Source organism: Cygnus olor, chromosome 6, assembly GCF_009769625.2.
Source record: "Cygnus olor isolate bCygOlo1 chromosome 6, bCygOlo1.pri.v2, whole genome shotgun sequence".
Classification (NCBI taxonomy): Eukaryota; Metazoa; Chordata; class Aves; order Anseriformes; family Anatidae; genus Cygnus; species Cygnus olor.
The window spans coordinates 27151090-27223178 of NC_049174.1; the positions used below are offsets into that span (position 1 = coordinate 27151090).

At 45.2% G+C, this 72089-nt stretch overlaps 1 protein-coding gene across 10 annotated transcripts; it reads right to left on the reverse strand.

Moving 5' to 3' along the window:
- Positions 1-876: 876 nt before the first annotated feature.
- On the reverse strand, positions 877-41909 carry MRAS (muscle RAS oncogene homolog). Of its 10 annotated transcripts, none has more exons than XM_040561275.1 (8): positions 41793-41907; positions 40780-41054; positions 26881-26983; positions 20009-20219; positions 10268-10421; positions 7104-7203; positions 5759-5838; positions 877-1771 (listed from the first exon to the last, which is right to left on the reverse strand). In XM_040561275.1, the coding sequence occupies exons 4-8, from the start codon at positions 20199-20201 to the stop codon at positions 1672-1674; spliced, it is 627 nt and encodes a 208-aa protein (XP_040417209.1). In that variant the 5' UTR covers positions 20202-20219; positions 26881-26983; positions 40780-41054; positions 41793-41907; the 3' UTR covers positions 877-1671. The 10 variants fall into 10 exon arrangements, with proteins under 10 accessions (XP_040417209.1, XP_040417211.1, XP_040417210.1 ...); XM_040561277.1 differs by lacking the exon at positions 26881-26983 and adding an exon at positions 39528-39665; XM_040561276.1 differs by lacking the exon at positions 26881-26983 and adding an exon at positions 36825-39665.
- Between the last annotated feature and the right edge of the window lie 30180 nt (positions 41910-72089).

Consider the following 72089-nt stretch of genomic DNA (forward strand, 5'->3'; position numbering starts at 1 on the left):
ATGTAATCAGCAGCCAACTCCCACTTTACAAGGTGACCTGGCAAAGAGGCAAGAAACGAAATCCAGCAGCAAACAGATTGCAAAGACAAACACACACAATTAAGTTTGTGATGATCCACCATCTCGTATGGCTCCTCAATATCCAGTTCTATGACTTTCTGTGCTCAGGCACTCAACTCTCAAGTATTTATGCTCTGCCAATATTTTAAGTCATGCCCATAAAGCATATTTGAATACGGTTCAAGCTGATGAAAAGCAAGTCGTTACTTTCAAAGGAGGTTGGTGACCCCGTGAATGGAACTGATGGCTTCAGTCCAGCGGATGACAATCCATTAAATTAAAGAAAAAATTGCCATTACAATTCTTGGTGCCAGTAAAGGTGTGAAAAAAGATGTGTTCCCTCCAGGATGTGTACAACCATATTTCTGGCAGCTTGAATTGCTGCAGATTTTTCTTTTTTTTTTTTTTGCCTTGCCTCTTCACAAAGCATAAAGATATTTAGTCTCTGCTGTTTTCAGTGAAAGGTTTTAGATATACGAAGCTTATGAAGAGACACATCCCACTTGAGCCATATTAAAAACACCTCTTCCTTTCAAGTCATCAACTCTCAAGGAAGGGGAGAAGAAATGAAGGAACATTGAGCCAAAGCCCATAAACAGATTTTTTTTTTTTGTCTCTGCGCGAGATGAGCCTGGGAAAAGCAAAACAATCCATCTACCCAAGAGTGGCTTCGCAGGGAAAGGTTAAGGAATATTAACGAGGGATTTAGATCGCACCACTTTACACACATTTATGAGGGAGAAATTCAACACCCAGAAAACAAATTCAGTTCAATTTTTGCTTCTCCCCCTCCCCCAAAGATGACATACCCTTCCATTTGTAAATTACTTTAATTTAAATACTTGCAGGTTAACAAAACATCTTAACTTTGACATGCCCCAAGTTACAAAACAGAAACAAAACCTCTTGACAAAGGGTAAGAAAAAAAATATCCAAGCCCAAACCTCCTTTCCTAAGCTGGAGTTTATGGTCTGTGAGCTGGCTGCCCTCCAGAGTCTGACACAATGTCTGGAGCACCCAGAGCAGCTGGAATTCATTTTCTTCCTTCAAATCTATGCACTTTCATATGAAGTCGTGTTTTGGCACTGCCGCATAGGAGAGAGTTCAGTGCAAAAAATCTAACCCCAGCCATGTTTCTTTGCAACCCAATGCTTGCTGAGCAAACAACGAAAAAGGAGAAGAGGACAAGGGAAAAAAAAAAAAAAAAAAAAGAAAAGCCCTTTCCCTTCCCCCCCACAGACACTCACGACTGTACCAAACGGGGCTATTCATGGCTGTTCATAAAGGGGTCACAAGGAGAAATGTTTGCAGATAAAACGAACACTTTTTTCTTTTTTTTTCTTTTTTTTTTCTTTTTTAAACAAACACCATGGAGGCCTCTGGAAGGAGCTGGGGATGTTCAAGCGTCGAGGTCCTGCCACTCCCTTCCGCCTCCTGTTAGCGCGGCTCCCACGGTGCCCCAGGCGCAGCCCCCTCTGGCCGATCACCCCAGGGTCCGGACCTCTCGAGCCGCCTCCTCCGAGCTAGAGCTGCCACTGGGAGCCCAGCGGGGCCTTGTGCTGCGCCTCGCCATGGGTCGGGGGGAGGTGGGAGACGTCCAAGGCACTCCCGTCACAAAATGGCACACTGGAGTTTGTGGGAGCCTGTGGCTCGGTCCCCTCGCCATTTGGTCTTTTTCTTCTTCTTCTGACTTTTCTCCGGGATTTGTTGCCTGTTTTGGGAGGGAGGGAGGAAAGAATATAAGGTGAGGCACAAGCAGCCACCAGGCTGGCTCAGGTGTTGGCATCCAGAACCCTGGGCAGCCAGCAGAAAGGCACCTTAGGGTGCATATATACATAGCTGTGGTTCTTCACTGGGAGGGTTGTTGCGCACTGGGAGAGGCTCTTCAGGGACGTAGTCAGAGCCCCAAGCCTGTCAGAGTTCAAGAGGTGCTTGGACTGTGCACTTAGTCAATATGGTCTGAATTTTTGGGTAGACCTGTGTGGAGCCAGGAGTTGGACTCGATGATCCTTATAGGTCCCTTCCAACTCAGGACATTCTATGATTCTATATATTGGCATATATACTCATCTCCATACACCCTTCCACCCCCACCTGGTTTCTCATACCACACAGTTAGCAGCGACTACCTCCCTTTGTGAGGAAAGAGGAAAGAAGCCATAAGCAAACATCAAGGCTAACGGCAGGGACGTATGTCCTGAGAGGGGACTATGAGTCCAGCTGTCCTGGGAGAACTGCTGCTTCTCCTCCCCTGCCAGAGTGCTGCTCAGCTCACCTGGGAGGTAGGGATGCTCCAAGGGATCAACAGAGATGCTCACCTGGGAAACAGAGATCATCCACCACACTGCTGCTAGTGCTCATTACGGTAAGGTGGCAAAACTGATACAGGGTGTACAAAGAAACAGACCTTCCTGGAAAGATTTACTTTCACGTGGCATTGCCCCCAGCCAACTGCACTGATGTAGACTTGGTAATGTGTTTTTTTTTTTTTCCTCTCCAAAAACAGTAATAAAAAACAGTGTTTGCTGCCAAAAAGGTTTTGGCCTTCTCCTGGAAGCTGTGATGCGTACCAGTGCACCGGGAGCAGGATGCAAGCCCTAAGCCTTTGTCTGGGGCTGGCCCCAGGAAGATGCTCCTGGCTGCCTGAAATCAGCCATCAGAAACATGCAGCTGCCAGCCCTCCTGCACTGCACTGCAGCAGCCCCCATCAGTCAGGTGGGTTGTGAGCAACCTCTAAAATACTATTTCCATCTCATCTGATGTTCTGCTGATGGCTTCTCCCTTTTCATTAAGATGAGATATTGCTCAGTCACATTGTTTAAAAGAGGCCTGATGGTCAAATGATGAGTCAGATCCTCACCTGGTGCTATACAGACACTTCTGCACCATCAGCTATACCCAGTCTTGTCACGCTGCAATAGTGACAAAAAGTCCACTGGCTTCAGGGGAGCTGTACCTGTTCGCACCAGCCACTCAAGTCAGTCCAGCATTGCAAATTCAACAGAAAAAGGCTTTGTAGTTCAAACACCTAACAGGCAGTCTGTAGACTTAGATTTCATAGCAAGATAAACCATATGAACATAGGCAGCTTCCACAGACTCTGAGTCTAAATAACAAACCTAAGAGCTTGAATAGCTCAACACCAGCCTCTTTTGCTGTGTAATATGTCAGGCACTAAGCTGAGTGTTTAGACCACATTATCTGGAGCAGAATGAGACAAAGTTTGGAGACAAATCATTGTTGCTTTATTTTATGTTTTTCTTACAGCCTCAACTCTCAAATGTTTGCAACAATCTGAAAAAAATCAACTCAACTTTGACTAGCAAGACTTGTTTTCAGCAAGCATGAAGGCTGCTGGCACGAAAAACATGAAACTTAAAAGCTCAGAGTAAGAAAGCAGAAATAAAAAAATACTTTAATTTGAATAAACACTGAGCAGCCACAAGCATTCTTGAATGGTTTTAGAGATCCAGAAAACCACGTCCTGCACCCATTCAAGATTTCTGCTGTGATGGTGCTTGCATATACTCTGCTGCAGCACAAGAGGTGTATCAGGAATTTTTAAAGATCTGTTGGGCAAGCTCTGTCACCAAGTCCTTTCTGGATTACTTTCAGACAACAGTTTGTTTAAAAAAAAAAAGAAAAACACACAAAACTACATAAAGTGGGCATCAGGCAAGTGCAAGGAGCACAAAGTGTACCAACCTTAAATGAGTCCTCACCCTGCAAACTAACATGGGCTCTCAGGAGCTTGTGAAATAGTAAAGCACTCCAGGAATAGCATATTTATTAGGGAGTTGTAAATTTACATTTTATTTGGTAAAGCTTACTTAGGAAAAGAAAAGCGGTGCTTGGTGGGCGATACCATCCTATGGCTGCACACAGCTTGCAATGTCCAAAGACCAGGCAAAGTTGCATTGTGGCAAATAACCAGATCACACAACATCTCTCTGCTCTCCAACTTAGAACCATAGAATCAAGGAATATCTTGAGCTGGAAGGGACCCACAAGGATCATTGAGTCCAACTCCTGGCTCCACACAGCACCACCCAAAAATCAAACCATGTGTCTGAAAGCGTTGTCCAAACACTTCTGGAACTCTGTCAGGGTCGGTGCCTTGAACGCAGCCCTGGGGGGCCTGTCCCAGTGCCCGACCACCCGCTGGGTGCAGAACCTTTCCCTAACACCCTGCCTCACCCTCCCCTGTCCCAGCTCCATGCCGTTCCCTCGGGTCCTGTCCCCAGAGAGCAGAGCTCAGGGCCTGCCCCTCCGCTCCCCTCGTGAGGGAGCTGCAGGCCGCCATAAGGCCTCCCCTGGGCCTGCTCTGCTCTGAACAAACCAAGGGACCTCAGCTGCTCCTTATAAGTCTCAACCACAGTTCAAGCTCTTGTGAACATCTATGTTCAGAAGGGGCCTCAAGTGGCTGGAAACAACTCTTTGTAACTACTCGGGAACTGAGGAACAGATCACCTATTTGTGATGTTATGGAGTGCATTTTCAGGGCTAAAAATTAGTGCTGGATCATTAAAATGCTCCATCCAGCCTGTGCCTGTCTGAAGTCACATTATATAGAGAAAGCAAACAGAGCCTTACCATCTTATTTTTGCTGTGTTTTTTTCTTTTTTTTTTTTCCGGAATAGAATAGATTGTGGTAAGAGCTCACTGTAACAAAAAGGAGTATCTGGCCAACTAATGCTGAGTTCCAGAACAGTTGGGAAACAACTTGGGACATTTCCAACTCAGCTCTGCAGCTCTCCAAAGATTTTCTGCCCCCTGCTTTTCAGATATGTGGGAAGAGTGGGCAGTACCATCTGCTTTTGATGGAGGCTGACTCGAGGCTGTGCTAAGATATTCACAAGTACAGATACGTTGTGAATAAATGCCTCATGGTTTAATTGCCGAGCAAGGCACTTTGACTGCATGGCAGGGAGGAACATTATCTCAGCTCAGCACCCTCCCAAAACATGGGAAACGAAGGCCCCCAAAAATCTGGCAGACAACCCATGTCAGAAAAAAATCTTCTCAGAGATGTGAGGTTATCAGCTGAGATGCTGAGATGTGCGTGCACCTCTTTTCCTGCGGGGCAGCCAGGATTTTGGACGGCAGCACCTTGCCGACAGCAGCAGGAGCCGGGTTCGCCCAGAGAGCAGGCATTTGCCAAAGCGAACAAAGGCAGCTCGTGCCAAAACTGGGAACAAACCTCTGCTGTCTGAGGAGGAAACCTGTGGCTTAGCCATTAGGTCATGCTGTTTCTCATATAAAATGGCTTAATTTTTTCCATTTAATGAGAAAAAGTTACCTACAAAATTAGAGCCAGTCTTTTTAACTTAGAGCAACACGAGACCCTGAGATGACAATGCTATGAAAACCCACATTACTAGCCCAAAGCTTTTAATGCTGGCCTTTTAAAGCTGATTATTACAGCAAGTTTTGCATTGCTGAGTGACTAACATATTTTTGTCATGGCCACAGCTAGTTCTCAAACTGCCTAATAATGATATTTTGCAAAGGCAAACTTCTGGTTAGTAACATCTACATGCTCATACAGAACAAGGAAGCTTTATAAAACCCAGAAATCCCCCACCCCCAACCAAACCACCACACTCCAGCCCCCAAAAGTCATCTCCTGGCTCCCCAGACCAGGACTCCTGTATGTCCCATCTACAGGCACTAATTGAGCCAAGTGTTTGCAGCTTACCTTATTACCCTAACGAGATCGTGGAAGGCCTTGTCAACATTTAGAGGTGGGTCCTTGGCACTAGTTTCTATATACGGAATCTGAAGGAGAGAAGTACATGACAAAAGAGATTTGTAACAGCCCATATGTTGGGAGCAAACTAGTTTCAAAATGAAAAACCCTCCGGGCTGGAGAAATTGGGTGCCTAAGAGACTGGAGAAATACCAATAAACAAAGTGCTGTCATGACACTGCTATCAACACATTCATGCTCACAGAAAGCTCAGATTTGAGGAAGAGTAATCATAGACTTCGTGTAGTCAAATGTTCTCTCCCCCTAAGTTGTGCTTGCAGACATGGAAATAGACAAGGGTTGTTGAAAGATGAGCACTTGCCAAAAAGTCTTGGTTGCCATGTTTTATTAGGACTAGTGCATGAATATTTCATGACTACAATTCCCCTTCGGTTTAAAATGATCTCCTTCAAAGTCTGACAGACAGACGGAGCCTCCTAGAGTGCTTGTCCAGCACTCTGGCAGATTTATAAAATTGCCTTCTGATAAAGTATTTGCATACACATCCTTTTCCAAAGCACATACCTACAGATGAGTACAACGTGTTGTGTTGTAGCCTAGGTGTACTTGTTCTTATAGAAGTGAGCTTCCTTGGGGAGGGGGCATGGGACGGACCTGCCCTGACAAACTCCCATTGTGCCTTGTTTAGAAACACAGCACTGTTTGCCATCTAGGCACAGCAAGCTGCCAAAAGGTCTCAGGCTTGTTTGCCTCTACCTTTCCACTAAGTTCCTCCTATGGGAGTTGCTGCTTCCCCCTGGGTATGCTCTGGCATTTAGAGGTGATTAGTGGAGTACCACGTGATCTACACCAATCCAAGACCAATTTCTCAGGCTAAACTACAGTATGAATAATGCAGATCTAAGATGGTAGGCCAGATTTATATAGGCTTTACAGCCCTGTAACTTCATTATCTTTAACAAGCCTACTTCATATGGACACCTGGGTATAATTCCTAATTTCTGACTGCTTTTTCAACCCAAGAGGGTGTGCTTTCTTCCTTCATTTTGAACATTCACGTTTCTCATCACTTGCAGACAGCTTGTGCACATGGTTTCATGATGGCCACAGATCTGCTATAGCCTGGTGTGCAGCAGAGCTTCTAGTTTCAATGATGAACTGACCCTACCCAAAGGGAACTCTATAGCTACTGCTTTGTGGTAGTCGAAAGTGCAATTGTAAATGTTCGATTGTAAGAAAAATACTTTAATTCAGCTCCAAGTGAGCAGAGAATTCCATTTGAATGCCTGTAATGGGACTTACAATGAGCAATTAAACAATCCTGCAAACTTACATTATGTTTTGTTGCCATTTCTCTTCCCTGTTCTCTTGTAATTTTCCGTAAATGCATTAGATCAACTTTGTTCGCCACCAAGATCATTGGAAAGGACTCTCTGGGGAAAAACAAACAAACAACAAAAACAATTAAAAGCAGACTACAATACAAAACGCTGAATATAAGTTTCACTTTGTAATGCTGATATCATTGATCATTTTTGGCTACAGACATACCACATAACATATAAAGAAAGATCATACAGGCATCAGCCACCAGACTGAGCTACGCATACTATGCATGTTCATACCATAAAAATTTACCTTGACATCTTGCACGCATCCACCCTTATTTGCAGGCACTTCAGGGACTTAAGTGCCATTATTTCTGCAATACTTGATAATAGACTGAAGATCCAACTAGCTGAAGAACTACAGAATTAGTCTGCTGCTATAAAAGGAAATTAACTAAGGCATGGAAGCAGATCGTGAACAGGAAAATGGGGCTCTTTTATAACAGTTAAGGCATCTCATAACTGCATATCTTAACAGCTCCTAGTCACTGCAAGGTAAACAGGTTGGAGGAACTAGTTCATGTCCTGGTGGTGGACAGAACAATGCTCATTCACTGAAAGCAGCTATGGGAAAGAAAAGACAGACTTATGGAGGTGGCACTAGGGGAGACATCATATTGGGAAGAAAATGACTGAGGCCAAATGACTCCTGTTACCCCAACACCAACTGAAAGACTGGCAGGGGTAGCTGGGAGGAGGCTGGAGTGAAACAAAGACTTTTGCTGTGTTTCCAGATGCTGTTACCTACCATCTCCTGCTTCTAATCTCAGAGCAAAGGCCTGGTGAACAACTGTCCTTTTGTACCAAGAACATCTCACTCTGTAATACTGCTTGTTATTTCTTGAACTTTGCCAGGCGTGTAAGTGACTGTCTTCAGACACCACAAGTGAAAAGACCCGTTCATCCGCAGCATGCCCCATGTGAGGGTTTCCTGATGAGGTGTGTGGGTCATCCTCTGCCCCAGCAGAGTCCTCGTAGCTCTGGTGATTGAACTGAGCCAGTTCATGCTTTGGGAGGTGCTGGCAGTGCAGTTCCATCCCACTCCACCTTCCACACATGAGCCTCTCCCCCAGCTGCATTACACAGAGCAAAGCTGTGCTGTGTGGCTCTTACTCACTGCTAGGAGGGAGGAGGTAACTTCTGATCACTGATGTTTATTGCAGCATTATTTTCTTGTATTTAGCTTTAAACCCTCTTAAAATGATTCCAATGTTCTCTGCTGTAACAGAGCTGATTTTACTGGGGTAAGGAGCAGCTGGCCGCACTCACTGCTGCATAAAAGACTTTCCTGGATTTTCAAACAGAGTTTGTGTCATTTTTCATCGAGACGATAAGGGCTCCATCTTCTCCCTGGCACGTTGCCCTGTTGCTCTGGCTGGAAATACACTGTACTGCACTCTGCATTTTAAATGGTTCTTACAGTTACTCATTCTGATAATGTGGATTTGATTTAACATTAATACCTGAGCACTGATACATCTTCACTCTGATTATTCTGGAGCAAAATGCTTGCTTGTCTGAATTATTTGATTCCTTTTAGCTTGTGGCACATTGATAAGAAAGGGATTACGTTTGGACAGCATCTCGTTTGCCTTGTTTACATCAGGCATAAAACTCTGTGGGGACTTTGTTCCCTGTTGTGAGCTGTACAATTGCTAGTTGGACAAAGCTACTATAGTTGGAAGTTTTACTGTAATTAAGGTTATGGAAAGAAAGGGGACAGAAGCTTTGAGCAGCTCTACAAAGCAGCAACCTGCAATTCCTTTGGATTTTAAACCCTCAAAACTGGCTGCTAGTTTGAAAATTGGGCGATGTCCTGCTCCTAGCTAAGCACAGGCCTGGTACGACAGTTTCTTTTTTTTGTGCTGTTTAGAAAATCACAGCAATATGAACAATCTCAGGCTCTGGATGAAGTGTTACTCCTGGTGTTATGCACTCCAGCGCGGGGAAACAAAAGCAGTTTCACTTCCTGGTTCTCACACGCCGCCGTTGTGTTTGTCCGTACAAGGAGGGGTAGAAGTTTCAGTCCAGAGCAAAACAATGAGCGCCACATCTTATTTTCATGAAGCTAAATTAAATAAAACCAACGTCTGTTTGTAGCAGGTTAGAGGAAACACTGTCCTCTCTTCCTCAGGTCTCTGAAACAGGCTGAATTTGCCCTAAGCTAAGTTGGCAGTGAAGGAAACACCGTTGTTATCCGGGAGGCAGGCTGAGTGACTGACATTTTTGTTCATTTAGATGAAATCAAAGGGCGGATTTTCCTTTACTTTCCACTCTCATGGGCTCTGCTTTGGATGCTTTACTGGAAGAGCTGTCAGCTGTGAACCTCACATGATACGCGTCCACCCTTCCTGTGGGGAAGTTATTCAGAACTGCAAAAGGAAGCCAGCAACAAGGCCTGAACCCTCTGGTGGCTTTTCTTGATGACTTCCATAATTAAAAGCCATTATGAATGGAAAAAACTAAGTGTTTCAAAGCTGCAGACATATAAGAGCTTAATTCACACCCCACCCAGTGCGAAAGGACTCATCATCCCTCAAAGCGGGATGGGAAGAGGGAGTTATCTGCAAGATAAAGCCCTGGCAGCTTCCTTTAAGTCTGCCAGGACGCAATCGCTCACCACGATTAAGCCCTCAGCGCTACCTTCTCCCACGCGCGCATAAGGAGAGGAGCAGGCAACCTGTCTTGCTTTTACCCACTCACACAGAGATGTTTTATTCATTGCTGCATAGTATTATGAGTTAACTGCATTAAAGCCTTTTTAAGGAATAGAGTTCCTCCCGACCCGAGGTATTTTCCCCTTCGAGACACTTGCTCCCAGGCCCTTATCATGTAGGACCTTTTAGGGTTTGTTAGCTCCATTCTGGCTGGAGCTTCTCCCTTCCAAAACCATTTTCACTTCATCATAGGACTCACTGAGCTTTTCCACATTGAAAACACTAACTGCATGCTCATCAGAACAGGTAAATTACTTCTCATTCCCCACATGCAGATCTACAAACCTACACAGAGCACACAAGGAATCACTCTGGGACATGCAGGAGGTCACAGGCGGGGGGGACACGCAACCACCCCTGGCACAGCCTGCAGTGGGGTTACCAGCACCTACCTGTCTTTGACTCTGAGGATCAGCTGGTGGAAGCGGTCCACGTGCTCGAAGCTGGCCTTGTCTGTCACAGAGTAGACTATAAGGAAGCCATCTCCAGTCCTCATGTACTGCTCCCGCATCGCGCTGAACTCCTCTTGGCCTGCAGTATCCAGAACTAGGACAAAAGAGACGAAGGTTTTTAGTTACTGCGTGAAACTGCAGCTACTATCACTGCTGTGTGTCCAGCACAGCCCGTCCACCTCTGCTGGGCTTGGTCCTCTCAAAGGCTGCAAGATTTCATGAAAGCAAGTTGGAGCGGCAAGGGGATGCAGAAGACTATAGGGATTTTACTTTCCTTCAAAATATCAAATACTATTGAACCTAGGGAGACTGTCCTCTGCCAAGATATGGCTCAACATATTTTGAAGCCCTCCATCTCCTCCTCCTCTTCCAGATCTCTCAGATCCCTGCATGGAAAAATCCAAGACTGGAAGAGCAAGTAAATGGCAATCTAAATGTCAGGGACAATCTGCAGACTGTGGTGCAGCAGAGCTGGGAGATAACCCAGAACGATAGCTGTAAGTATCTTCCCTCTCTCAGTGCATGGATGTTATTTGTACACAATTATGCGCTTTCAGAGCAAGATGGTACAGCCTTGAAGAACTCCCCTACAGACGTTGTCAGACGTCGTCGCAAGTCATGTTTTGATATTCAGAAGAGAGTTAAAACAGGCAGAAAAGCTTTAAGTGACTTGCATATCATATACAGCAGTCATGTTTCTGTGTGGGGGCTTGCATTCCAGGACAGCCAGTGACAACGCTTAGATCTATGCTCAAATCCCCTAAAACATCTCTGGCTGTGGCAGCAACCAGCTGCTGCTCCCCAACAGACTAACCTCCTCTCCTGCGCGGCCAGAACCTCCTGGCTCTCCGGCACTTTGCCTCCCAGGCCGTCCCATCAGCTACTTCTTGAACCACACCTAGAAGCTGCTACACCTGCCTTCTGGGTAAACACCCCATACTGATGTTCTGTACTGATACACTGCCAGTTCTCAGGCTCCAGCTCAGCACGCTGCCACGATTTTGGCCGGCAGGAGGAGGGTATGAAAGGAGTCCAGCAGTTTAGACTACCAACACAAACAAGGGGTGAGTTCAAAACGCAGTGGCTGCTCTGAAGTCATTGTCCACGTGCATCGCTGTATCCTAGAGGCAAACGCAGGACCTTTGCGAAGATTAGGAATGTTTTCACGTCCCAGCCAATCGTGCAGGGTGGGAAAACTGTTTCCACCTCCGCTGTACAGCCACAGCGTTAGCATCTGCTGCCCACAAGTGACAGGGAAAGCCCTGGGCACTGGTGGATGGAGACAGCGGCAGGTTCATATTGCTGACAGGGCAACAGGGCTCGATACGGGTTTTTCTAGTCCAAGCAGGCCCACAGTCCTAGTAAAATGCTCCCTGCAGGCTAAGTACTCCAGCTGTCCCGATTTCCAGATGAAGCTAGGATAAAGCCCACTTCACTGCCAGCATTACCTGCTGAATCAGCACGGGTGGCCACACAGGGACACGCTCAACACGCCGCACATCACAGCACGCCCCAAGACCTGCCTGCACCTTTCTTCTGTGGCTGGAGGAAAGGCAGCTGTGCTGGAGGAGGCATTTGGTGATGGCAGACCCCTTAAAAATCCCCAGCCATATCCATTTGCCTCCTCTCACCAGTCTTGACTGACTGTTTCCCGAAACCTGTATGATGAAAAGAGCTTCCAGGCTCTCGCAAAGACCCCGAGATTTAGGCTTGTTTGCTGAGAAGCTGGAACTTGCTAGAAAGTCACGGGTGTCCTTTCATAGCCTTTTATCCCACTTCCCTCCCCTGAGCCTAAGAAACAAGGGTCTCAGCTCAAAGGCGTCCAAGGCTATTCGTAAGGACCATACAAAAACAGAGAAACAAGAAAGAAGGAAAATAAAGATAGAAGAAGAAAAACAAGCCAACGACACTGCATGCATTGGTGGATTTCTATGCCCTGGGCAGAAGAGCTACCATGGAATAAGGCCAGGACTGTGCGGCTGGGACGGAAGAGGAAATTAATCCTTCCTATCCACCCGACCTGTAAGGAGAGGTTGGGCTGCCCTCAGCTGACTCCTGCACCAGCTGGAAGCGATGTCAGGGCAAGGCTGAGAGCTGACAGCCCGTGTACGTATGCACAAACGCGCACACACTCCCTTCCCCTCTCGCACACCCAACCTGCGGTGCGGCGGGCTGGGCTCCCCTGCCCGTCCTTCCCCTGGCATGGGGCAGGTGCCCAAGCACAAGCTGAGGGCAAGAAGGTGGAGAGGGATGTGCCGCATCCTGCATGGCAATTTGCTTAAGAGACTTCCTTCCCCTCGCCCTGACACATTTGCAAACCTCCTGCGAGGAACATCCAGCCCTCCTCTTGCTGTTGTACCCACCAAGCCATGCCCAGCTGCTGGCCCCTCCAAAGCCTTGCTGTCCCCTGGGAGAGGGCAAGGATGGAGTCCTGGCGGCTGTGGGGATCCCCAGCGAGCAGCCGGGGGTTACGCTCCTGCCACTCCTACCTCTCCTGGATCTTGGCCATGGCATCACGCTAAACATAGGCAGGGCTGCTGCGTCAGCAGCTACTATTTACAGGGAATTCACTTGCAGCGTTCATAGAAAGAGCAAGTCCAGGCAGCATTTAAAATGGCACTTCAGAAATCCAAGCAAGAAGACACGTAGCAGTGAAAGTTACGTCCAATGGGTTATTCATACAAAGTCAAGGGTCCCGTGGTTGGCCAGAAGTCCTTGTTTTAACTTTAAATGTGCTCTTCTTAGAGACAGCCACCCTATCCTAATGGTTCTGTGCTGCACAAATTCTGAAAAAACAGAGAGAGAGTGTGATTGGCATCCTTTTGTAGGCAGAACTGGGCCGCATCCTGGAAAGCACCAGCTCCAAAAAAAAGGCCAGATGCAAGCAGCTTTGCCTCTAGTACAATGCCTTGGCACAAAAGCTTCAGCAGGACCGCTGCATACAGAAATGAGAAACAAGCAGAAGTCTTGGAAAGGTGAAACTGGGAAGGTGATTTGGCAGCTTCCCAGCCGGGTGAGGAGCATTCATGTTCTTATAATCCCCGTTTCTGCAGACAGGATGCCCAGAAGACCCAGAAATAATCATGAACAGAAGAGAACTGTGAGCTCTCTTCCCCTGGTACTCTTTAAAACCAGCAGTTGCCCCTTACTGGCAGCACATAAAAGCCAATGTGGAAATAAGGCTGGAAGAAAGCTCAGCGGGTTTCCCCTACCTCATTCTTCCAAGAACTGAAGTCAAATTCATAGATTGCTGTCGGAAGTCCCTCTCCCTGCACTGTACAAACTTGGTGTAGTTCCCACAAACTTGACCAAAGAGGAAGCAAGGAGGAACACTAACGAAAGCCTCCGGGTGAGCAGTGAGGAGAAGCCAACAACTGTGTCGGAAGTAGGAAGGGACATCCAAAGGCGGCTGTGCAAAAGGCATTTCACAGACCTATCATGCAAATCAGCTGGAGAATAAGAGCAATTAGGCTGTGAGAGCCCAGCATGAGGTCTCTTGCTTTGAGGACCAGAGGTTGCTAAGCGAAGAGGTGGCCTTTTCTGCCTTCCAGTGGGTGTGACCACAACCGTTAGGATGAGCTCTGCGTTAATGGGGTCCTTAGAGCTTTACACACCACTTTCCTGTGAGTCCTGATGGATTAGGCAGGAGCGTGGCTGCTCACAGAAAGCACTTCTGAGCAGACTTGGGAGCCTGGGAAGCTCTGTGGCCCAAAATAGAAGCATTCATTGCGTCCAGGTGTGTCTTCTGTGTGGCAGCACCTCTATAACCAGGTGTGCTCTGAGTGCCCATCCAGAGACACAGGCATGTAAACCTAAGCCAAGGGCAGAGACATATGGACTATGAAATCCAAGATATGACACTGCTTCTTCTAGAGCCTAGGCTGGATTCAGTGCAGACTCAAAACCTGCATTCCCAGCCTTGAGAAAGCTCAGACCTGGTTGTGCAGGAGAGCTCCTCTTTTTCCATGCCTAAGCAAAACTGCCTCCTATGTCTTACCTGTATATTACTGGGCAGTTAGGTAGATAGATCAACACAAGAGTTTTTCCACTCTCTGTGGCATCTCAGGGACCATAAGATGACCAGACAAGCAGTTTAAAACCATTTTCTATCCTTCATCCCAAATCAGACACCAATAGCACCTGCACATTGCTGCAGCCAGACCTGAGAACAGCTCTCAGAGCACCCTGCCTTCCCAGAAGGCGGCACCACGAAGCTCAGGGACGGGACACCTTTCTTTGTGTTCACACTGATCTCTCGCCCAGAAAGGCGAGCCCAATGTGTATGACCTGATTTTTGCAAGCAGTCTGCAATGACATCCCTTCGGCTACCTACATGCAGCACGTGTGCAAGCCTTCAAGAGGCTGGACGGGTCTGCAGGCAGACAGGAACCTGAGTGCACAGCGCCAGGGAGAGAAGCAGCAACAAGAAGCCTGACTCCAGGCACTTTGTGCCTCTTCAACTTCTTAATGCGAAATACAGAAAGAGTCCCTGGAGCAAAGAGCAGAAGTAGGAATGTGGCACTGTCAGGGGAGCGCTGTCATTATGGGCTACGGAGCCAGACTCCTCTTGGCACTTCTGAGTCTTGCTTTTTTCTCTGCACAGCGGCTCTGCTTCAAAGGTGGGGCCAGAGAGAGCCTCCATTCCCAGCTACCCCGCGGCTTCATAGTTGAGGTCAAGGGAAAGCCTAACTTGAATTGACAAGGCAAACCAAACAGTCTCAGGCTGAGGAAAACCATGTCCAGTCTTCATCCTCCTTCCACCAGCAGCACACAGGCAGCCCCCATGACCCCATTTACTTCAGCTGAAGAACTGGTATTTTGGGTGTTGAGCAGATGGAGCGCAGGGACCAGCTTGCATTTTGTATTCCTACACCCTAAATCACCCTGCAGAGATATGGAGGGTGCCCATGCTGTGAGCAAGGAGAGGTAAGTGCTTTGCTTGGTCACTCTGACCGTCACTGGCCTGCTCAGATATGGCCACGCTGCCCCTGGCATGAGAGCTTTTCACAGGGAAAAACATGTGATGGGGAAACAATGGGGCTTTACAAGCCCTTCTGTGCCCTAACTAAATACACAGATGTTATAACACGGAAAACCTGAGTACTTGAATTCTTGCCCTTTCTTTAAGGGCAAAGAAAAGAAGAGCCTTCAGCTGACAGGCTTCCACATCAATACACAAAATAAAGATGTGAACTCTTAAAGGAGCTCTTTTTCTAACAAAGGGCAATTATTCAAACCCTTCTGTGTTCTGTGTTGCAACATCAAAATTTTCCTGGCAGGAAAAAAATCCCCACAACCCAAGACCAAAAAAAAAAAAACCAAGTCTTCAAGGTTGCAAAATCCAAGCTATTAAGGGAGGGAAAATACTGTATACACGAAGAATTAAAAAGAATGAAAGTATAAACTTAATTTATTTCAATGACACTACCCAAAGTTTAAAAAAAAAACAAAAAAGAAAGAAAGCAAGCTGCAAAGCAACCATTCTGCCTGCAAGTCTCAAGTGACCTTTGATCTCCCTCTGGCCTCCTGGCTGAATTGTTCCCAAGCTTCCTGAAGAGAAAAGCAGACAGCCTGTCTTGAGATGACTAGCAGCAAAAACCCTCTGCAGAAAGAAATGCATGGGAGACACGGCTCTCCCCATGCTGGGCAGGGAGTGAGAGCCCAACAGGAGCCCACTTGCTGCTATTCCACAGAGATGCACCAGGACTGGACAAGCCCAGCTTGATGCAAGAACATCCAGGGGTTGAGATGGAGAACTGCGTGAAGGAGGAGAAATAAAACTGAGAAATAAAAAGGAAAACAAATGCTCAGTAGTAGGAATACAACTTATGGGCAGTGGGAGTTTCACCTCGATGATGCTGGTGGAAGGACAGAGGAGACCACAACCTCATTTTGCCCAGTACATGGGCACAATTCCTTCCTTCACTGGTATCAACGGGCTACTGACAGCTAAGGGGTTAGCCCAATTCATCACCATACCTAAGCCACGTGTTTGTGGTCATCTCTTCCTCTCCTCTTCACCACCATTTTTTAAAATCTGTGTTTGGTTTATGAGCTACGAGGAATCTTGAACCACGAGGGAAATTTTGCTGTACTGAGATACTCCGCTTTTGGTTTCACACCCAGATTAATAATTCCAGACTGGCACTTTACAGCCACGTCAAAAGAAACCTCTGCTAATTGCCAAGTTAGCCTGCATGCAGAAAGAAGCGTACAAAATTAATGATAGCAACTCGATTGGAGCAACAGTTAATCAAAGCAGATTAACCCTGGTCCCCACTTAATTTTAACCTGATGTGTCTACACAGCACCTGCGTGTGAATGCATTTAATCAAGCACATCACTGCGCTGATTTCAGCATGAACAGCAGGGAGTAAATGAAGATAACACATGCAGAGAAAATTGGAGGCTGATCTGAAAGCCTCATTGGGGAGGCAGCAACCTAAAAACAGGGGCTAGCCACAAACTGCCTGTGCATCCCTTATCTAAGTTAACTGCCCTCTTCTATTCCATGACACTTGTCCTCCAAACACTGGATCTCAAAAAACTGGCATAAGGCCACCAATAAAGTATTTTGGCACTCAGCACCCAAGGTACTGTTGGACTTGAACACATCAAGTATACATCACACAGTCATTGACTCTTCTTTAATAAGAAGATATATACAGAGACCTGCCCATGCCAGAGAGCAAACATGTAAAAGAAGAGTTTGGACTCAGGCTTGTCTCCAAGGTCTAAGATCTGAAATAAAAGCATTTAGGTCTACTTTCAGTGAGAGATTTCGGCAAAGGGAAAAGAAAAAAAAACAGTCAAGCACTTCATCACACCGCCAGTTAGTGCTATCAAATAAATGTGGGTGGAGGTCTTCATGGAGGGAAGCCAAATGCTTTATGCAAGCTGGCTAGCACAAGTGGTTTTTTTTCTAAACATAATGCTGGTGCGGATATTACATGCTAGAGATACTTTGTACAGAACTGCTCAGGCAACAGCCTGGGAGAGGGTGGGCTTTATTTTTATTAAGTTGTTGGGTGCCAACATATATTTTATTTTTAAACTATTTCTGCGCACTTAAACTTATGAAGCCCCTCACACAGTTGGTAGTCTCAACTTCTAAAACTAGTTCCTATTTTGGAGGTAGGCAGGGTGAGGCAAACAGGCTTTTGTTTATTCCCTTCCTCCCCCCACCAACAAGCACTGGGAAAAAAAAAAAGCTGCCCCACTCATCAGCTTGTAAAGAATTTAGCCATAAAAGACAACTGGAAGTCCAGAACTTATCATGATGCATCTCTACCCTTCCTATCACGTTTGTCCCTAATTTCACGCCTTAAGTGATTCATGCAACCATGTGTTACCACAACAAGAGCAGCTGTTCAAGTATATGGCAATCTCTGAGAATGTCCTAGATCCAAAAAGCCCATGACACAAAGCTGTGGCATAAGATGTGATAGTCTTTATGCCCCATTTCTACTGCGAAGATGGTAAAGGCTCACGTGTTTCCATACAAGAATATTGCCTTTCTTCTAAAATTCTGATTGTTCAAAAATCTCAAGACGTAGGAAAGAGAGAGAAGCTGCAGCTTCACCTCCGTGAGCGCAAGAATTCTGAAATTCAGGGATTCCCTGCATGCCATCAAAAGCCACAGATATTTTGGTTCAGCCCAAGTACAGCCACTGAACTTCATCTGAGCAAATAAAAAAGGCTTTTACATGAAAACAAATGGTTAAGTTCCTACTTGTTGAAAAATCACCTATTTCCCCATGTCAGATTTTGATTTTCTTTTTGAATAAACAACAGTAATCAAGTGTTCAGTGAAGGATGCTTTTTCTTCCAAATAATTTACAAAAAAACAGACTGTTTCAGACAACATCAATGTGCACAACAGCTGATACTATTATATCAGAACATGGCAAATACCAGCAAAGATAAAGGTTGCTCATTTTAGAGGGTTGGACTATGGACTAACAAGCAATATACGGGGGAGAATGAATTTCATTTACAACAGGATCTTTAATTTTTTTTTAATGTAACACTGGTATTTAAGACACAAAGTTACACAGGTACATTATGGGACAGTTAACTGAAAGCAAGTATCTCTGATACAGGTGACACCATGACAAACGTTGGCAAGATTACAGTATTTTTAGAAATACTGAGTTAAGGCTTTTTTTTTTTTTTTAAAAAAAAGACCTTGGGGGCCATCTGTACTCACTAAAATGCATCTGATATTTCCTTAGAGTACAGCTAAGACCTCAGTCAGACCAAGCTTATGGCCTTCACAGTAAATCCTGAAACCCTCCATGTTCCATCACTGATACCAACTTCCAGTTTTTTGACCCTGCACACCAATTTTGCAAATGCTGAGACACCAGAGATCTTGAATGCTTTCATGACAAGAGGGTGGAGGTAGGAGCTTACTGCAAGTCAGACTGAATTTAGTTCAGTTATGTCACTGGCCATATACATGAGCTTGGAAAACTAATGTACGAAATATTTGCTTGCTTTATGTACAACTTAATCATCACATTAAACCAAACAAAACCTGTAGCATTAAAATTTGCCTTAGAGCTCTGGTCAGCCTGTCTCTTGCACCACAAACTGAAAAGTTGCAGTTTTAGGTAATAGCGGGCTTCTTCCTCACCTGCAAAATCAAGTATTTTGTTTTGTCTTTTTCCCACCCTTTTTCTTCGGAGAACTAAAAAATCTTGGTTACGTCAGCTCTCCTATCTGCTACCCAATGTGTATTTAAATAAAACAGGTAACTAGATATGAAAATGTCATGCCTGAATGATGGGAATTGAGAGGTGCTACAATTCTTCACTGTCAACAGATGACAGTTTTGATTAAGTGTTCCTTCTGGTTATAACCCTCATTCAGCTACCCTCGTACTGGTATTTCCCAGGGGACGAGCCTAACCACAATGAAACATCAATATCACTGTGGTATAATTCTGCCACCAGGGATGCCTACCCCAAATGCCATTTGCAGCATGGTATAACCATGCACAGACACCTTACAGCTCCATGTTGTAGAGTTCACAGTTGGCAGAACTATCGGGAGGTTGTCTTTGAGAGGCATAGCCAGCTACAGCACATCCTCACGCAAACAGCAGAGTAGACATTATGTTAACAGGAAAGGGGGGAGTTTCTCAGCAGACAGGTGCAGCAGTTCAGCATTACTCAAGAGGAAACAGATTTAACAAGAAGTGATATGCTACTTTTCTTCTTCCTAGTGCTGTTGAAGCAGAGCATCCTCCTTAAAGACTGTGTAGGCCAACTACACTAGGAGATTGCCACAGTGGCTCACAGCCTGTCCACACAACCCTATTAAACACTCCTTGCTAAATGCAGAGGATTGAAATAGGCACCCCTTTGTCATTTTGAAGGCTGACAATATACCACAAATCCAAGTAGCCTGAAAACCACCATACAAGATGATCTACACACACGCAAGAAACATGCAAGGTTTTCATGCTCTTCAAAAAACATTTTTGCACACAACTGGAACCAGAAGCTTTGCTGAAGGTCAGTTGCTGCTGCTCACAGGACAGCTGACAATAAGGTTCCTGGCAGCCCACAGCATGGGAGGGACACAAAAGTACAATATGCTGTGGAAGACACTGAGGTCTACCTGTGCCCATATTCAGCTAGAATGGAAAGGGAGCTGTGAGAGTGGCTTGCTCACCATCAAGGATTGCCCACTGGCCATCTATTTCTGTGTGCTTCAGGTAGGAGTCTTCAATAGTTGGGTCGTAGTCTGGCACAAAAATCTTCTGGAAAAATTGAATGGTGAGAGCGCTCTTCCCCACGCCACCATCTCCAACCACCACCAGCTTGTACGTGGGGAGGTTTTCGCTGGGAACGGCACTTGTAGCCATGCTTCCAGTGTGCTAAACCTGCAGGAGAAAGAGACCACCTCTGATCACTCATTAGCAACAAAGAGTGAAGCATGCACAATGCAACTTTTACCTGGTACCTGCAAAGTGAGGATGAACTCCACAGCAGGGCACCAGCGGGTTTCCTCAGCATTATCCCCTCCATACCTGAATTCGAAGTCCTTTTGGCACTGAGTAGGGCACCTGCCCTCCCCAACAGCTCTGTCGTACCCCAGACATGCAGACAGCCCCACTGCTGTGGCTTGTTTACTCCTACTCCTGTCTAAAGGGATGACTAATTGCCACCAAACGCCTGTGTGCAAGTTTTATCATCTGAGTACCTTTCGTATAGGGCTCAGGCCCACACAGCTGTGCCAAAATCACCCTGGGTCAATGCAACTGTCAAGTTCCAGATAATTTCCAGTTGCCAGTGACCGAATCCCACTGAGAAGCTAGGGCTGTGCTGTTCTTCACTGCTTAACCCATGGCACAGCAGCCACCAGCCAGAGCTCGCAGAGCTGTGGTGGTGAAGGAGGCCAGGGTTAGAGGCCTGGCCCCACTGACAGAAAAACACACTTAGCTGCTCTCTTCTCTCTCAGCCTCAAGTCTGAGAAATAAAAACAAGAAACACAGAGGGCAGCAGGCCAGGAGCTACAGGTGTTTTTTGTTTTGCTCTTTTTAAAAAAACTGCCCTGGCAGGAAGGCTGGTTTTGTGGCTATGACACAGCCATGGGAGTCAGGAGATCAGCTTCCCCTACTGTGCAGCCGCACCGCTCCTGTCCCCTGGGGCGACCGCAGAGGAACTGATTCTTAAAGACAGAAGGCAAATTCACTGGGTGCAACTGGACAACAGCACATGTGTGCGCAACTATGTGGAGAAAGGAGAAGAGGCAGCCACCTGCTGCACTGCCTGCTGTAACACTTGTACAGCACAGCAGCCGCTTTGGATGAGGCGTCTGCAAGATGAAGCCAACCGCCGGCACCTGCTCCGATCCATTTGGCCTTGCTTTGTCACCCTTGGCTTTGCGCTGCTGGCTCTCACATGGGTCAGGGATGACTGGGGGGGGTGGACAAGGACTATTTCAGACACCCAGCCCTCGTGACACGGCGTGCCTGAACATAGCAGCGTCAGGCTCCAAAACTCAGCCTCTCTGGGTGTGCTGCAAAAGCAAGTGCTTGCTGAGAGCGAGCTGCCCAGGCCCTGGCCCTCACTGCTCTTTGAAGGACTGTGCAACTCATTAACATGTTAAACTGGATAATGGAGAAAAAATAATAACCATCAGAATTGGCTGTGCTGGACGGAGTGCTTCGCACCCCCATAAACTGTCAGTGGGGATACAAATCAGGATGCTAAGCCTCCAAAAGCTTGTGTCTCAATAACTGCAGGGGGTTTTCTGAATTAAGAAGAGCACTGCCCAGCTTTTTCATTCTGAGAGCACTGAGCGGTGCCGAAGCACTCGTTGCTGCAGGCTGGCCTGGCTCATGCTCAGGAGTTGAGACTGCACGGTACAAGCTGAGCCACCAACCAGTAATGTTTTATTTCAGCCTATAGTGTAGGAAAAGAAACTTCTAGAAGTCCTTTCAATTTGATATTTTTCAAACAAAACACTGATTCTTCATTTCCAAAGAGGGTCAAAAGCCAACTTGGACCATTTTTCAAACAGATAAGAACATAATCCCCAAATGGTTCGATTTCACACTGAAAAAGGTATCTAACCTTCAAGTTTAGTTTTTGGTTTCTCTAGACCTGTTCTCCCAAAGCACTATTTCAGTTTAATCCAAGTTATTGAACAGTAAAGGCACTTTTCATCTAGAGTGCTTGGGGGTCCCCATATTCCTTATTGTATACTGGACACCCTACCCTTTAACAAAGGGCTTTTCACAGACATTTCATAGCTCTGCTAGCGAGCTTTTCCCTCCATTACATACTCAACTTCACGTGCATGTGCGCAATCACAGGAAAGGAGGCAAAATAAAAACAGTTGTGAACATTCAAGTTTGATTTTTTTTTTTTTTTTTTTTTTTTTTTTACTTATGGGAAAGAGATTCTCAGGCCTGCGAAGCCTGTGAAATTCAAGCTGTAATCTAAAATATATCCCCAAAAACATAACAGCATCAGCAGGCAACCCTGAAGCATGCAGTGATACCACTGTTCAAATCATAGCAGTGTCCAAACACACTGAAACATCAATGATTCACTGTGCTGTACACGTATGCATTTTTTGTCCGCGAAGTAGACATGAGAGCAAGGTTTCTTTGCTATTTCTTGCCTCTGACTACCACACTATAATCCAACTATTGCCAGCATGACACAGTTCTGGGAGTTGCATTACCAACTACAGTCACAGCTCAGTGCCAAAAGGGAAGAACCCCTCCATTTCTTAAGTGAGGGAAAATTCCCTCCTCCTTCCTCCCCAGCACCATGTTATGTATGATAGGTACCTCTTATGCTTGGGTGGCTTCTGCAAATACAAGAATAACTTGCCATACGCATAAGCTGTATGTTGTGCAAGTAGAATGCCTTGACCTCTAATTAAGGTCATGTACTGGACATTTCTCCTTGAATCAAATGCGTAGGAACCATCTTAGTTTCTCCTCTAAAAAGAAACCCTGTCAGAGGGACAAAGAGGGTTATCACAGAGGTGAGATTGCTGAGGCTAGAAGGAAGTACAAAGACCTCTTGTCCAAGTTGAGACAAGCCAACATTTTCAGAGCAAGAAGAAACATGACGAAGTCAGCTTGTTTCTAAACTATCTTTGGAAAAATTCTTGAGAATAGAATTTCTGCCATGAGCAACAGCAGCTGGACAGGGAGAAGGACATCACGCACCAGCTGAGCCCTCACCCACTCTAATTTCAGCTCCTCAACGTACTCTTCAGTGAAAGTTTCTTACCCCTGTTTTAGAAAGAGCAAATGATTTTTCTCATGTTTACAAGATCACACCATCAACAAGCAGTATGCTTGGCTGCGTATTTGCAGGAACCTACGAATTTCAAATAGGTCTCTCATTTTGGCTTGGAAGACTAAGCTTTCTTTTAGCATCATCCTGCTAGGGTCAGACAATCCTTAGAACTGAGACCTTGTCTAATAACTGTCCATCCCCTTCCCCCTCACATTTTACAACAATGTTTTTGCTTTGCCTGTGGCCAAGACTTCACCCCTTCTTTATTTACACTGGAGTGCCTAGGAGTCAGTCACCCTGCGCGTCTCCGGATGGGCTGTATGAAAGACCAATTGTTACTCACATGGCAGAGGACAGGCCACAGATGTGAAAACCATACTCGGTTTGTGCACAATTTTGACCTCATCACAAAACCACAAGCAGTAGCTCAGCAGACAAGCATTACTTTTCCACTGACATTCAGTACCAGCCCCTTTAACTCCCTCCGAAGAAGCCTTGAGCTTATCTTGCATGAAATGCTTCCCAAAGTACCATGATAATATTTAGTCCACTGTAGCCCCAGTGTTGGACTCTGACCAACACTCAAAGGGGTCAAATCAGGGCATTTGCTTCCAGTTGTTTCCAAAGTTTTGTTATACTGCATGTCTAAGTTACCTGACTGAGTAGAAGGTAGCCTGTGGAGAACAAGCAAGAATTGAACTAGAAAAATAAAATCAGACACCGCAAACTAGTTTGTCGAGCACAAAAGACACATTTTAGGTGATGTCAGCATAAACAGACAAAAACTTCTATCGTAATGTCAAAAGGCAGCAAGAGTGAATGTTTCCACATAGCTGTTTCTACTGCATCAGCATTCAGTAGCGCAGCAGGGCCCCATCACATGCTGCCCAGACATGCCATCCTCAGCGCACTGCTGAAGGTCCCCTGAGGTGATGACAGCCACCAAACTGCCCTAATCCCTCAAGTATTTGCTATGGAGTGTCCTCATACACTCTGAATCCAAAATACACACATGTCCAAAGCCAGCCAGTCACATGTTTCACCAGACACCAGCAATGCTCACGAAAATACTCTTCTTTCTACTGAGATAACATGTACCATGCTCCTAAGTACATAACGCAATAAGGACATAGAAGTCCCATGCTCATAAGTACATACAAGTACATAACGCAAAACCGCCAAAATCCAAGTACTTCCACCCCTCTGCACCTCCATCTGCCCTGAAAAAAATCAAAGCAAGAAGACAGCTCACGCCTTGACGAGATTATAATCTCAGCCATCCAATAAATCAAACCTTGAAAACAACGTATGTCATGTTAATGCTCCTGGAAAGCATTAAACACTCAAAGGTACACAGAGCTTCATGCTGGCTGGTTACATGGCTACAGGCAAGTGTACAAGGCTTGGGCTGATTTTCATGCATTTTTGGCAGGAGTACTGACACAGTCCTCCTCAGAAGGGAGCAAGGATAAACGCGTTTGGTATAGATCTGATTGAGAAAAATGAAGCGCAGACATTTTTATCTATTGTCTGAATACAAAGCAGCATGTGGTAATACACTAATAAGCTCTGATGATAATCATCTTACAATTTCTACAGTTGTTTATTTTAAAGGAGCCAAGAGAACGATCCATACCCCACGCAGACAAACGCCGGCAGGGCTCTGTGCAAGTCACTGGAAGGAGGCCGATTTACATGGCTGCCCTCACACGCATCAGCAAGATCCATGTCCTGCCAGCACGAGCCCATAACGCTGAGGGAGTTGGAAACGTGGCCACTGCTGGGGTGGATGGCAAGGAGAAGGAGAAATGGTGACCCCAGAGTGCCACTGAGGTTGATGGTGCTCTCCTTTGCAGGAAGGATTTCTTGTCAGGTACAGAGGCAGAGTGAATGGTGTAAAACCCCATTTACCTGTCTGGATGTCTTGGAGCAGCCGAGGGATACGTGAATACTGATAACAGAAATTCAGCATAGCTTGTGCAGCTGGGCCACCCAGCCCCACTGGGTCACCAGCTCATGGATGCAGCACACCTAACCCCTATCCCCATGGGGAGACTTGCCCTGAATGCAAGCAGGGCAGATCTCAGCTTGTGTAAATCATCATGATTTCCCGCTCATTGGAGCAGAGGTGTGGCCATGTACCACAACAGTGAAATCTACCCCAGATGTTTGACAGTCAATGTGCAAGCACTCTTGTCCCTGGCTCCAGCTCTGCTCTCCCAGAGGCAGAGCTCCTGGGGCAAAGCTGTGACACCAGGTCAACGAGCTAGAATCAGGCCCTGGCTTTGCAGCGGAGGTTGGTGCAATTAAAGGCATCAGCTCCCTGACAGAGAAGCCCAGCATGACAGTGATTTACTGTCTCCACGGCAACACACGACAAATTACTTAATTCTGTTATGAAACCTCAAGAAAGCTGCAACAGGGGCTGTGTGGGAACGGCCAGCTCCCTCCTCCTTGTTGCAGCTCCCCCAGAACAATTTCAGGGGGCTTGGTGCTGCTATAGCAATAGGCTGAGATTTCACTTATGTGTATATATTTGCTGACCAATGCAACCAGCCCGTGGCCAAAGGAATTTGTCTGTCACTGGTTTGCTTTGGTCCATTGGTAACTTTTCACATAGGCCCTGCCAGAGCTCTGCGTACCTGCAGACACCAACCTCACCTGGGGCCGAGGAAGGCTATCAGCCGCTGATGAAGCCAACTACTCCTACGGTTGCAATTAATAACTCTTCCTCTAGCCACAGCTAACTTGCTTACACCCTTTTACCCAGTCAATTTGCAAGCAGTAGCAGCTCCATGGAATGCCTCCAGGGCTGAAACTCTGCAAGATCTGAACACTTCCCTCTCTGTTCCTCTCTCAGGCTGCAGCCGCACAGCCACCATGACACACCCAGAGACGCTAGCCAGGTACCAAAATAGTTCAGCTTTGCATGCTGGATGCAATCCCCTGGACTGGAAGCTACTGAGAACCCTTGAAACATGGGACGTGCCCTTTTTGGAGATAGCTGTCTCCCTAGAGTCACGCTGATCAGGACCGAGTGAGTTTTAGGAAACTCTCCCTCAAATTGGCATTAAACCAAACCTTCAAGAGCCAAAGGAGTTTCAGGTGTACGAACAACCACCACCAATCATTATTAAATGAAGATGCATAATTCCTAGCCAGGTTTCCTCCAGCCTTATAGATTTCCTGCCCAGTCAATGCCTCCAAAAGGATAAGTTTTCAGTGGGAAGTTACTACAGAACAGACCAACTGTGTGGGAGGCCAAAGCTTGACAACCCTTTAGCATCAAGTTGCTCAAAGGGCAAGTGAAATTTCAACTCTTGGAGGTTTTCTAAGAAGGATCATGCCAGGTAAGAGCGCTCTCAACTCCTATCATCTTCCAGGAGATCGGATGGAGCCCAGCACCTGGCAAGACCTGCACAGGAAACTACAGGCATTTCCTTTTGGATCAGTGATCAAAGCATTATCAGATTGCTATTAAAGAAGAGGGTGAAAAAAAAAGTCATAAACCAACTGTTGTTTAAAAATAAAATCCTCAACCCACCCAGTCACGTCATGGGTTGAATTTTGATTTGGGGGATGTAGCTGCAGCCCTGCAAGTGGCCTCCTGAATTCTCCTCCAGTGCAAAAACGATGTTGTACCCAGAGGGCTGCACTCCCTGAACTCCTCGCTGGCTTTCCCTGCCAACTAGACCTTTTCTCTTTTTCAACCCAAGATCACATCACCTCCCCCACTGCACAGATGCTGCTCAGATTTACTGTAAGAGAAAGAAAACTCACCGGGGGAGTAATGAAGCACTTGAGATTCACACAAAAGGCAGCTAAAGGCAGTAGCTGTCTGATGAATACTTGGTAGTTATTTCAGGAAACATGGAATTATAGCCTGAACAAATAATAATAATAAAAAGCCACGTCACTGGAAATTGCTTGGGTCGTAGGCGGCCCCCTCTGTTCCCCCCCCTCCAGAAATTCTTGAGCAATAAGAAGGAGCCCTTGCAGTAATGCTGAGCTCTGACAAATGGCAGCAGCTTTCCCTTGGCCAGGCTGGGCTCGGGGCTCACTCGTATTTACCTTTAAGCATGTGCTTGCTGCTGTTCTGTATGCAAATGCCGCACGACACACATCAGTCACATTGATGAATGTCATCCAAAACAGCTCCCTTCCCTCCCCCAGCTCCTCCTCCACCTCCCACAACAACTCCATTAACCTTCAGCATGTTCCTCTTGGTGATTTAGTGCCCTTTTCAAAGCACGTAAGAAGATTCCTGTCACTCTGACAAGTCAGCAGTCAGATGAAGAGGCCAGATTCATATTCCAAATAAATAAGACCACGAGTCAGATTTGGGTCAACTCTACAGTTGCAGCACTGCCGCCACCAGTTCTGTAGGAGAATCCAGATACGTGACATGCGAGCCATTCCCGTTTCTCTCAGACCAGGATTAACACTATACGGTTTCCAGTCTAGGGGTGTCCAGCTGAGGCTGTTCCAACCCTTTGGCTAAGATGTGAAATGAGAGCATCCCTGCCCATCAGGCTGGGGCCTGACGAAGCGGATGGCTCAGCTGCTTTTACTTCCATCACTTCTTGGGTATTTAAACCCAATATCCCTTTCCTTACTCTTATTTCCAAAGCTCTCGGGAGACATCAAGGGATGACAGATTCCTGTACTACTCTTGAAAATTCTTTGCTAGTGAGGCCAGGAATGCCTCTCCTATGTTATCATGGAAACGATGAAGCTGACCTAAACATACTGTAGCAAAAAGAATCAGATAGCCAAGATGTTACCCTGCCCTGCCCAGCTAGAGATAACACAAAAGAACAAATTTGCAGTGGAGGAAGCGGCTTCAAATTCCAATAGCTGCCCTTCCTGCTAGCACAATCCCTGGAAATGGGCAGCTTCCCTCTTACACATCCCAGCCTGCTGACACACCAATAAAAAGACCCCAAATCCACTGCCCTGGGTGGTTTCACTGCTCAGTGAGGTTTCCCAAGCAATAGCCCGTGCAGCACGGCAGCTCTCGGTTTCTCTGCTGCCCACACGCGGCTTGCAGTGAACCAGGTGATGCAGCCAGAGGTGCGCGACCCAGGCAGGCGGAAACAGCTCTGGTGCCAAAAATTCATACATCAGGACGAGAGCTGTGTAGGGATCCTGAGCAGTGCCAGAAACTGCCCAGCATGGACAGTCCTCGCTGCTCCACCCTGCCTTCCTCACCACGGTTCTGCAGCCCTCTGCCAAAACAAGGGGTGCTTGATGGTAACCTCACCGTGCCGTGCACCGAGCCCCAGCCAGCTCCATCACAGCCTGTCACAGGGCAGGCATGGCTAGGCCAACACACAGGCTTTACAGCACCTATGGTTGTTTCAGATGTGGTTTGTAGAGGCCGTCTTACTCCAGTCACCCTTCTGCAACTTGATCAATGCATCTGGCTCCAAGTCTGTCTTCCAGTCAGGCTCAGTTAGGTATTTAATGCTTTATTCGTCTCTGGTGTTGCTACTAGATGTCTTTCAGGAGGTAACTGGTTTTAAAAAGACTCCCTTCCCTCCTGGAAAACAACCTTTGCATCTCTTCAGACAGCTGTTAAGAGCTGAAGGCTATGAAAGTCCCTGGGTAATGACATTTCCACGTGGGGATGGGTGGATCCTGCAAAGTCCCCGGCTGATGCTGCCAGGCTTTTGGGCGAGATGGAGGAAAGCGAGAAGAGTGGGGAACTCAAGACTATTTCCAAGACTTGTACTCACCTCAAGTCTTCTCCAAAACTTAACTAATAACTACGTCCTTTCTAGACAAAAAGACTGTTGTTGTCTGTATCCTGTGGAAAAAACAGGTATGGACAGACAGATGGCCTGTCCTCCCTCTGCATCCCAGTGCTCCTCAGAACTAGCCGTGAGCTACAGAGCAGTGCAGATTTGGCTGCACCACTTCTATAACACAGGGCAGGCTGTGTAAGGCTCCATCAATTGTCTCAAGCTCCTGGATTGAGGATGGTCCTCCTGGTTCCCCACAGCTCATTTAACACTCATTTATAGGTAGAGAAGAGCACAGCATGCGTTAGTCTGTGATGCGGGAGGCTGAGAAGGGCTTTGTCAACTCAGACTTCAGAAGATGAAGGAGCAGCCACCTCCTATCACCTCCCAGGTTTATACAAATAGGCAGTTGGCAGATTTAAGACATATTTTAATGACTATAGATCCCAGAACTACATGCAAGGCTATTTGCTAGGCATTTCCCAGGTCTGTGTCATTACTCTGCCACTCAAAAACTTTGGGATCTCATCTCTGGACCATAACCCATTACAATATTTTTTTTCCAGGCCCATTATAATGTGCACCCAGAGCAGGTGCCTCTTATTTACGTACAATATGCTTAGGAGGCAACTCCGTACTTCACAAATCCAATGGGCTTGTTTGGAGGGGTACGGGCTGAGCTTGGGACTGGCCTCCCATGCTGTGGGTGCAAATGTAGGGATGCGCGGCAGCAGCACCGCCAACCCTTTGGAAAAGAAGTGCCGTGGTCCCAGCCTGTGCTGCTCAGTGTCTGCACTTTGCTGTTGGGTGTTCAAATTTCTTTTCAAGTATCATTGAGTGGACAATTCCACATGTTGGAGAGCAGTAGCCAAAAACCAACATAGCTTTGAGAACACCCTATGGGGCAGCTGACCCAGCTTCAGACTCCTGTGGGCCACCCCCAGTTCCAGCAAAGACCTGTGTCAGGGCACATTAAGCCTGTTCCTTCTATGCTCACCCTAAAGTCTCTGCCTCGAGTTTTAAGTTATTCAATTTGCTACAGTGTGGGAGGGTTTATATGTACATTCATTAACACTTCCATTATGCCCCGTGGTTTGGCAGGTGGTGCTGCATTATGGATTTAAACTGTGCCAGCAAGCAAGTCTACAGCACTTCACTGGATTAGCACGCTATGGAAAATTGTACCTCAAAAGTGTTCTGTACTCTCTTGAAGCACCTCAGATGAGCAAGGCAACAGCAGGGCTCCACCACCACCTCTGCGCAATCACATCAGAAACTCACTTGCAACTTAAGGAAAAGATAACTCTGCTCAAAAATCAATTGCCATTTGGATATGAAAATAATAAAACCAAAAAGCAAGAGCAGAATCTCCCCCCAGTTAAAGGAAAAGGGAGAGACGCACCCTCTGCTGCCATCGCCACAAAGCATCTTTCACACACAAACAATAACATCCTTTGCTTCTGCACTGCAAACGGGTTTGGGTTCTAGCACTTGCATCAAGGAAACACAGCACACGTGGTCAGGCCCCTTTCAGAAGTCTGCCTCCAGGGTACTCAGCCCTGCCAGTGCTCCACGCCAAAGATGATGTCTTCTGTCTAGTCAGAAATAGCAGATTTCCAGAAACTTCAGTCAGACCCCTGACGGGGCCGCTGTCCTGGAGCGATGAGATGTGCAGGGCTACACTCCCTCCCCACAGGGACCCAGAGAGCAAATACACCATTCGGTGTTGGCAAAGGGGAGGATAAGGACCTGAGATGGGACAAGAGGATAAAACTGATACCGTCACATTTCTCATCATTTACCAGGATTGGACACACTCATTTCTCTTTAAATGAAAGTGGCACTACGTGCAGCTCTATGTGCAACATCCAGAGCACTAACTCCCACAAGCATAGAGGATTTCTGCTTTACCCATGCAATGGGAAGAGTCATTTCATGAGCAAAACCATGAACAAACCCGAACAAAGCAAAGTAACTGGACAAAGTTTGAGTCTAGACGCAAGGTAAAGTCTCACGTGCCATTCCTGTGCCTACATAGCGGCACTATTTGTAAACACCAAGACAAGAGATTGACAGCCTTAGTCTTGGCAACTCAAGCACAGCTCTTGCGCACCACATTTTAAATACCAAGCTCAAAGAAAGAGCAAGTAATTGGGATTTGGCTCTTCCTTGAAGGGCTGGATTCTCCCCAGGGGACATTCACTCCACAAAGGGGTCTTTTTCATATGCTCCACTACATTCAAGGACACTGGAGAGAGGAAAAAAAAACTTGATCAGAAAGATAACTGTAGATATCCTTATGTCTTATCTTGACCTCGTGAGCTATAACATAACACGAGATGGGTTACCCTGACAGTGCCTTGACATGTTCCTGCATATAAAATTATCTCTACACAGAAGCACAGATAGAGACAGCATGGATCACAGCCACTTGGAGGGGAAAAAAAAAAGCCCCAAAGCATTAAGGGCTGGTAAGGGACAAGATTACTTTCCATCCTGCCACAGCATGTTTCAATTTAACCACTGCATCTCTCAGCACTTTTGGTTCGTATCCTTTTACCACACAGAGACACAAGCTTGGTACACACCCAGCCTTAGGAAGGGGAAACGATATTTTGGGTCATCAGCTCCACCCACCCCGATCGACAGAGCTTTCGAAGAGCATGGGTCTGACACAGGACCGAGGGCACACCAGTCCGGGGTCAGGACAGCCTGCGGGGCACGAGGTCAGGGGCATTTAGGGAGCTTACTGGGGCCATGAGGTTTTGTCAGCAAGCCCCCCCTGCCGCTGCAAGCAGGGGCACCCTGTGCAGGGCCACCTGCCGCTGTCCACACACCACCTCAGCCATTTCCGCACCTGCCAGCCCAGCTCCTCCTTCCTCCACCCACCGCCTGCCTTTAGAAGCCCTTCACCACTTTGGCTTAGCCTGGCCCCTTCCCACCTCTCAGCTAGATCTGTCTGCCTCTTTACAAGCCTTCCCGAGCCCACACAAACTGTAACTACTGTTATTTTCCCTCCTTTTTTTTTTTCCCTCCACCACCGGAAATGGATGAGGCAATCTGACCTCCACACCAGAGAATTGCTCCCAGCGCTTTGTGCAGCAAAAGGATTTCTTCTGACACAGCACAAAATCAAACAGACGCTTCAACGCAGCGTACACCCAAAAACACAGCTTTTCTCCGCCGCTTCGCCAGCCCAGCATTGATTCCCATATTCTTGCGAGGCTGGTATGTAAACAACAGGGAGTGACTCGCTGCGCTCAGGAGGCCTTGGAAAAAAGAGTTGTATTTCTCCGCCCGCCTGGACCCAGTAAGTCGTCCTCCTGAGGTTCAGACAGTTTGAGGTCCCCAATTTAAAAATCCAAGGAATGAAAATGTCTTGCTGGAGATCTTTACTAACACAGAAGTGGATTGAAACTTCTGTTATTTAATTATTCAAATCCCAGTTGCTTAATCAGACAGACCTGCAAAAAGAATAAGAAATTACATATTCCCTTACACAGTCTTTCACGTTCATCAGTGAAGTTTGCTATGTCCCACATATATTCAGTGCAAGTCAGACTTTTGAAAATGGTCTTAATACTCCATAGGTAAATCTCGTAACAAAATACTCACAGAAGAGAGGCAATGCAGCATCCTATCAGCATCTCGGTGCCACACTAAGCCATTTTGCAGATCATGTGGAGGAAACGATGCTCAGCAGAACATTTTACCAGAGCATTACAGATCTTTTCAGACTGGATCAAACTCCAGAAAAGCAAATGGTCCATTCAGCTCCTTATGCCTGCATTTGTGCCTGCTTGCAGATCGAATTTAAAAACATCCACAGCTTTTAAGCATGTGGAGAAGACAGAAGTCTCTCCCAGTATTCTGCCCTTGAGCTACGAAGTATTTTCTGAGGGAAGAGCTGTAAGTATTCATTCAAGTCCACCTCATCACTATGGCTCATCATCATCTTCAGACCTTTCACCTAGAGCTACAATCCTTCACCAGCTACCAGCAAGGTCTCTTCAGGTAGAAAAGAAGCACGGTGTGCAAAGGATGGGCTCAGGTGATACCTGACTTTTTTCCAAGGATGATTACATCTGATACAGACTTACAGTTAGAAAGGTACCTGTGAGATCATATGCTACTCAGAGCTAGGATGTCAACTGTTGATGTTGCATTGCTGTTTCACAAAAACAGTTTTCAACAGTTTGGGGTTTTCCAGAGCACTGGGGCATGTCTCCTCCTCCTCTTCTGAGGTTCACCGTAGATTCTTGCTCCCACCAGAAGCCAGCAGACATCAAACCAACCTCCAGTCTGCATATCAGCAGTGACCAACCCTGAACCAAAGGGATTCCTTCAGCGATTTTCCCCTTCCTGGTTTATCACTGGCTCTGACTGCCCTCAAGGACTCTTTCTGGGATTGAGCACTGGGCACTGAATAACTTTTCCCACAAGTCCCCCTTCACAGTAGGTGTCCCCCACCCAGCCAGTCTTGCGCTTACACTGGGGGCACTAATAGTTCCATACCAGGTATTACACAAGACATCAGTTACATGTTTTCTGAAGATCACAATCTCTACCAAGTTACCAGCTGCATATGCAGACTACTCGTGAGTTATCTGGATACATTAAGTACAGATGACAGATCTGATAACAGTGCCTGGATGTGCCTAAAAGATTAAATTCTGTGTGCTTTTTCAATTTTATGTACTTTTTCTCATTTCATACCTTTTTTGAGTCTGCGTCACAACAACCGTTAAAGGAGCTTTTATCACAGGTTCACAACTTGCAGAAGAAAATTCTCTAAATGCTCTTTTGGTGTGACTGGATGCCTTGAGACACACTACAATGGATGCTTTAGTAGCCCTTGGAGTGGGGAGGCCAGTTCAAGAAAAAATGGATGGGGTTCCCACTGCACCAGCGTCCATCACCATCCTTTTAAATTGAGTTGGGTGGGTCTGCGTTCCAGCCACCATATATCACATTCACTATTGCTTCCAGCCGTGCAAATGACAGATCCCTACTCAAAAGCTGTTCAACCTTTCTTTCCATTGCAGGATGAGCAAGGATTTTTCCACAAACCAGAACCAGCCTTACACCATTACAGCCTTCTCTGTTTTCCAGCATAACCCTCAAAAACGTACCAAAGGAAACTTAAACATTTTGACACTGATATGACAGATTTTAAAAAAGCAAAACAAAAAGCCCACTAAATCCAAAAAGATTTCATTTTAATTGTTATTTTCTGCTCAGTTCTGCAACTCTTCCTCTCATAAAAGTAAGCAAACCAGACGAGCTGCAGAGCACCTTGTTGTTATCAAATCTGCATTTTCTAGGCACACCGTGCTGTCTGGGTTTGTTTACACTGTTTGGTGCAGCGAGTAACCCTCTTGTCTGTTCTTGGCCTACCCAGAAGAGAAGTCTCAGTCCCTGAGCCTCCTCTACCTGCAGTTGGAGCTGAGGCACACTGGCAGGCACACTCTTGGAAAGCTGAATTTAGTGGCAGTCTCAAACAGACCAGTATTTCATTAAGATTAAGAGGCTTTTTTCGTTGTTGTTGTTGTTAAAAAAGAAAGAACTCATGCACTTCACAATTAAATGTAAGCTAACTGAATTAGTGTCACGACATGCATGCATAAAGGAAAGCATCTGAGCCCTGGCACCCCTGTGCCCCCAGCAGGCTCTGAAAGGCGAGCAGCCTGTGCTGCAGCAGAACCCAGCTTTATTGCTTTGGCACTCCAGCTCTTGTAAAGGAGCAGGCAGTGGCCAAGACGTGCCCAGGGCTCTGCCTGCTCCCACTCAGGGTCCAGGTTCCAGCTCGTGCCGTAGGCATGGCCTGAGACACACAGGGACATCCCACTGCTGACCACAACCATGACTTTCTAGCAGAGGAGCAGCAACCTCTGCTCAGCAGCTCCTGCCCCAGCCCTGCAACTCGCACCCAAGTCCAGGGAAGCTGACAGCATGGAGCACTTCCAGGGTTTTCAAGGAGAGTACTTCACTGTAAGCAGCACTGGGTACGTGATAGGGGCCCAGAACAAGGCACTGCATGACTTACGGCTGACTTCATCAGGCTACAGCTTGATCCTTAAATCCTCTAGGTACTTCACAAGACTGTTACTCAACTCCTGCTGCCTTCAGCCTCACAAGTAGACGACAAATACTGAGCATCAGCATAGCTCTCCATGACTCATTTTTTTTCCTCTCCTTTTTAAATATAGCATCCTATAAATGTGGATGCATTCAGAGAAATAAAACTCATATTGTTACTGTTCACCACGCAACCAAAACGGAAGATTCCAGCTTTATATCAGCTTCCTTCCCCCCTACAAAACACTTTGGGGCTCCTCGCAAGGCCAAGATGGAGCAAAGGCAGACGTCCTCTGCCCAGGAGCCCAGGTAGCTCAGGGACACGGCATGGTGGCAGCAGGTGGGCAGAAGGCTTCAAAGCCAGCCCAGCCGCTTCCATCAACTCTATCCAAAAGGGGACACCAGCAGAATTGGCCCTGAGCACAGGAAAAATGAATTTGTCCAGAGGAACAGAGTTTTGATAGCTGTGAGGCAGCTTGTGCCAGCATCAGAGAAGCTGGGCCCACTGAAGCAGCAGAGGTGACACCTCCAGCTAGGGGATGTTCCCCACTCCCCATCTTGCCCCAGACACATCTTCTCCCTCCCTGCCTGCCCAGGCTTGACCTTTCCTCCTTAGAGGAGGCAAATCCCACCTTGTCCAGCTGAGGAAACGTCCCAGACTGCCTCAGAAGCATCAAGGAAGAATCTAATGGGTAGAGTACGGACCAAAGCTTGGTGGTTTTCAGTGGAATTGAGACCCAGTCTCAACACCCTCCTGCGGACTTCTCTGTACGATCCTGTGTGCTGTGTTTAGCTTCAGCAAATGCTCCAGTTCCCCAGCTGTAGAACTGCGATAAATAGCAGGTCTCTATCTCACAGGTATGTTGCAAAATAAATAGATTTTGCGTTACTAGTGTTCCAGGAATGCTTTAAAAACTGCACCACAAGTACCAAAAGTAATCCATCACTGCTGAAAAAGAAACCTAAGACTGAAAGCAAATTAAGTCTTAACAACGCAAACATAAATACTAGAGTACGGAAGACTGTTTTCTCAGTTTATCTGTTGCTCTGATAACCGTGTTTATCCTGGTGACTTGAACTGTTTCGATCGCATGCTGTTTGAATTCAGTGCACCAAGGAGCATCTGAAGAAATGCATGTTTTACTCTGTCTACAGCGATAGCCGAGATATCTGCCATCCTTCTAGCTGTCCTAAAGATGCAGCAGAAAATATATACCTTTATCCATCCTGCTGTCAGGTGACAGAACACACGAGAGAAGTCCAAGTTACAAAAATGTAAGACTACCCAGGAGAATCTATTTTCCTCAGTAATCTAATCCTTTCTTCAAGCTCCTTAGTTAATATCTGAAATAAGTAGAGTGGCAGAGCTGCCACACTTGTCCCAGAAACTGACATTTTTAAAAGACATGATAACAGAAGCCCTTTCTTAAACTTTCAGGAGTATGTGTGGCTTAGAAAGCTGATTCCTATTTAAAATAATGACTAAGACTCTCAGGAATCCAACTCCCAAAGTCACACAGGTAGTTTTGAATATGTTACCCTTTTAGAGTAATTATGCTATCAAAGTTCCAGTCAAAAGCTGATGAGCGTTACTAATATATGCCGATGAGTGAGCTTGTATGTGAAAGACCTTCTTGCTTTATTTACACTCCAGTAAACCAGAAAGCAAACCAAGACTTATTTTAACATACTGGAGACTTGACTCCAGGACACAGCGAGGTTAACCCACACCCAGGGAGCAGGTTTATGGCAAACTGGTTCTGAGCTGATGCAGTTTTTACTCATTTTTTTTTTGCTGTAGATGATGGAAGCTTGCAGTAGTTGTCTAGCCTTCAGTGGCCTAACACCAGTCACTACATCAACCAGAAAGCTGGTCCAGCATGTCTGATCATTACTAGTTACCATTCGGATGTGAAATAGTCCCCAGCAAGTCCTCAGCGATGCTCATCTCTGGACCCTGAGCTAGGCAGATGCATTCAGGAGCTGGCTGGGAGACAGAGCAATAACCAAACATGGAGCGAACAGCTCAGCAAGCCAGTTGGGGGTATTCCCCCCATATTTGGGAAAACACATCAGTTTTCCCCTCCACAAAATGTCCACTTTTTTTTTCAACTTTTTTAAGCTTAGCAAGTTAATATAGGAACTGTTGTACATTCAAAAGATTAGCTTTTTATAAAATTATGTGGAATTTGGAGCCACAAAGAAGGGTTAGACAGTGGAGAAGGGTGAGGTGGTAAAGAAAGATAAAACCATTTCCACCACACCACATAACTTTATGTACTTGGTACAACATTCTTTCCAGAAGCAGACCTTCAGAAAAAAAAAACAAAAAAAAACAGGCATGGCAACACAAGCAGTATGTTATCTGGGAGAAGGTGAAGGGGAGTCAGCACACTTTTCAAGTTGCTCTATAGTAGTTGTAGAAAAAAGTAAAAAAGTAGTTTGAGATTTCAATCTCAAGCCCATCAACAGCAAATTCTCAGAGACAGACACAAACAAGGAAGGTCAGTATTTAGCCAAAAATTAATAAGCAGCCTTATTTGTAGAAGCAATTCTGCTGGCCATTTCTGGCCGGAATATAAGCAGCAGAATGGAGAATTCAGTCCCAGAGTATCTCAGATACAGAGATGCCTTCTTTAGTATCTCAGCATTTGCTATATTTATGCTCCCAAAACATCCCACAAAGAACAAAACTACTGCATTAGAAAGAAGAAGAGTGGGTTCAATGAGAGGCAGATTCAGAGTTCCAGATATCCATGTATACGGGTAAGAGATTTCAGCCTACCTGCCCAAAGGCAGTCTGCAACAGAGAATGCATCTGGAGGCAGGCTTCCTATCTCTCCACCTAGCTCTGAACCAAGGGACTGCTCTCTGTGATGAAACCTGTCCAACATTAGCCGTCACTTACTGAAGAACTAGTGTCTGAAGCAGTAAAGCTGGTTGGAGGGTCAGCAGTAAGTACGACAGCTACTTAAAAAAAACACAACAAAAAACAACTGTTAGCTTTCCCCAGACCTACCCCCCCCCTCTTCCCTCAATGATTACTTCAGTAGATGTATTTTTGTATAATTATTTCATCATCTAGGAGCAGGTGGCCAGTTTGCCATCTCTCTATGCAAGATTTCCATATGTATTACTCCTCCGCTGACATTTTCTCATACATACATGCATGGATCAGCAATTGCTCCGCTACAAACAGAAAATAAGAGTCATAAATCTCAAAAAAAAAAAAAATCCAAGCCTAGAAATCCAGCCTCCTAAGCTACAGCTGCTCATTTCTCCCCTCTATTCAGAAAGAGCCAGTCGTGGCTTACTGCAGATGTCACTGAAGTTGATGGACTTGCTCTGGATTTACATTAGGAACACTCAGGATACGACCCACTGCACGGTTGGACTCTCACTTCCTTATGCAAAAAACTACATCCAGCGACATTCAAATAGAGCAAACAGCCTGTACACTTCTCTCCACTATCTTCTATCAAGTCCCTTCTGTAGACAACAGGAAGATGCAACAACTCCACCAAGGAGTGGGCTAATGTTCCTCCCATCTGCCAGTCCCACACTTGCTCTGTTTTCACTTGGACCAAATCCTCCCAGTCCCTTCTGCTTTACATTTTATTAAATTTGGATGTCTCACACACCAAGAATAATAACATTGATTTTTGAAAGGTCATTTTCAAGGCACATTTCCATATCTGTTAAGACCACTTCTCTTCCTCGGCCCTGTCTATGGCAGTATCTTGAAAGCCTGAAAATGAATTCCATATTTTCCATAATTCAATCTGTCCCCTCAGCCCTGATCTACTTATTTATGGCAGCGAGGCTTATGCAAATACCAGTCTCTTGTGCCTCTTTGTTCTTGCGGATCCATGTTACTAGCCAGAGCTGGAGTCCCCTCTGCGCTGAGGGCTGCACATTGCCACACTAAGGTGCAATCCCTCCCTCCTCCAACCTACACAGGTAAGGGATGTAAAGGGAGGTGCAGTTGCACACAAGTTTCAACACTGAAGCAAGGACAAGAGCAGCTCCCACACACAGTGGCAACACACCACACCACAGCCCCAGCATGGACACAGACTGAGCAAGACAGGAGTGAGGAGCCAACAGGAGTGACAGCATTGCAGAGCAAATAAACGAGCCAAAACCAAATAAAGACCAGTCCAGTTGAAGTCTATATTCTAAAGCTTTCATAGAGCAGACTAACTCATCCTAACAAATTGCCTGACCTGCACGCAACAGGTCAGCAGGGGAACGTGGCTTTGTAAGCAGGAGAGGTGCATAGAGACTCCTGGCGTGAATCCAACCATACAGAAAAATTTCACACCCAAAGCAGGAGGATAAAAAAGATAAAGGGCAGAAACAAAGTCAAACAGCTTTCCTCAAGGAGCCCTGCAAACTTAAGAGCAGAACAGAGCAGAGCTTGTGCTCTGATGGTCCCAACAGTGAAACACCCCCAGGCAGCCACCGACAGCACATGATGCAAGTTGAAGAGCCACACGGGTCTAGGTACAGGACGCCATGCCAGTCCCCAGCTAAAGAAGAGCACTAAGGAACCACAGCACGATGGCAGCGATGATAATGGCTCATCATTTGTCCTATACTCACTTATCCTCACAGTGCCCTAATGTACTGCTTTGCCAATGACAACATGAGCTTAGGTACAGGGCTGCTCCTCCTCCTCCTCCTGCTGCTGCTGCTTCCAGTCCTGAAATACCAGCAGGTCTCTATCATGTGCCAAAGGTGCTGTGGGGAGAAGGAAAGAAGTCCTCTCTACCTGCCAGAATATGCAGTTTTATTCCTCCTTCTTGGTGGCCTCAGTTCAAGAAATAGAAAAAAATAAAAGCAACCAACAAAGGACAAAAAAAGAAAAGCCACCACCCAACCCAACACACAAACACACACACAAACCTCAAAGAACTCTCCCCACGAAAAATGCAAGCTTTGTTTCTGTAATTCTTAGTTCCTCTACAAAGAATCTCGAGCTGGTAAAAACACCCACCAAAAACTTCAGTAAACAGAAACCGCCTTTCGCATCAGTTCTGAAAACAAATGCTGGGCCAGCTCCGATCCTGCTGCAGCTGCTCTGATTTGGGAGTCATGCTAGTGGGGTGCTTGGCCCTCTGCAACCCGGGCTACACTCTGCACTGTATGAGGTATCTCCTGGGATGGAGGAACAACATAAAAGCAAGTCAAACGAACTGATGTAGACCTATGATATGAAGCACGCCCATTCTTTGGCTACACAATTATTTTTAAAGAGATGCTGTTACCTTTGTGTTTCCAGGCTGCAGTATACAGAAAGAATTCCCATCTCTATTAGGCAGTCCAAAGCCATACTACTGAGAGGGCTTTTTTTTTTTTGAAAAAAAAAAAAAAAAAGCTATTACTCCCTCATCTCCTTGACACACCCATCATTTCTTTTACCTTCCCGTAGCTTTTCTTAAGCTAATGGGACCCCATTTTTACAATGACCCTAACAGATTCTGAGCAACAGAGAAGCACCTTCATAAAGGAAAATAACATGACAGCTTACACCCAAGCAAACTTAGGCCTTTGAAATTTATCTCTCTTCTGCAGAAAGGGCCTGAGCTAAACAAAACACAGAAAGCACATCTATACCCAGGTATGACTACAAAGTTGATGCATTAGTGCCAACTACTGCATGAACGACAGTTTCCAGGTGAGGCATACATACTTGTAGTCAGTAGCATCCCTTTAAGCCTGCCACCAAAATCTTAACTTTAGATGACTCACACGATAACTAAGGAGCTGATGGCTTAGACTTTCACACTTTCATAACATTAAGCAACCAATGCAGAAGAGCGCCAGCTGATGTGCGCAGAAGGGCTGCATTTACCTGTGCTGGGAGAGCCTCGCTCGGGAGTCAGATCCTCACTGCTTTGCTCTTCTAACAAAACCCCAGCCTCCACCCCGAGCCGCCACGGCGTAAGGTCCCGATGCGCTGTGTCAAGTCATCAGATCCGCAGAGAAGGGTCCCAGAGAGCCGAGGTGCAGGATGCTGAGCCTGGTCCGCCCAGAGCCTAACTCTAGCTTGCTCCTCAACTTTCGGCCAGCCTGGCTTTTAGTTTCTCTGCCTGGGAACCAGGGTTTCCAAACACCGCTTCCAGAGATCTTGAGCCATTCGGATTGAAAAGAAAAAAAGTTGCAAGCTTTCTTTCTAATCCCCTGCAATCCCAAACACATGAGCTGAAAACGCCTAGTCCTTCAACTGCGTTTCAGCTGGTTTTCTTAAAGCAAAGAAATACAAGACAAAAAGAAAAAAAAAAAAGAAAGAAAGAAAGAGAAAACACCTCCTCCTCTCCTTCCTTCTTTGTAAAGAGAGATAGCATCTACATCTTTCTCCGAGAAGCCTAGCAAACGCTCGAACAAATGAATCTGGAAGCTTTCACAAAGTACTTAGTGGTCCAAAAGCACTTTTAACGCAAGATAAGAGATCTCGCAATCCCCAGATTAGAGCATGCGAAGGGTAGGAAAGTAAAAGATAAGCTTGCATCTGAAACCGCGGGGGGGAGGGGGGGGGGGAAGAAACCCAACAAAACGCAACAAACCCTCAACCGACAGAGAGGTTTCACTGCACAGAGCCCCCTCCTTGCCGCCACACGCTCGGGAGGAGGAGAAGCACCAACCCCCAGCACCCAACCCCACGGGCACCGCTCTCCAAACCTCGCCCCCCGGCGCACGCAGACCCCCGGGGCACGAAGCGGCCCCGCCACCACCGCCCCTTTCCCCCAACACCCGGCAAAAACAAGAACCCGGTGGGGAGCGACACCCCCCCGGGGAACCCCCCTACCGCCCCGGCTGCCCGTCCCGTTCCCCCCAAAACCCCCAATCCCCCTCCCCGCTGCTCACCGGGGCCGCGCCGCGCCCTCAGAGCCCGCCCATGCCCGCCGGGAGGCGGCCGGGCAGCGCCGCCCGCTCCCGCCCCGGCTGCCGCGGCGGGGGAGCCCACGGCCGGCCATGGCTTATATCGCCGCGGCGCCTGCTATAAATAGAGCGGCCCCGCCGCCGGGGGCCGGGCCGAGCCGGGCCGGGCCGGCCGACACCGGAGGGAGGGCTCCGGGATAGCGGCGCTGCCCCGGCATCGGCTCCCGGGGAGTGAAGGGGCGGGGGGGGGGGTGGTTTGGTTTGGGGCGGCTGCTCCACTTGGGGATCGGGGGCACCGGGCGGCCGTGCCCAGGCCCCCGGCCCCGCTGTGGGCCCGCCCGCCTTAAGGTGGATCGCGGCGGAGGGACCTTAAAGAGGCCGGGAGGGTGCGGGAAGAGGGGTTTGGGGGTAAATTAGGGGGGTTTTGGGGAGGGGGGGTCGTGACTGACATTGCCCCGGCGCCGCCGGGTGGGCGCGGGGTCGCCGGGAGGGCTTTGTGCACGGTGGTGCCCGAGGCAGGAGGCCTCGCCGAGTCCTGTCGCAGTTCACAGAATATGTCTCAGATGAGGCTTGAAGGCAATGCGGGGCTGCTGTTTGCTTTTCTGACCTCCTCTTCGTGCCCTCGACTCTGGGAGACAAAAGCTTCGCACCCGCGCCTCACCTGCAGGTCCCTTTGCCACCTTGCACCTTCCTGGGGGTGGCTGAAGGGAGCTAAAGTCCTGCTTCTGCACAAGCACTCGCCTCTGCGCACACGCTGCTCACACCCGGGACGTGGGCAACAGTGGTGTGAAAGCGATCCGTGAGAGCCCGACAGCTCTGCCCCAGTGTCAGAGCAGCTTGGACACGATCCTCAGGCACCCCTGGAGCATCCTGGGGGGCTGCGGTCCAGCACCTGGCAGCTCTGGGCCCTGCCCTCCGCGGATGGGAGGTGGCGAGGGCTCGGGGTAGCCTCAGCGCTGTTGTGCCCTGGCCTTGCTGTGCTCCCCAAGGCACAAAGCCTCAGCTCTTCAAGTCCGTCAGTGCTAGGTGAGCTGGGTGAGCCCTGCTCATTTCGCTGAAAGAGGGCCTGAACTGGTTGGCTTTTGTTATGAAGTGGAGCAGCCGCAAACATACTGCAGCGAGCTGCCTCCTTCACCTGTAAATTCTTCACTAATCTCGCTCCATCTCAAGGCACAGAAAATGAGTCCAGAAGAACCCCCCGTAGGCTTTTCTGACTGAACCGCAGGACTGAGACATTTTGTTCACATGAATCAACAGCTTGGCTTGCAAGGCAAGGGTTTGTCAACAGCGCTCTCAGGTTTGAATGTGAATTTGGTACAAAACCCAGCTCCTCTTTTTGGCCACAAATTTTCCTTCCTGGACAAAATGTCTCAGTTTCCTCAGGGCAGACTTTTGTCAGACCTTTTACACATGCAGTACGGTGATGGAGGTGTCCAGCTTTGAGCAAACTTTTTTGTTGCCATTAGCACATCTTGCCATGAACGAGGGCAGCAGTGGCAAACCTGCCTGTGAGCGGTGCCTGTTGGCGAGTCACAAAAGTCACCAAGTGCTGGGGACACTGCAGTCCTGGGACCAGTAGGCCAGAGGTTTCCAACTTAGATCTTTAAGTCTGAGCGTCCAGTTTAGTAATCTGGCATCTTAAACAGATTTCTATTCAGAGCAGACAAACTTCTGCTAATGTGGAGGTACCTGCATTTCATAACCAAGAGTAGCCCAATATTCAGACACCCAGATCTGAAAATCTTGGCTGTTTCATACCAACTTCCGTAGCATTTGAGAAAAAAGCCCCGTGGCCTGGCTCCCGCACTTAGGTCTCCTGGGTATCCCTCAGTTCTCAGTAGTCTTCCTGCCCATGTGAAATGCTGAAATTATGTAAGGAGGAAAGCCAAAAACTCCTATTTCATCTTTCTTTCAATTCCTGCCAGTATCTGGAGCGGCATTAAATGTCTTGTAGCGCGTATTAGTTAACAACTTTGCTACAGGGGAATTGCTGCTGTGGTTGGGCGCTTACACAATACAGCTCCTATTTAAGTGCATTTTCGCATCCTGCTGAGTCACCCCAAGGAGCCCTCAAACAAAGGGTTGCCTTCGGTTTGACAGCAGATGCGCTGTCACGAAGAGCTCTCCTGCACCAGCCCTCCCCGGCAGGACGTGAGTGCAGAATGGGCAAAACTTCAAACTTGGGAACTTTACGCAAAGCTAAAAGAAAAAAGCGCCTTCACATTTCAGCCAGCGTTTTACCCCGTGCAGCTTTAAGCACATGACATTTCCAGTCTGGTTCAACATCCCTTAATAGATTAAAGTGATCGTACAGTCTCTGAACTGCTCGGGTCAGCCTGTACCCCAGGCGAACCATCTCTAAGAGGACGTATTATCTGTACAGTGTAACATTTCACTCTTAGGGCTAGATGGCGTGGCTCTTTCCTGCCCCACGTTACAGCTGAGCGGGTTAATGCCGTGCAAACCACACATGGCCTCTCGGCTTCTTCTGCTAGTGGCTGCCCTTCAGGCTGGCGGGGGACACTTCCCTTGCCTGCCCCTGGCACGCTGGATGCTGAGCGGAAATCTGCAGCAGGCGGCTGCAGGCACACAGGCTTTCACAGCATGGCAGGGCTGTTTGCACAAAATAAGTGATGTTTTCTCTGCAAGGGTAAAATTTTGTCTGTAAAAGTTCCTGCCAGTGTAGTGCTGCCCTTACTGTCACACAGCAAGGGATAGTGCCCCATCCCTGGAGGTGTTCAAGGCCAGATTGGATGGGGCTTTGAGCAACCTGATCTGGTGGGATGTGTCCCTGCCTGTGGCGGGGGGGTTGGAATTGGATGGTCTTTAAGATCCCTTCCAACCCAAACCATTCTATGCCACTATGATAAGCGGTCACTGCAGAGAAGGCAGAGGATGGAGATGGGGTTTGGGGGCTAGCGGTGGCACTCTCATGAGCTAACCCAAGGCATCGCTGCCTGGAGGCCAGCTGGGTTGTGCCAGAGCAGGGGGCTGTACCCAACTACACCCCACAGAGACTCCTGTGGCATCCTACAGTGGATCAGATGGGGCTAGAACAGAGCCCCACGGGCCTGGCCTTGGGGATTAAATGTGGAGATGGGCACGAGGAGGCCAAAGCCTGAGCCCTGCCTGATGGTCCAATCTCAAATGAGAAGCAAAGGATAAAGTTGAGGTGCTCCTGTGACACGCCAGATGGCTCCAAATCTGCATGAAACCAAAATGATACCTTTGCTCTCACTGTAAATCCAGTGGGTAAGAGGTATTGGAGCACTCCTTCAGGCTATGGACAAGGAATATCACTGTGCATCTATGGACTTGAAACAACTGAACTATAAAAAAACATAGCTTAAACAGCTGAGATTTGTTTCAATAAACTTCTCTGTGGCTGTTGGCATGGACTGAGGTAAAGCTACTTAGCAGTAGAGGACATCTAGTGATATTCAGATGTAACTACATAAACCCGGTAAAAGTTCATGTGTGACTGCTTAAAAGATGCCTTGGCTAAGGATAGGATACAGTACGGCTGTAACAGCTGCAAGAGGGCTGTGACAAGCTGACCATGCAGCACCCAATATAAACGGGTCACGAGGGAAAAGCCCCAGAAAGGCGTTATATATATGTATATATTTATAATATACCATGTAAATATATATATATATATATATGTGTGCACATATGCCGTACAGAGAGCAGAAAGCTCTGGGGAGCTGGTGATGCTGCACCTTTTAACAAGAAGACATCACAGGGAAACAGCTCTTTAATTTCTGCAGCAAAGACCCTGCAAGCTGGGATACAGAGATTAAAATCAGTAGTTTTCTTTCAGGACTCTGCTCTTATCTCAATTTGCCTTTCATGTGACTCACCCTGAACACACACTGCAAACGTCAGCCTCCCGATCAAGATTTTTTCTTCTCTCCTAGTACAAGAGGTGAAACCTTTCTCCATACCCTTTTTCAGCCTGCTGCTCTTTGTTTTTTTTTTTTTAGGAAGGATCTGCAAAGTCCTTTCCCCCACCCAGTTTATTTATAACAGGGGATTCTCTGGAAATATTTTTCCATATTTATTCCAGACCTGGGATGAGGAATTTGGCTGCAAAACAAAGAGACTGACAATTCGGTTTCTAGAGAGACAAGGGTCAGCAATGCTTTATAGAAGAACACACTTCCCTAAGGAAATAGACTCATTTCATCTGACACTTCCTGTGAATGGAATTATTCACATTAAGATTACCATTAATTTAGGAGTAAGGGATTCACATTTGAGGCTTTACCATCTTGCACTTACTTCCATGTCAGATGCACCCAGTTTACAAGTGCTGAGGACAGGTGGGACCTTGTTATTCCTAATAAAACTCAAGAAAAGTAAGTTTCTGCAGGCCAGATTAGATCCTTGGGAATAGCCGCGCAAACCTACAATAGGCAAAGGTTTGCAGCTTAGCTGCCTTGGCTTGCTTCAGCTCAGCAAACAGGTCTGATGCAGGAGCTGGGTGGTACCTGGCTATCAAACGATGGCAGCAGACCAGGACTGGGAATAAGCTCTGACCAGTGCAAGCACAGAGCAACCACAGCCTCAGTGAGTAGTAAGACAAGAGTTTTTTTCTCTTACAGAATCATTTTTCAGGGTTGAACTGCACATTGTAAACCTAATCCTGGAAGCCCTTTCAATGAGAACGGATTATTAATTGGGAGTGCAGATATGTACTCAAATTGCAAAGGAAAGGCGACAAAGAGAACAGAAGAAAAGGCTGTATTAGCTAAGACAACACTGTAACAACTGCTGGTTCTTGCACCCTTCATGGATTTGTTTTATTTATCAATGGACTCTATATTTAGCAATCATAAGAGCGGAGTGCGGAGCAGCCCCGGCTCCTTGCTGGCTCAGGGGCGCTCCCGAGGGGGCTGGTGGCTAGCAGAGGCTGGCACAGCTCTGTGCACTGCGATAGCTGCTCACACAAGGCAAGAGTCATTTCTCCAGCACACTGAGTCATTGTAGGAAGGAGACCGAATCTTACCCAATTTCCGAGAGCAGAACAGCTCTAAGCTCTCTTGTGATGAAACAAAAGCTGGCAGAGCACATGCTGTTATGTAGCAGGCAGGGAGGCCACTTGAGACACATTCAGGAGGTCTTCAGATGAGCAGCAGTAAAGGACACTTCAGAGGCTGAAAGCTGCTGGTGTTGAGCAGGGAAGGCACAGCGCAGCTGCTTCAGCACTGGAGAGTCGCAAATTAATGTATGATCTGAGTTTTAAGGCAGAGGAGATGAGGAAATCAATGACCCAGACAGAAGGGGAGATAGTGCCAGATGAAGCCTGATGACGACATTTCCAGGCAATTTGTTCACACTGCTGGGTGAGCTGCTTGTGGAGAGATGGAACAGATTAGAGATGACTGCATACACTTTGCCCAAGAGCAAGACCGAGACATTCACAGTTGCAAGAGCCTCTGTGGCTGTGCTGTCTTCACACAGAAACATTAATAACCAATTCCTTCAGCTATCAAAGAATTAGCTCTGGCTGACTTTACCGTTTCAGCATGTAAAAAGGCAATTACTTTCCCTTTTAGTAATTTCAAGCAATATTTAATGTTACAGTCAGTTGGGTGTTCACTCACAAACACAGTCTCATGAAAAAGGCAGGCTCTCAGGGGAATTTGAACCTGAACGAACACATGTCAACCAGAACACTAACAAAACTTAGCTATTAAAAACTTATTCTAAGAAACATTGCAGTTGCCATTTAACTGGAAAGAGAATGACAAGGGCTTCTTACATTTTTCTGGCAGCGCAAAAGCAGTCACCGTGTGCTACCCTGCAGAGATCTAACATTAAACAGGAAGCAAAAGTGGCTAATCTGTGTAGTTAATTTGTCTAGTTAGTGCTCAAGTTTCTGGTCAGACACTCACCGCATGTCAAGAGCTGAGGCAACAGAATTAAGCATAGGAGAAAGACAAGTGGCCTGGACACGGGCTGCGTGCTGAACGCAGAGCATAGTACATGGGAAGTGGGGTTATCTATTAACATTACTTCAGTTTTAGTGATCTCAATTGCATACATACAAGAGAGCTTATCTTCTTGGAGTGCTTGAGCCTTAGGAAGGGCAGTTCAAGCATCACACCTGAGGTGCAGCACCATGGCAGGCACTCAGGAACACACCGTGTCTTTGCCTCCAACTCGAAGTACCAAGCAGGGAACACGCACTGAGCAGTGTTCTGCTGGAAGAGCTGTAGCAGCTGCATGCAGTTGGTGGTGACTCTGTCCTGCTCTTCTCGGGCACCTCCCTACAAGTTATTTATTATTTCCCTGTCTCATTTCAACCATCTCATTTGATGATCTTATGCATCTTTTTGCCTGCCACAGTATGGTTTGAACGCGGGAGATGATCCCCCAAGAGATGTGAGACAGGCTCAGCATGGAGCCCAAGAAACACTAAAGCACAAACCCAGGATTTCCCAGATAGCTGTACTTGCACCTGGAGTTTATTTCTGCTCCTGCAGCAAACAGGCCACAGATGTATGTGCAGCAAGCCCTGTGCATAGGCAACCCTCTGCCCATGCGCTCAGGAATTGGCAGGGCTAGTCTGACCTGCCACTTACTGAGGGCAATACCTTAATAAAGCAGTTGAGCTTCTAATGGCTGTCAGACCTACAGTGGGGCAGGGACCCTGCTCTTTATTCGGCCTTATTGGCTTGTATACAGAGCACAATGCTGTAAACAGAGCTATAAATACTCCTGTGCCCATTGCATACTCGAGGTCAGAGCAGATGAGCATAGTAATTCCTTCTGGCTTGAAAAATAAGCTATGAATCAACGCATTCATTGCAGGCTGAGTATCCCTGGAATGAGCCTGATGGTGCTGCTCCAAAACATTGGCATTGCCGGTGAGAGCATTGTTGAGAACAAGGTACATGGTGGTGAAAAGCACAGAAGGGGGAATGAAGCAGCCTGATCCCTAAAAGCCACTTCTGGTAGGAAGCAATTCAGCAGAACACCTGGATGCCAAACCTGGAAATACCTGTTGGCTTGAAGAAGTATTTATAACCCTCTGAACGGCACTGACCTGTCAGGTCACATCCCAGATCTCTCTGCTGCATCTTAGCCTCCATGTGAAACTCACCTTATCAGCACATAGCTGAAGAAGCAGGACAGGTGAGAGGAATGGGAGCTGATCCGGAGACGGAAAGCCAAACCTCAGCCCTAGGCAGGGCAGCATGTCCTCACTGCCAGCACGTCAGAGAACACAAGCCCAGAGAACGCAACTGGGGGGGCAGGATGCATCCTACTGAACACTGCCGAGAGCAAAAGCCAGTGCTTTTCAAACTCCTTCAAGCCCAAACTTCCCACATAGGGAAAAGCGCCATGGATTCAAACGTCTGCAGAATTATATGACGGCAGAATTCAGCCTTAGCCAAGCCCATCCTCCCTGCATTTTTTATGGGGAAGCCGTATAGTTACACCTAGAAGTGATGCACCCTCTGATCTCACTTTGGATGTCCCCTGCAGGGAGACGCTTCTTGGATTTCTGAAAGGCAGATTTATGTGCAAAGAACAACAGTCTCCAGTAACTTCTCGATGCAACTGGGACAAACGCTACAGTAGCAAATATTTTTGTAGAAAAGCATTTCAAAGAGATTCTCCCTTGGATTCTCATTCCGATTCATATTGCTCTTCTCCCCCTGCTTTCTAACTTTACAAACATTTCTCTGGCCGAATAACATTTTTGGTCCACTGCCTGTTGCAATCAAGGAAAACCTTTCTATTGACTTCTGGGACAGTCAGGCCCAGCTATTAGTGAAACATAAAAGCATTCAGACCCACACTACTGGGACTGTGTGTGTAAATGGCATTACTTCCCTCCTCCTGTGGTTGCTCATGAGATCAGGACACAAAGGCAGCCTGTCTTTTGGGAACCCTCTTTCCTTTAGAAGCCTGTTTGCCTTTCTATCTCATAATGACAGTGAGAAATCCTTAAGGGTTTTCTATCTCCCATTCCCCAGCGGAGAGCCCCAGCAGGCAATGGCTTTGTCGGGCAGCATATTAATGAAACAGAAAACATGACCTGAATTTTTATAGCTTGTACTTAGCAGGTCATTTACTTGTCATGAAAAGGGACATTTTGTGTTGGTTGCCAATAATAGCTTCAGAAAAGCAAGCACTTAGCTCTCATGTTTAATTCCCATGAGGAGGAAGGGAGAGAGGAGACCCAGAGCTGCCTCCTTTCCCCCACTTCACACTGGGATATTCCAGCTTTGTAGAGCCCTCGCCTAAAATTCAGTTGCAGGAATGGGGGTGCATGGGTCACCCCCTTACAAGGCTCGCAAGTATGGCCAAACTGAGCCCAGGATCCCAACCCAGAGCAGAAGGAAGAGAAGGAGGAGGGTTTCTCCCATATGTGAGCTATGAGACTATTGGTCAATGGCAAGAAAATTGAGTCACAATACTATTCCATTAATTCCTTCTTTTCCTACAGCTTACTTCAATCCAAGCCTTGTTGCCACCTATACAATTAATGAATTCAGGGATCATAGAATCACAGAATATCCTGAGCTGGAAGGGACCCACAAGAATCATCAAATCCAACTCTTGGCTCCACACAGGACCATCCAAAAATGAAACCATGTTTCTGAGAGTGTTGTCCAAATGCTTCTTGCACTCTGGCAGGCTCGGTGCTGTGACCACTTCCCTGGGGGGTCTGTCCCAGTGCTCGACCACCCTCTGGGTGCAGAACCTTTTCCTAACACCCAGCCTGACCCTCCTCTGTCCCAGCTCCATGCCGTTCCCTCGGGTCCTGTCGCTGTCCCCAGAGAGCAGAGCTCAGGGCCTACCCCTCCGCTCTCCTCGTGAGGGAGCTGCAGGCCGCCATGAGGCCTCTCCTCAGCTTCCTTTTCTCTAAGCTGAATCCTAATTAAGATCACATGCCCATTTTTTTGGAAGATGTATAAAACTTAAGGCTGGTGCTTTCATGCCCTCACAAATCAGTAGTACCTTAGTCCATCACTAATCAACAGTGCTGTTGTTGGATAGTCCTTCACTCCAAAAGAGCCAGGTGTCAGAAGACTGTCCTGAGAGATTGCCCCTGGCCTCAGGAGGTGAAGCAGACCGAACATAGCAGAGGAGGTGTGAGAGTACAAGGTGGGAGCCAGGACTGCTGACATGGTGCTGCCCTAACTCGTGCCATTCCACACACTTCATCACACATTTGTGTCTTTGAGGTGCATATCCATGCGTCTGTCAGGCTGCTCTGACTGGTGCCTTTCACATGCAAAACATCAAACTGACAGACTTGCCTCCACGTAGGGTCTTTAAGACCTTGGTATCTAACTGTATTCACCAGGGCAGGATCATTGAATTACTGAGTGCACTCAGTACAGGATATTTAATAAGTGCATGAAAAAGCTACCGAGAAACAGGGATCATGACCCTGCTTCTACTTAACCAGTTTAATTTTAAAATAAAAAACTCTAAAGAAAAATTTGAAGGGACCTGTAAACATGGATAGCATGTCTCATCAGATTAATTACAGGACAGAGTGCATTTCAGATATTGATCTGGGTCTGGAAAGGTTTTAATAAGATTAGTTAGGAGTTACTAGCACAAGATGGAGATATTCATCTAGTTCATAGCTTTGCTGAACTCAGGGTACTTACACTAAACAGAACTTCAGCCCTTTGAAATCCCCAAGCTGAAACTACCATGAGCTTTACTAACATCAGTAAATGATGCAATGATGCCTCGCAGGAATTTTTACCTCATTTCACGTATGGGAAATAGGAAAACAAAGGCGCTCTGCCCCCCAGTTTTGAAGGTGGTTGATAGGAAACCTTCACACACAGCAAATTTTAGGAGGAGACAACCTACTCACTGCTCAGTGCATCTGCTAGGCATTAGGGTCAGGTCACAAACAAACGTAGGCTCTTTATTCAAAACAGGACTGCCTTGAAATGGAAAGTCACTAAAATTGCATTGTGGTTGGTACGAGTTAGCTCTTTTTTTTTTTTTTTTTGGTGCTTCCCGAAGGGGAGTCGAATTTGGAATAGTTTCAAAGACAGACTAATCGTTTCAGCCTGAGGAGTCACTGCTCACATCCAGAAACCACGTGGAGATCTTATGGGGATGCTGCTTGGATTTTGCCACTCCTCATGTTTCTTTTTCTTGCTGCCAAGTTCTGATAAAAGTAAATTATTTCTTTTCAGAGGAAAATCAATGATATGTTGCCTGAGTGAACAAGGACTCAATCCTTCTCCCCCGAGTGCCTCGCTCACCAGGCTGGGTGGTAGTTATGGAAGGCTGTTTATTTTTACAAATCCGTTTGCAAGAAATAATGCTGAGGGTCATGGGACTTTGGTGGTAGTCTCCTGATGAAGGCTCCCAATGCTCTAGGAATCTCTGCTTGTATATAGTTGCAGAGATGCATGAAAAGTTGCTTGTAGCATCAAGGTTCCACCTTCAGCATACTGATACTCTGAAATCCATTTGGATAAAGCATGTTGCTTGCATGGGTCTTGATATCCGAGAACATAATCTTTTGAATTGTGTGACAGTCTGGGTTCCAAGGAACAACCTAAAGGTGTCCTGAATGAATCCATGGAGGCTGTTTGCACTGATAAGAGGTTTATTTGATCCGAACAGATGCTTTAGCATGTTCCTGTAAATCAGATTGCATGCTAATTCAGTCCCTGGACTCTTTTCTACTCATGTGTCACCAAAATTTCCAGTACGCCGTATTATCTATGCACCTTTAGAAAACAAATTGTTTGCTGTCAAACAATTATTATTTTTTCCTTCAGAACCCAGCCAAGACCCAAAACAGGAAGATCAGAAATAAAAGGCTCTGAAGTGGGCTATTAACCAGGACCTATGCAGTCACCCTCAGTTATGCAAAGATCATGAGGAATTACATAATTTGTGAGCCTAAGTAGCATTCTTTGAGCAGGTAGGCTATAGAAAAATGAAGTCCAAGTGACATCTGGGGACATATCATAACAAAGCGTGAGAAAAAAATCAGTCATTTGCAGGAAGAAAATAAATGCTGGGTCACATGGGCAGGGGGTCCTAGTTCACTCATGGAAGTAGAGATCCACTAACAGGAGTGGGAAATCTAAGACCAGAGAAGATGGTCTGGACATGATAATATGCAGGCGTCAAGTTTTGAAATGTTGTAATTAAAAGAAGAACCTCTGAGGAAAGCAGAAAGCGACAGCTGACTGAAAATAAAATACTTGGAAGAATACAGACTCAAACAGAATAAAGGGATTTAAGGAGATGACATCCCATGCACTTGATCAGAAAAAATCTTCAAGAAAAAGTAAGCATTCTTTTGTGACCTGTATTTTTCCTTTGGGAGTTAAGAAATAAAAGAAGAAAAAAGACTGACTCTCAATTATGTTCAGGGGAAAAAGATCTGATTGTGTTTTTCTCCTAAGAAATTAAGCTAACAAGGGATTTTGATTTGAAAGGAAGAAAGGCGATCCTCTTTGCTTTCAGATTAAATACCTAACAATGGCGCTTCTGCCTGGAGTGCTTAAAATCTGTGGAAGTGCTCACATGTACAATAAATCCACAGGATTTCTCTCTCATAGACTGAGACTGCACAGGCTGGGTGAAGGCCAGCAGTTGCGCACCCCCCCGCCACAAAAGCTCCTCTTTCCTCCTCCCACTCTTTTTCAGCTTTGATGTGAAATCACCGTTTCCAGGATGTGTTCTTGGAAGCTCAAAATCTGATTTTGGGGGAAATCCTCCATCCAGGATAAGCTGTTTCCATGGGGATTAAATATTTCTGTTTCATTTTTGTGCTAGGAGCTTCCACAGAAGATTTACTTGCCTGTGTTTATGCCACTAAAATGATAAAGAAAATATGATGATGACAGAGGTAAATTTATACTTCCTCCATATAGAATGCAAGGGGAAAGGGAAAGCATGGCATATCAAAGTGGCTTGATTTTATGTAACAAATCCAAATGTTTTCTGATTACGGAATGATCTGAATATACAGATGTATGAGAAATTGCCAGGGATCAGTCTGAATAGGGTCAAGTCTCCATCTCCCTACAAGCATTCCTGGAGAATGACTTTAGGCATTCACCACCAGCTGCAATATTAAAAAACAAAACAACAACCACCAACCAACCAACACACATCAAAAAAACAGCCCACGATGCCCTATATATCTGAAGAGTAAGGTGGGAAAACAGGTAGTAATGGCATACCTAAATAGGGTTTTCCCATCTGATTCTTCTTGCAGTAACAGAATCTCGCTCCAACCTGAATTCTTCAGGTATGCAAGATTCCCAGAGAAACCACTAAGAGAATTCTGGGGCAGGAAGGTGGGAAAACTCTCAATTGTACCTTTGGATATCTGGAGTCACTCCACTTGTGCCTAGAAAGGACAAAAATGTCTTGCCCGTGCCCTTTTATACTTGAAGGAAAAGCTCCTAAACTGTACATAACTTAATTGTGCCACTTCACCGTTAAAAATTTATCTTTGATGCAGTTTTTCCCTCTGCTAAGTAGATTAAAGAAACCCTTATAAAGGCAAAGCACCCAATTTCAGCATAGACTACTTAATCATCTCCTGAGTGTCAGATAGTTATTTGCATACCTTGGCAGGGCTTTGGTCCTATTCCATACCTGCCTATTTGCAGCAGTCTGAATACGATCAGATTCTTGCAGGTTGCGTGTTTCCTTCACATGTTCCCAAACTTGGTAAGTGAAACCAGTTGTGAAGTCTATGGGGTAAACTCTCATTTGCTCTTGTGTCTCCTCAGATGGGCTGCATGATTAGAAATCTAACTAGCATCCTACTCTCAGGATGGTGTCTCCATGTCCCCATGAGGAAGCATGGACCCAATCTGGTCCATGCCAGAGCCAGATTAGCCATGAGCAGGCAACTGAGCCATGCAACAATCCAAGGCTGAACACTCATTTGGCACTGCTGACTCCCATATGAGTGCTTCTTCAAGACAATTCTGCAACGCAAGTACTGTTGCTTGTGTCATTCATACCAGGACGAACCCTGCTTAAAAATGATGATGGAAAACACTCTTAGACTTTAAACAACACTTGAAGGACTTGCTGTAGTCCTGGAGCTGGTCAAAGAGTGATCAGAAAAGCTGTGTTTCTTTCACATAGAAATACCATTTTCCCAATGAAAAAAAACATGCAATAGGTTTCACCAAGAATTCTCATGCTTTCACTACATACCTTCAATACTTTTTCCCCTCCAACATTTTAACAACAGCTAAGGAGATCCACCTGGCTGCCTTTCTCTCACCTTTCAGGTTAGGAGTGGGAAAATAATGAAAGGTGCTTCCCAGACAGCTGTGATAGCAAGCAACTTGCAAAGGAAACAGGACTTTGAAAACACAGAAAAGACTTATCTGATCCCCTCCCTATATCAGCCTGTCTGGGAATGCAGCTGCAGCATCCATCCACCTTTTCTGTTTGCATGTCAGCTTTTAAGGTACTCAGTAAGATGCTGGGCTTGGGCACCGAAGAGAAATCAAGCACTAAATGAGCTAACTTGGGCAGCGAGGAGAATGAATGGAGAGATCCTTGCTTCCAGCTGTTTTGCTGTGTGCTGGCTCATTCACTTAGTGATTTATCATTTGTTGCTGGTGGAAGCAAACCAGAGCTCCAGCCCATTGCTGCCACATGAAGAGCAATGGGAAAAGCCACCTCTGTAGACTGTCTGTGCCACAGACCTTCCCACTGCTGCTTCTAGGATCAGAGCACACTTGCAACTCACTGCTCAAAGACTGAATTTGACACCATCATTCTTTTTAAGAAGCTTTAAAGCTACTTCATTTTCTTTAGCAAGTCTTGTTACTTTGAAGAAATTCAGTTCTCAAATTCAGCTTGTAAAATTAATCTCACCATTTTCCCCAACCCCTGTTACCAGCTGGAATAAAATATCCACGCTGTTTTCTTGATTAAAAGATTGTTGCAATCAACAATGAATGAACAACTGCTCTTGAGGGTAAAATTGAAATGATCCCTGATGTGAGCACATGAGCTGTTACCAATTTTTCCATGCTGAGCTTTCAAAATAATTATAGTAACCCTGCATAATTCAGCTTGGGCTTTATTGTATTCCACATCAAATCAAAACCAATAATGGTTATTTCTAAAATAGCAGTATTGCTTCAGTACAACTCACCTAAATAGAATTGGTTCTCTCAGTGGGTTTTCTCTTCCACAAAGAAAGGCAGTGTGATTTACAGTTACAGTGAAAATTGGCCCATTGATGCAGTCCTATTGCTGGTACCATCAATAACAGGCTCTCCTGTCAGAGATTCACCTAGTTAAAGATAGCAGTCATCCAACACTTAATACACAAGTGACACACCAAACCTTCCAGCTGCTCTCAGAGTACATCCTGGAGATGCTTGTTTTTTTCAGATCTTCTCCTGTCCTTCCACACAAAAACAGCTCTGCCAACTGGATCCCAATAGCCACCATGGCCTGCTGGATCCTGAGTATTCATAAGAAAAATGACCAAATTAGAGGTCCACGTCCTGAGATTTGGCTGGACAAAGAAAAGAAATCAAGAATTTTATAGCAAAGGAGCAAGATCAAATTAAACTGGATTTAAATAGGTTTAAATTGTTGTAACATATAAGTGGACAAGTCAATGGTCAATTGAACAAAGGTTGGAAGCCCTAGAAAATAATTGGAAGAATTTTTACTGATGGGTATTGAGTTAAGGAAGCAGAAATGGGAACGAAGGAGGCAATCATCTTATCAAGCTACTAAACTGTTGGTAGAATTATTGGGTGAAGGTCTGACTCATGAATTGGTGTGTCCAAATATTCGCCATTAACAGGAAGTTTTATCTCTCTGGGGTTTATCCTGGCAGGGAATGGCAGTACTTGAGTGACTTGCTGCAAACTGAAGCTAGATAAGTTTCAAAGAAGAAATAAGGCAAAGTATTCTAAACCAAAGTCAGTGTTTATCATTGGAACAAATCCCTGATGGAAAGGCTGGATTTTCTCCCATTTGTGCTTTTGTATGGAGACAAGTTGCCTTTGTATAAGATCTCAAAAAAAAAAAACCCACAGTTTTTGACCTTAAAATAGGGGAACTTGGTAAAATTAGGATCATCTGTAATACAATGTTGTTCCTTCATGAAAGGCTTCAGCTTTGAAATAGGTTTTTGTTTCGTCCCAGCTACAGAAGTAAAGCTTTCAGGACTCCACAGTCCCAAGGACAGAAAAGAAAGATTCCTCACAACAATTAGTAGGCCGAAGCCTGGGGCTGATCTGCAACATGGGTGCCCTGGTTCAATCCCTTCTCTGTCCAAGCTGGTGAAAACATTTGGACCAGGCCCCATTGTTCTGTGCCCTCCTTGTTTGCATAATATAAATGCTGCAAAGAAGTTTCTTTAAGGCAATATTTATTATACTGAAGTTATTAAATAGTAACGAATTCATTTATTGGGTTTATTAAAATGATGTCCATTACAAAGAGACACATTTCAGTTTTGAGGAGTTGGGTGAGTGTGAAGTGTGAGGAGTTTCCTCTGCAGTTCTACATGGTGTCAAGAGGCCTGTGATGTGCCTCCATTACACGGCCTAGTGGCCACAGACCTTATTCTTTCCAGCTTTAGGCATCTAGGAAATTAGATCTTATTAATGTGTTATATGAAGCTTAAAGGTAGATACTCTATTATTAGCTTAACAAGGACAATCAAGAAAAAAAAAAAGACAAGTAGCTCTCCTTTATTTCAGCTTGAAATAAAAACAAAACTAGATGAGGTTTCCCAATTGGCTATTTAGTTACAGGAAACGTGGAAGGAGGAATTGCCTTTAGTGTGAGGAACACACACATTTTACAGAACCAGGGCCCAAAATGAGACTATTACAGTCTGTTCAGTAATTCATTAGCAGATATGGTGTGGAAATCCACATTGGGTCAGCCATGCTCAGGGTCATGAGGGCTGGTGGATCAGGAGGGATTCCCAGCTCTCTATCAGGTCCTGCCAATTACTTTGCAGCACTCTGCAGGCTTCAGAGGAGCTAGGCCAAGCCCTAGAATGTGCATTATACTGCCTACTAAGTGTGGCTTGCATCCTGAAGCCAAACTGGACAGATTTCGGGCATCAAGGCAGATGCTGCCAACCCCAAGGTTTTTGAAGCTTAAATCGTTACTCAAAGCCTGTGGATATTTAGGCTTCTTGTACTTAGGCCTGTTCTTCCTGAAACGAGATTGCTCGCTTTCCCTAGCTGGTGCAAAAACCAAGCAAGTGAGGACACTAAGTGGAGAGTTGTATAATAACACCTGCCTGCCTGAGACAGCTTCCCTAAGCAGTAAGAAGCCAGGAAGAAATACCTTGATTTTAGCAGTCATTGGAGCCGCCAAGGACGAGCCCAAATAGCGAAACAGTTGCACAACTATTCACAAGCGCAGCAGTAGCACTGCTGACCTCCAGACAAGCACACCGAGATCCTGCTCAAGCTTTGTACAAAATAAACAACAAAATTTGATACCCCTGCCACATGGTAAAAGCACCGTCCTTCCATGCTTCAAGCCTGGTTTCTTCATGGCAACTCAGTGCTCTGGCCAGCTTAATTCACTGAGTCACCCCAGTGTGACATCATTATAAGCGTTGACTTGTACATCTTAGAAGTAGTGAGTATGCTGTTGTTAGCAAAAAGATCTTTTAGCACCTTCTGGCGGTGGGACTCTGAAAGGACCTTTCCATCAGCATCAGCTGGAGGAAAAGATGCCTCATCCTTCACTGCTAAACTGCAGAAAAGTGATTTTCTGGGAGAAGAACATGGAGTAATTGGCTTTGTTACTCTAAAAAGATATTTAGATGAAAGACATCCATATTAGATAACAGGAAGCTGAAACAATACCCTGATGTCCAATAGTTTTAAATACTTGGAAAGTATCCTACAGAAAAAAAAAGAAAACAATATATATTTGTTTAATCCCTGTTTTTCCCCCCCCCATTCCTTCACCACACTGGCTGTTTTCACAGCAAGCTGTGACAAGAACCTCTCTCTCACCCTTGTTGCTGCAACATATCTGAGATAGCATAAGAGGTAGAATAATAAGTGATGAAAACAAAGATTTTTCTCCTCTCTTCCACAAAAAGTTTTCCCAATGCTATTATCATGTTTTCAAACTCTGCTAACCATTTTAAAATTAGGTTGCAAACAATGGTTTTCAGAGGGAAATCTCTGTAGCACATAGGGCATTTGCTGCAATGCTACTAGAAATAAAAGCGTAGTCTGAACACATTAAATTATTCATGTGTTCACAAATACAGGACATGCAAGCTCAGAGACTTCAGAGGTTCCATCACCAGTACTGTCAAGCTCCAATATAATAGAATCACAGAATAGTTTGGGACCTTAATTCCAACCCCCACCTGCCTTGGGCAGGGACACCTTCCACTAGACCAGGTTGTTGAAAGCCCCATCCAACCTGGCCTTGAACACTTTCAGGGATGGGGCATCCACAACTCCTGTGGGCAACCTGTTCCAGTGCCTCACCACCCTCCGAGTGAAGAATTTCTCCCTAATGTCTAACCTAAATCTCCGCTCTTTTAGTTTCAAACCATTACCACTTGTCCTGTCCTTGTCTGCACTAGCAAAAAGTTGCTCTCCATCTTTTTTATAAGCCCCCTTTAAGTATAGAAAAGCTGCAATAAGGTCACTCCAGAGCCTTCTCTTCAAGCTCAACAGCCCAGCTCTCTCAACCTTTCTTCACAGGAGAAATATCTGTCAATGCATTGTCTGCCAGATGCACACCACCTTTCTGCTATGAAGAGGCCACAGTTTTATTTATCAAATATCTATGGAAGTTCAATGGAAAAACAAAAATAAAAAACTAGGTCCTGACAGAACTGCGCCAGCTATCAGAGACTTCATGGCATGTTCCTGCAGGCACTGGGGCTGTCACTGCCATGCCAATCCCTTCTCAGGGATGTGTCCATTAGAAGGCCAACTCATGAAACATTTATTCTGCATTAATGTCACATACTGTACACTTTTCTCTCCCAAACCATAAAAAATGCAGTGTGCCTCCCTGCCTTCAGTTAAGTGAATTGTTTTGCAGGCAGCTGGTTAACCTTTTCTTCATCACCCCCCACTTGAAGATGAATTTCTGCTGCTTTACCCAGTTGAGAGGTAACCTGAGTATTTAAGGCACCTTACAGTAGCATAGCACTTCTGTTGGATGAACTTCTTTCGCAAATGTTGATATTAGATATCCGCAAAAAATGAAGCAATGCAAGGGACACTAAGGGGCTTCTATTGAAGCCTGGAGCATACCTGGTTCATTTGGTGTCCATCTGGGAGAGGCTGACGAAAGGTGGAGATGTCTTCTCTTAGGTCTTTCTGGAGTGCTGTTCATCCTGGGTCCATTTTACTTACCATAAGTAGGATAAAGCACCAAGGCTCGTCATTCTTCCTTTCCTCTTTAAAAGGGAGATTAGTTGAAGTACCCAAGATCTCTACATGGAATTGTCAGGTGGAATGTGGCTGGGTCTCCCAGGCCCCACTAAATTAGCACACAAACCATTGCAGATAGAAAGCAGACCCTGTTGGGTTGAAGGTTGAATGATTGTGCAGCAAGATGCAAGAAGAAGTTACAGACTACCCAGTGTTAGCAAGATATTTTTTTTTGACGGTAAGAAAGCTTACCTAAATTGTGCTCCACCAATTTCTACTCTAACTAGAAGCTTAATATCCTAATGTCTCAGGTGCCCATCTTTGAATGGGATAAAGTATGAATTAGTGACTATATGAAAGAGCCTCACCATGAATTAAACAGCCAGCTACTGCGAACATGCTGAGCACAGAAGATATCCCTGTCTTGACTACTTGGAGTGAGAGCTGCCCTGGTCAGGGACAATCTCATATTCCGTAACTCCACACTAATAAAGAACCATATCTCTGGTAATATCTCTTAATGACAGCAAAGAAGGAAAAAAGTTGCCCTTTGTAAATTAAAATATAATCTGTCATAGATAACCATGAACTAGTTATTTCACTGATGCTATGCCACTGAACAGTTCTGAAATTGCTGAAGAGAAACTGCACCATGAAGCAGGGGGCAAACTTCCCCTTGCTACCAGATGCAAAGTGGTACTTTCACCCAGGTATGAGCTATAAAGCCAAAAGAGATCCATCCCTATCCTGTTATATAGTTAAAAAGCTAAATATAAGACTGGTATGGTTCCCAGCATTCAGGCTTTTTCATATTTACGAATCATGCTTTTTCTACCCCTAGCAGTTTCTAACTGATAACTCATTAGCTATTTGAGGCTATCAAACTATAATTTACATGTGGCTTTACATTTACTTTACCACTAATGATTATAATGCTATTGCACCTTTCTTGATGCTTGACAAAAACTAAAATCAAAGACCTAAAAGCTGAAGAGCTTTATCCACCCCTCCCTTCCCCTCTCCCCTGATAAAATATAAAGCTTTTAAAATGGCCACAGCAAAGCTTTGTGAGAGCTAGGACAGTGAAACAGATCCAATTCCTATTTTAAAAGCAATGTCTGCAATATAGACTACAACTGATTGAACTTGCTCAGTGGAATGGCACTCTGGAGGGTTGGGCAGTAGGGTGGGATGGGAGCTTAGATGTGTCAGTTGGATTTGGTGAGGTGGAAGTGAACCAGCCATGTTTTGTGCTAAGGAATCTGCAATTCAAACAGGAAGAAAAATTCTCTTTCATCACAAACTTCAAAGTGGTTTCCAGTAGTCTCATTGACTGGCTTATTGATTCTGCCTTTTGTTCTCAGAGGAAGAAAAAAGTCCAAGAGGTAGCTTGCCTGAGAAACAAAAGGCTGTACTATGGGTCTCATTTAAATTCTCTGTGATTATTCATTATTTGGCAGCTTGTTTCAAAGTGTCTCTTCAGCTATTTTATGTGCCTTCATTTGTAATGCTCTCTACGATTATCCTGTAAGGTCTTGATCTCCTAACTCAAAGCATGCAACAGAACTTAAAGGAGTCTTTCTGTGATTCTTCTATCAGAAACAAACTCTGTCAGAGTTTGCTGTTAAAGCAGTGGTGGCTGCAAGTACAGTGTGCACCATGCCAGCCATCACTGTGTCCCACTACCTGTCATGCACTCATGATCTTGTTCAGGTTTGCATGAAGCATGAAAAAATAGTGCTCAATGTGGGGAGACTCATGGATATCTTCCCCTCTTCAGGCTCTGCAGAACGGTCTCTATCTCTACCAGGTCTCCACCTGGCAGTTCACTGTTATCTCACTTAGAGAGTTCAAGCATGTACCCCTTAGTCATGTAAACATGACAGCATCTACAACCTCTTCCAAAAGTCTTCCTCATCTAGCACAGATATTAGAATAGATCTTCTACGAGTGCCGTGCTTGAGCCAAACAAGAGACATTGCCTTTGGACTTTTTCTTGCTACTTTCAGAGCCAGACAGAACATCCATTTTGCTTATGCGGGAAGTAGAAAACTTACCCTTAGACTCTGTTACGTGTGGAATGGTGGTTTATTCAAATAATGTCTAGGGGAAGTTTAAAGTAAGAAGACACAGGATTTTGTTACTCAAGGGACACGACAGCATTGCTTTCAGGTCCCATTCAATGCCTATGAGAGAAGTAGTGGAGAAATTACTTAAAAGTGCAAGGTAGTTTCTGAGAGTTACCTGTCCCCATTGCAGTTCTAAGTTATCTCTGATAGCTAAGTAGATTGTTTGAAACTGTCAATACAGAATAGTTTTGTGGATGAAAGTTGCAAATTTTGCTCAGTAGCAGCTTTTTGAACTAGGATTCCCTGTGACCAACAACTCAACAGTCTTCATGTTCCTATTCATTAAATAGGGTTTCACACCCCACCACCCTTATCCATTCCAAACTTTCAATTAGGAACCGAGTCTACTTTTTCAACCTTGTAATGACTTAAATAGGCACAAGAAGGTTGTAATTACATTCTACTTCGGAAGTTAAAGGAGCCATCTGTAAGACTAACCCCTCAATCCTGTATCTGGGTTAGGAAAACATTGCCTGGCTGGGGCTTAAGTTCAAAGTCAATTCTAGTTACAACTGGTGACAGTTTAGTAAGTGAAGCAGCCAGAAGGACCACCTTTTCTAGGAAGGGAGAAGAGCACTGTCAGTCACCGACAAATTGAAGATGACATCCCCTACCCCATATAACTAACTATTCCCAACCCTGTGGGCAGCCCTGAGGGTAGGCATGTTCCAAAACATGAAAATCAGTTTTCTAATTTTGGTAATATTGGCTGTAATTTTAGAAGAACACCTAGACAGGAAACTTTTTTAATCAAGCAGTATTTGATGGCAAGCTCAACTGCAAACTGGCAAGCCTCTAAACTGGCTATCAGTGCATCAGAACAGTACAAGCAGCCTGAAGATGGGTGAGGGCCTTGCCACGTACACCAGGTAGGATGGGAAAAAAAATCACTTTAATAGTAATCACTTAGCATGCATTTATTAGAGTTTAGCACCACCTAACGTGCAAGTGCTTCAACTTCAAGCACTTCCCACTGCAGGCAAGAGGGAAACAGCCTAGCTGGAGCTAGAGAAAGCATCTGGCATCAGTAAGCAGTAAAATTTAAACCCTCGTCTAGCTGGCTTCTGACTCTGCCCTTATGAGGGAAGAAGAACTCAGGAAGAGGAGAAGACTGCTCTGGCTCCAGTGTCAACTCTGACTCCCCAAAAGCTGCAGGAATTGCCACAGAGGCAGCTTTGCAGGGCTTGAGAGATGAGAAGTACTTACACTAGTAAATTAAGGCCATAGTGTGATGATTCACAACACCTTGCAAGAGCATTGGGCTAATTTCCAGAGTCCACTTAGAAAAGCCCAGTTTTAACACAAGCAATTCAGATGAGCTCTGGTGATACAGCTATGTTTCTAACTTTCCTCTAGCCTTGTAAGAGCTATGCTTGCAAAATTATTGCCTCTGCTGAGAATGTGAGGAAACCAGAATAAGTGAGCCAATAGATAAACTGACTCCCCTTTCCTCATTTTTTTTTTAAATTTAAATTACTATTATAATTAGGATACACAGATTACAAGAATAAATTCAGCAAAATAAACCAAGAAAGTTAGAAAAGATTTGGGTTTATGACACATTTAGAGCTAAATATGTAGAAGATAGGGACTGAAGTACTGTCCAGGTTTGCCAAGGCTCCCTACAGAATACTTGGTGAGAAGAAAACACCTAGAAGACACCCACAAAAGCCAGCTCTCTACCTCTCACACGTAGCTCCTGCCTGCACCTGAGCATCCCACCAAACCTTTCTCACAGAGCACAAACAAGCTATTTCTGTGTCCATATTTTGAGCTGTTGGCCATTTCTTAAAGGTTAGGACTTGGGCCACATACAGTGCAAACACAGATTTAGGCCTCTGGTCTGGAGAGAAGCCACCAGTTTCTTCATGTACTGTATTTAAAAAGAAAATAAACTCTGAACTTCCACCTGCCTGTCCCCTGTGACAGGAAAAAGTAGGCCAAGGTGGCAGCTGCTTCTCAAAAGATCCCATGAGGAATTATGTTGAGATCAGGAAACAAGGCCTTAAGGTAGAGATGTCAGCAGGATGTCAGGAGAAAGATGAGACCACAACTTGTCTGGCCAATGTTGATTTTTTCAGAACAATCTCTTTGGAAAGCAAGTCCAGCAACATCCAGCCATGCTCTCAGTTTTACCCTGAGTAGGCATCCCTCAAAATACCAGCATACTGTTTCCAGCAGTGAAAGCTGCGTTTATGAAAACACACAAATCTCAGTTTTCTCCTGCCCCAATCATTTGACTTCATTTGCTGCCAGTTTACATAGCCAGAAGCCTGGGCAGCTCACTACAGCCCAATGCATCTCTGGAGCAGCTGGAGGTGTTCCAACCCATGACTCTTGTAGCACATAGAGCTTCCCCAGCTCCCAAATAATAATCTCTTTTGGGTCCCCCAAAGTGATGCAAGCCAGCCTTTTTCTGATTGTGCAGTAGGCTTTGAGTTTAGCTGGGAGTTGAGCCAGAATAAAGAATGGGGTTTCAAGTAAATATACAAAGTCTCAGCCAGGGTCATTCTAAGTCAGCTTAACAAATGGACCCTGGATAACCCCTTAGAAAGTACTATCCTCCCTCAACCAAATGCACTTGCTAACAAGGTGACTCAGACATAAGAAAGGGACTTGAAAAGATTTGCAAACTAAGGGCTTACTGGGACATGACTTCTTGTGTCTGCATTACTTGCTAAGATTCAGTGACCCAAACCTGAGAGACCCTTTCCCAAGGATCATCATGTTTGGAGCCACTAGATGTTTTAAAATTAGATAACCTCTTAGAGTATAAAAACATAAAACATATCTATTATACTAGTGTTAACGCTGCAGAACATATACCCTTGTGACAAATGAAAGGGAAGTTTCATCCTTGTTAAGTTCAAAGTCAAGTGATTTTTAGCAGGCAGAAATTAATTAACATCTCTAGAGATAATTAGCTCTGTGTAAAGTTATAATCATAACTATATTGCTACATCTTTAAAAAGCTTCATCCAACCTAGTAGTAGGATAAATTCAGGAATCCTTCAAACATTTAGATGCTTGCCAGCTCATGATTTTCGACTAGATTCTTATAGATATCCATGTGCTTAGAAGGGCAAATCAGTTATGATTTGCAGCAAGATTTTAAGCAACTTTTCGCATAACACACAGGGACCAGGCCAAATGAGATGCAATGCATTTGGACCTTTTAAGTTATTGATTTTTGATCACTTGATCAGATTCCAGGCATGCATTACATTGTCATATTTTCAGAAGAGCCTTTCCATAGTGAAATACTGGAACATGTGGATGGTGGTGAGAGTAAGCACTGAGCAAATTGCCGTGAATAAGAGAATTTCTCCAAAATTACCTTGATTTTTAAAATAAGTATTTGTTGCATGAATTAAAACTCACGGGGCGTTTACTTTCTATAACTACCCTAGTTAAAGAGAATTTGCTATATTTTTTCTTTTTGTTTAATAACTCATTTTCCCATATCTTTTGCACAGGCCATGACAATTACACCCCACAGAACCGCATTAAGGGATATAACCAGGGTTCTGGTTTTGAAGACTGCTCAGAAGAAAAGTTAACAGCACTTGTATTCTTGTGATATTAATGTATAATGAGCGATGAAGTCATGCTGTGGTAACCATTTCCAGGACAAAACGCAAGTGGCTCCATTCACAAGTCAGAGCTTTCACGTACTGCATCTTTGACAGAGTTACCTTTGTTCTTGTACCAGCCTGAATTAGGGTTATTGACCCAGACAGGATCGTAAAGAGTCAGACTTTTACTGGCTATACAGAGCTTGTCATAAACATAAATAATTTTAAGGGACTAGTAGTAACACATTAGGAGAAAGCTTCAATGTTTCTTGTCTATATCATAGAGAAAGCATTATGAAGTTTTGATGTGGGACAATTATTTTTTCCCCTCTCATAAAACAAGAGCAAACTGCGAGTAGTTCTACTTCATGGAAGAAAACTTTTAGACTGAATCATTTTTGAAGTCTTGTTGTCCATAAACAAACCAATTATGTTAGTATTTTCAATCAACTCTTTAACTACTATCCTTAAAAACTAGGACTGTGGAACACCACTCATTTAGTCAATATTACAGCCAGAACCAAAACAATTGGTGGAGTTATAGTATTAGAAAAGCAGTTAATAAGACTACTAGGCTGAAAAACGCTGGGAGGATTCAAGCAGAACAGAAACAGTCCCTACAAACATGCTGGACCAAGCGAGAGCACATCCTGCTCACCAGCCTGAGACAGTAAGCAGATCTTTTCATGCTTACTGAAGATTCACCTTCTCAAAGCTTTTAGTAGAATATTAAACAAGCTCTCAAGAAGTACATTAAAGCTGAAGTGTTACAGGGTACACATCAATAGTCTAGCACAAGATCTGGATTCTAACTCTGCCTGCATTTCCCAGCTGTCAGGCCCCAAACCAGCCCGGGTTCAAAGTCCTGCAAGATATTTCAACGTGTCATTCTTTGTATTTTTCCCAAGCACCACCATACTGATCGATACTTCTTGCCCACATCCTTCCAAACATTCTTCCTACACCATCTCCCAACATAACTAAAACAAAACCAAAAATAATAATCAAAAAGGCAAAATCCACATACTAAGGACTGTGATCATCCAAGTACGTCCAAGTCCTCTAATGCTACTGTCTCTGACAGAAGTTCAGGACCGTTTTCCTCCTAGAGCTTGTTTTCCCTCATCAAGCTTCTTCCTTTAAGTCTTCCCTGTGTGTGACACACCCTCCAAGAGTAACACAAGGTGAAGCTAATGGAGATGTGATGGTCTATTAAGCCCTCCTTAATTAGTGTGGGATTACACAAGCCATCAAAGTAATTTAATAAAATGGTGCAAATGAGAGGAATGTTATAGAGAAACATATGATCTTACTGTATTTCTGCTTTGAAAAAAGCAAGAGGGAGGGAGATAGCATAAGAACTGGATTAATAACCCCTTCCCCCAGAGCTTGTTAACAGTTTTCTTCTGTGCAGGGGTACCTAGTAGAAGAAAGAAGAATGAAGCAGAGAATGCTGTGAAGTCCTAGTGTGAAGTGAAAGCTCACTCCAGATGTACAACACTGGTACAAGAGCAGAACAATAACTCTGTATCTTTTCTTGCAATTTAAATGTGTTCCAGACCAACTCCCCAAAAGCACGTGCCCAAAACAAGTTTGAAATTGAAGCTTCTTCCAAGATACAGAAATCCATGTATTTGCCTTAAAAGAACTCCAGTGATCTTTTGTGTAGGGCTTTTATTCTTGCCTTGCATCAAAGAGAGCCTGGAATGGAGACAAATCAAAGAGATATTTCTCATTTATGATATAGCAGTAGATGCAATTGCAGATGAAATTACGCAGGCACAAAATTGTGCTCATCTTAGTCTCTGTACAAGAAAATGGGATATAAAATTAGGATAACAGCCTTTAAGAACAGCCACAGTGAATGCAGTTCAGCCCAGCTGATCTTTGAAAGAAAAAAGTTTTTTCTTCAGAAGCCAGGACTTGAAACATTAGGATAACCCTAAGGAAACTGCAGCGGCATGTTGCAGAACACCAATGCCTTCAATAACATCTTGATGGGTTTGCTTATTGCTGGCAATGGCTGATGGGGCTGCAGACAAGAAATCTCATTACTTCTCTGGGTTGCTACTGCCTCTCTTGTAGGAAGAGACGCCCCCTTGGCTACCCCATTTTTCTGATCAGGTGGAAAGCTGATGGCTCTGGCACTTTTCTCCTTGGCCTTATGGCTAAACATTACCAGTAACTGTTATAATAAATATCTTGGGCACATGGTGCTGGAGAGGTACTACTGGAATGGTACTGGAATAAACAGAGCCTAATACTGCCTTCAGCCATACCTTGTGTTACTTTGACTTTGGCCAGGTTTAACTGAAGGCAGAAACTGGTTTTGCCTCTGTATAAATTAACTTATTCAAGGTTGTATTTCCCCTCCCCCCATTTTTTCCCTGCCCGGGTCATCACTTGCACTATCTTTAAAGGCTCCTGTTAATAGAAAAAATTTCCCGTTAATTTTGTATTCTAAACTCACCATTTCAGTAAAAAATAAACTTTCTCAGCTCAAGAAGATCAAGGACTGAAATCCTATATAAACACAAGAAGATTAAAGTAGATGATATCTGCAGTTTTTTTTTTTTTTTTTTTTTTTTTAATGCACTTTGTGCACAATGCACTTTTCTCTTGTATTCTGATTTAATAACTTCATCGCTGCATCTCCAGTAATGTGGTGGAACCACATTGTGCCAGGTACTCTACAAAGGGAGAATAGTTTCTAGTCTAAATAATATAAAGTGCAGTTTAGGTAAAATGCTGTATCTGCCCTTCCCTGATCATTGTCATAGGATCATGGGAGTTGGCAACAGAGCCCAGAGCATCCCCTCAATCCCTCGCTCCCTCTCTGCCAACTGCTGCAGCAAATGCTTCTGTCTCCTGAACGTGCTATTGTCTTTCAGGACTGTTGTTAGCTCACTGTTCAACAGTGCTGCCGTTGGTGCATTTCAGAGCATAAACCAAAGAATTGTTCTGTGCTGAATATTAGCATATGGCTTTTGACATCTGGTCCTCTAAGAGCGATAAACTGCCAATCAGGAGGCATACAGGGTACAAGCATATTTTTATCACTACCCTTACTAATCACCAAGATTAGTCCCTGCTTGGCAATTGTGACTGAGGAACACACGGAACCTATTCAAATATCCTCATCCATATTCATTTCCATTTAAACAAATTAAATTCTCGTGTAAAATAATCCTCAAATTCTCAAAAAAGCTGTTTGTTTTTCTAGTTAGGTGGCATGAGTTCAAAGACATCCTGTTAAATATGCATAATTTCTTAAGAGCAAAAATTACAGCTTTTAATAGTGTTTGCCTTCCACTTCATGAAAATCTCTTTTAATGTCACTGGAGATCTTTAGAGCCTGGACAGGAGTTTCCTTTTCCAGTCCAGGAGGGTAGAAATGCCATCATTTTCAGAGCACAGCTGCTTTGTCATGACACATTGGTGTGCACAGTTTGAATAACAAACACTGAACTCCAGCAAGCATTTCTGAGTCTCTATTGATTAAAAGCAAAACAAAACAAAACAAACAAAACCAAAAAAAAACCACCTTAAACCTGAATCAACAAACTATAAACGAAGAGGAATGGATAATCCATTCAACCTGAATCTTTTGATTTTTGTGGAAGGAAATGGGTTTTTCAGAATATGACCTTCAGCAGCTAGCAAATACATATCGGAGTGTCTCCTTGTCAGTGGTTGTCTCTGAGAGGTGAGAGAGAAGGACATGAATTTTAAGCAGAGATTAATTTAATGAGCCATTGCATTAATAGTAAGAAAAAATATCTTCATGTTAAACTGGGTTGTTTCGGGTAATCAAAAGCAGATGAAATTGAGAAGAGAAAGAAAACCAAAAGTGAAAAGAAGTTAGATGGATTTGACTGAATTGCTAATTGGTATGGAAAGCCTGGACCCTTATTACTTGAAAAAAATGCCAAAGAACAGAGACTTTAAGAAAGACTTGATAAAGACAATTAGTGTAGGAAGAAGAGGTGGAATGAGCTAAGAAGAACATGTATGGCTATAGAGAAATAACCTATTTTGGCTTGCATATAGTGTGGGCATGTTCATCCTGTTATTTCATGACTCACAAAGCTATGATTGAAAAGATCTGAATACTAATAAAAATGAATCAAAACTAAGAATGATTTGATACAGGTGGTCTCTTTTCCAGTCTTCTGGTAGCCTATCACATCTGTTTCTGGTACATGGCTTTTCTCGTGCTCTTTGTTTAGATACATTATTTGATGAATTGATTTTAAGATTTCTCTATTACTTATAGGTAATAGGCAATTTTGTTCCAAAATTATCTAGCTGGCTTGACTGTAACCACTCAATAGGTAGGCTATTTTTCATTAGGAACATGGAGATCATTATTTGGCCTTACATGAACAAATTAATTACCCTGAAGAGTTCTTTCTGTGGATATTTATAACAATATAAATACAGAATCATAGGTATTCAGTGTCTGTAATTTCTCATTAAAATGAACTGTAAAACAGAAATGATAACAGAATCATCTAGATCTAAAAAGCAGCACAGATTCTTCTTCCAAGATTCCATCCTAACAATTTGAGGGTATTGCCATGACCCTCAATGACTCAAAAATGACTCAAGTTAGGAAATTACACCAGTGTGAGAACCACCTGTGATGTTCACTTTCTGTCCCTTTGTCTTTGCATTTATAGGGAAGAACAACATGTCATTTTGTGAGTAGCACATCAAAAGGTGATTCTGTGGACTTATGTCTTCCAGCTGCCCTCCCAAGTATATGCTTTGATGTGTAATCAAGGATGAGTTTATGCTCCACTCTTTATTCTGGGTCAAAGCACTAATAGAGTCTCTCTGATCTTTTCTTATTTTTGCAAAATGTATGGGAATTTGAGGTCTTTGAAACTTTTACTGTGTCAAAGAAATTCAAACAGAAGGAAAGAATGGTAGAGATACACTCCTGCAAACTTTTATTCTTCAGGAAACCAGGGTAAACTGTACAGGTTCAAGCCTGAGAGACAGATTATTCCCTGGTAGAGCCTCCCGAAAACATAATGCAATTTAGAAAATATGTTAGAATGCCATTAGGTGTATGCCTCCTCATTAACCTAATGTTACCATAATTTAGATAGTGAGAAGAGTTAGATAAAGTTTTCCAGAAATTAGTAGAAGCCAAGAGCCAGACTGCAAGTGCCAACTGTGCAGAACATCACCCTACATCCTTGAAATTGCCAATGGACTAAAGACTGGTCTTTAACAATGGTAACATATTTAAAAAAAACAATACTGTTTCCTTGCATCTCTCTCGCAGATCCAAATGAAAACATCAGCTCTGTAAAGCAAAAATGGATCTCCCCATTTTGGGTTTTTGCTGCCTGTGGTCACGGGGACAGGCATGGACCCTCCTTTCAGCAGACCCCATCGCCTTCTTCCCTGGCCACTTCTCTTCAAGAGCTTTTAACGCCTGGGTACGTGAGAAGCTTGGCAGGCTGAGGCAGCTGGCAGGGCAGGTTTGAAGGCTGCATTTCTGTTTTTTTGCTGTTTGGCAGGGCTGAGCCCAGCCCAGGGCAAGCCCCGGGGTCGGTGGCAGTGCGGCAGCAGCACCACGCGATGGCACAAGACACCTGCGAGTGTGGCTGCAGTCTCCTGCAGAGCAGCAAAGGCAGGGAAGAGCACCTGCTTCCTTCCTCTGCTTCAGCTGTGGAGTTCGTTAGGTTGCTGCAGGGATAAAGCTAATGAAAAACAGAAAGAAATTCAATCTTCCTAACTGGGAAAAGAAAAATACTACATAGCCTGTTGGAGGTGGGGAGCATCAACTGCTGCATTAGTGCACATCACAAGCAACACCAACAGGGGTGTTCTGGATTTAAAAGTAGGACTGAAATCAGAAGTGTGATTTTTGTCCCCTGTTCAGTATGGAAATATCCTAGGAACCTGACGTCACCCCTCCCTCCCTCAGACTTTCTAAGTGGGGGAGAATTTGCTGCCCAAACGAGTGTTTTGGCAACTAGGGCTGGGAGGTTTTACTGACAGCTGGCACTCAATCAAGCACTATGCTAATCCTATCAAGCTATTGACAGGCAGACTCAGAAAGAGTGAATTCACCTGCCTCCCCATTAATGCCAAGATGACAATCATATTCAGTTTTCCTGACTTCTTATAGACAAGGTCTGCACAAAGATGGCCTTGCTGGCTAATTGT

Bases quoted from the DNA above. Each gene is read 5' to 3' on its own strand.
- MRAS (XM_040561275.1), bottom strand. From the start codon at position 20,201: ATGGCTACAAGTGCCGTTCCCAGCGAAAACCTCCCCACGTACAAGCTG. The intron at 10,422-20,008 runs GTGAGCAAGCCA...CTTTTGTCCTAG, and splicing joins CCAGTGGGCAATCCTTGATG to TTCTGGATACTGCAGGCCAA. The intron at 1,772-5,758 runs GTAAGCTGCAAA...CTCCCAAAACAG, and splicing joins GATCTCGTTAGGGTAATAAG to GCAACAAATCCCGGAGAAAA.